The following is a 72,089-nucleotide window of genomic DNA, read 5'->3' on the forward strand; positions in this document are numbered from 1 at the left end:
AGAAAGAACTTCCTGTTTCCGGGTGCTGTTGGAAGTGGTCCTACTATGTCCAAGCCCCACATTGCGAAGGGCCATGGGCTGGTTAGCGGTAGGAGCTCTCTAGCTGGCTGATGTATTTGGTGTGCGAACTTCTGACATTTCTCGCACTTCTTCACATACTTCTCCGAGTTTGCCTGCATGTATGGCCACCAGTATCCTTGTGAAATAGCTCTGTAGGCTAGCGATCTTCTCTTCGTGTATTTCGAACAAGAATGCTTCTACTTTGCTGGGGTGGACACACTTTAGATAAGGTCCTGAGAATGACTTTTTGTACAATGCCATAGAAGGGGAGAGCCAAAATCGCTGCGATTTTGCTCTAATTTTGTTGGCTTCCTTCTTTTCTTCCGGTAAGACGCCGTCTTTTAAGAACAGTCTGATGGGATCCATCCATGAGGGGCCTAGTTTGGCGCAACATACCTCTTCTGCTTCCGGGTCTTCAATGCTTGGTCTTGGTAAGTAGTCAATTATCAATGGATGAGGGATGGATGTATCTGCCATTGAAGCAAAGCCTGCTAGTTCGTCTGCTTTGCTGTTTTCCTTCCTGCCAATCTGTTCTATCCTAACTACTTCAAATTTCTTGATCTCTTTTCTGACTAAGTCTTGGTACTTAGTTATCCTGTCATCCTTTGCCTTGTAGTCGCCTGAAATTTGGTTTGCTACCAGCTGTGAGTCGTTGTACACCATTAGCTCGGTGGCCTTCATGTAGGATGCTAATTTGAGACCTGCAAGAAGCGAGTCATACTCCGCTTCGTTGTTTGATGCTGGGAATCCAAGGTTGGCTGCTTGCTCCACAACCAGGTCGTCTAGTGAGATGAGGACTATGCCAAGTCCTGCACCATGCCGGTTGGATGCTCCATCCACAAAGAGCTTCCACATCTCTCCAACGAACAATTTCCAACAAGTGGAGGGATCAGACGATGTCGTGGGGTCAAGAGTGTCGTTGGTGTTTTCTTTAAGGTCCATACTCGCTGTCTGCCCCTCGCTATTTGATTGAACCAAGTCTTTATTTGTTGGTGAGTTTTGGCTTGGTGTAGCATGGTTCGCTTCTGCCTTGCTTTCTTTACTCTGGTCTGCCTTGGGGTCTGACTGAATATCCTGCACCAGGGGTTGCGCTATTCCGGCGTCAACTTCTATCCCTGGTTCGGTTGTATTAGTCAGGTCGACTGGGCAAATATGATGACTTCCTAAGGTGAATTCTGCGACAAAGTCTGCCCAAACTTGGGCCTTTATCGCGGTTCTGGGTTGGAACTTGATGTCGAATTGTCCCAACTCTACTGCCCACTTCAAGATTCACCCAGAAAAGTTTGCCCTCCCAAACAAAGCTTTTAATGGGAAAGCCGTGAGGACGACTATTGTGTGGGGTGTGGAAGTAGTGCGACAACTTTCTTGAGGCCATCATTAATGCCAAGGCCAGTTTTTCCAGTGGCAAGTATCTCGTTTCGGCGCCCAGCAATGTTTTGCTGACATAATAAATGAGCAGATGTTGGATTCCTTCTGCACGGACCAATACTGCGCTAATTGCGTGCTGAGAGACTGCCAGGTACAGGAAGAGTTCTTCTCCAGGTATTGGGGTGACAAGTAGTGGTGGAGAAGACATGCATTCTTTCAAGTTTTCCAGAGCGCGGTCGCATTCTTCGTCCCACTCGAACTTAGCTTTCAATGCTTGAAAAAATGGTCGTAGTCTGTCTGACGATCGGCTAATGAATCGGTTGAGTGCAGCTGCCATGCCGATGAGATGCTGTACTTCTTTTACTGAGTTGGGTCTCTCCAGATCCTGAATAGCTTTGATCTGGGAGGGGTTTGCTTCTATACCTCGGTTGGTCACTAGGAAGCCCAGGAATTTGCCAGATCCTACACCGAACGCGCACTTAGATGCATTAAGGCGCAACTTGTGCCTCTTCAGAATCTGGAACATCTCACCTAGGTCCCTTAGATGGTCGTTCTCATCCTTGCTTTTGACCACCATATCGTCGATGTAAGCTTCCATTGTTCTGCCTAACAACGGCTCAAACATCTTGGTGACTATTCTCTGGAATGTTGCCCCTGCATTCTTTAGGCCAAATGGCATGACCTTATAGCAATACAGTCCTCTTGGAGTGGTAAAGGACGTGACCTCTTGGTCTGGTTCGTACATGGCAATCTGATGGTAGCCTCTGTACGCATCTAGAAAGCTAAGTCGGTTGTGCCCCATCGTTAGGTCTACCAATTGATCTATCCGTAGTAGGAGGAAGCTGTCCTTTGGGCATGCTTTGTTGACTGTCTTATAGTCGACGCAGATACGCCATTTGCCATTCTTTTTTGGCACTACGATTGTGTTGGAAATCCATCTGGGGTAGTGCACCTCTCTGATAGCTCCTGCCTCTAGCAGATTTCTCACTTCTTCCGCCACTATCTCGGCGTGGTGGAGTGCCGATCTGTGAGTGCGCTGAATGATTGGTTTGGCGGATGGGTGGACATTGAGTTGGTGACAGATGAAGTTTGAATCAATGCCTGGCATGTCGTAGGGTGTCCAGGCGAACACTTCGATGTTAGAGGTCAAGAATTCCAAGACCTCTAATCTCTCAGTGCTGGATAACGATGATCCGAGCAAAAAGAACTTATCCGGGTTCTTTTCATCTGTTCTTACCTCTACCAAGTCTTCCACCGCTTTTTGATCAGCTGCTTTGCCGATATCTGCGAACAGTTCATTGCTCTCAGGTTCTTCCACTGAATGAACATATCCCTTGGCAGCGCGGCTACCATTAGCCGTGACAAAGCATTGCTTGGACATAATCTGGTCTCCAAAGACCTCTTCAATTACTCCGGCTCCGTTGAGGAACCGCATTACTTGATGGTAGGATGATGCTACTGATTTCATGGCATGGAGCCATGTTCTTCCCAAGATTATGTTGTAAGTGGAAGGGACATTCAACACCCAAAATTTCACTTATTTTGTCACGCTTCCTGCCCTGACTGGCAGGATAATTTTGCCGACTGGCCATTCTGGCATTGATTTGAATCCGATCAGGGGGGATACAGCCGGTGCCAGGTCTTGGTCCTCCAATTTCAGTTGTTTGAAGGTGTCGTAGTACATTATCTCACACGAGCTACCTTGGTCTATCAGAATTCGCTTGACATCGTAATCCTTGACGCGAAGGGTGACGACCAGTGCATCGTTGTGAGGGTAATATATTCTTTCCAAGTCCTTGTCTGAAAAAGACATGACATTCGTAGGGTCTGTTCTCCCCTTTTTGATGGTAGGTTGAGCGCTTAGTATTTCTCTTAAGTGCTCAGCCTTCTTGATCGTTCCTCTGAGCTCGCATACACGCTCAGGTTCGAATACTCCATGTATCACATTGATCACACCTTGAGGTGGGGCGTCAATTGGCATTCCATTGGGGTTATTGTAGTCCTAGGGGGCTGGTTGCGTCCCTCCTTCAATGTATTTATCCAGGTGACCGGCTGTCACCAACTCCTCCAGATGCTATCTCAATGGCATACAATTTTCAGTGCGGTGCCCCTTTTCTTTGTGGAAGGTGCATTGCGATCTTTCGTCGTAGTCCTTCTGAGTCTCTCCTAGCATGGCAGGCTATCTGACGAAAGGTTCATCGCGTATTTCCCTTAGAATCCGGTAGATTGGCTTTTTGAATACCGTGGTAATGGCAGTGCGGACTCTCAACCATCTTTTATCCTGGTCTTCTCCGTTGTCCCGCCTGCCTCGTCCGTTTTTGTTCGGACGTTCTACTGCGTTGACGTTTGTAGCAGTCTTTTTATCTGGTACTGCGGTCGTGCTAGACTTTGCCTTAGCACGGGCACCATCTTCTTCTACCCGAATGTGTTAGTGCACTCTCTCCATTAAGGCCTCCATCGTGAGAGGTGGTGTCATAGTGATTGAGTACCTTAGTCTGTTCCCGACTGGAAGGCCTTTTTTGTATTGTGCGATAGCGAGATTGGTGGGGCAGTCCCCAATCTAGTTGAAGGTCGCCCAGTAGCGGCTATTGTAAGATTTTAATGACTCTTTTTCGCCCATGTCGATAGAGAGCAGTTGATCAATTTCCACCGGGGTTTTGGTGTTTGTTTTGAACCTTGTTACGAATGCCTCCGCCAATTGCGCCCAGGAGGCTATGTTGCCTCCTGGAAGTTTTTCGAACCAAGTCAAGCTTAGGTCACCAAGGCTTGATGGGAAGAGGATGCATATCAAAGCCTCGTTTCGTCGATATACCGCCATAACCTGGCGGAAGTGGCTTAGGTGCATGTAAGGGTCTGTCTTCCCTTCGTACGTGGTAAATTTAGGCTGGATGAAGCCTGAGGGTAATGATGCGTTCTCAATCGCCGGAACGAACGGCGATCTATGTAGTCTTGCCAATGCTTTATCTGTTGGTTCGTAGGCAAGGTGTGGTACTGGCATTCCAACCTCGACGCTTCCATGCGTCCGAGAAACCAATCACTGAAGGGCTGAAACTCTGTGCGGGTCGCGTGCCCTAGCATCCTGCTTCTGTCGCGCCCTTTCTTCAAGCACAGTCCGTAAGTCGGACGATCTAGGCAACTCCGTTTACCTGGATGATGTATGGTGCGTGTGTGAGGGCCGATAGGTACTTCCTTCTGTGTAAGACCTTAATGATCTCGTTCTCTCAGACTTGGAGTAACGAGTTCTGGAAGTCCTTGATTGAGTGTCGCTCATCCTGAGGCTTCTACTTTCTGCTTGCGATGTCGTGGTATGCCTACTACGATCTTTTGAGTGGCAAGGAGGCGCATTGCCTTTGCGCCTCTCTCCTATCGCCACCCCTTTTCCCTTGATCTGGCGCTTTATGGCCTCCATGTCCGCCGCCATCTTCCTTATTAATTCATCTTGCTCCTTCACGCGGTTCTCCAGAGCTTGAGGATCAATCCTCCGCCTTTGTCTGTCAGGACTTCGTGAACGAGAGTGACGGGGGCTGTTAGTCTGCCTCCTCCCTCTTGCATCCCTCTTGGGATTTTGTCGCTGAGGCTCCAAGTCCGCCATGGGAGGGATAGAAGGTAGGCCTTTACGCCTTGCACCCCTCTCTGGTGTTTGTCCGTCGATGGCGGATTGCGGCAAATCTTCGTTGTGCGCCATTGTTTCTAAAGAGGAAAAACTTGATCAAGAGGTTTTGTTCTAGTCTGATTTTCCCACAGACGGCGCCAATTGTATGGGTACGAAATATTCTTCCCATATAATCCTGTTGATCAAGTCTGCGCTCCTCCGTATGTCGACGCTTTACTCCCTGAAAATACAAACATGAGCTAGCCGGCGGGTGTGTGCCAGATACCTCTCCGATGCCTAAGTCAGCAAAATAGACAAACAGACAAAAAGCTCTGTGAATTCGGGAGTCAAAGTTGTGTGTTACCCCTCCAAAGGTGATGTTGTGAGCTTTTATAGGTTCCGCGTGGCATAATCCTAGTAGGACTCTTACTCCTCCATATAGAGTCCTCCTTGGATTCACACTCTTGAAAGATAATGCTTATCCTTCAACACCTCCCCTCACTGCTTAAACCAAGTGAGATGGTTTTTCCATGGTCGGACTCCAATATGACCGAGGTAAGCATAGCTATGCTAAGCCACAGATCAGACCGGGATAACTCTACCTCGGTTCCTCCTGTACAAACCACAGCATGATTGGACCGAACTAACAATTAGCATGGTTTCGATCGATCTAATACCACTGCGCTATGACCGGTATAACTTTTAGTATGGCGACTGAGCTAACCGTAGCTCTTTGGGACCGGAATAACTTCAAGCCTCATTTGGACCGGAATAACTTCATGGCCATTTTACTCAGTCCTTTGTACTGTGGCCCATAACGGCCCATTGTCCAGCTCGGCCCAATTTTCTTATAAATTACCCTCTCAAGATCCATTCTAATAAATATCAATGGTTGAGATGATGTTTGACTCCCGCCTAAACACTCATCTCTCTCTCACTCCCACGTCTGCCCAAACAGACGCCTCTCTTCACACGTTCTCTCTCTACACATCTGGCCCTCTCTACACGTTCGCTCGTCGGCGCCATTGAAGGGGAAGATCGAACTTGGCTCATCGACACGTACCCTCCTCGCACTCGCACCCGCTCCCTTCAAACCCATCGTTGATTGAGTGTAGACACCCCATTTTTGACCGCCCTTAAGACTTGGGCACCACTGATGTTTTGCTTGGCGGAGAAAGGTGTGCAGGGCAAATGTTTAGTTTCTTCGGCAAGGAGAGAGGCAAATCCTTCAAAACACTTTGTTTAGGGGTTTTGGAGTTGAAGAAGAGAGGAAAGGAGAGAAGAAAACCAGTTTGGGAAAAGTTCGGCATGAATCCGGGTAGAAGCGAGTCGAGCAGCCCTCACTGAATCGGGCTTATCTGTCTGTACACTTGGAGTTTAGCTATGAGGCCACCACCGTCGGAAATCTTACTTCCGGGGCTTCATTTTGCACTCAAGAATCTCTTAAAGCCAAGTTCGGGTGGGGGAGATATGATTGGTTGAAGTTGGGTATCATCCCGGTTGGATCGAATCTGCGCGGCTTCACCAAAATGGGCATAACTTTTTCCACAGGAGGAATTTTAATGCAAGGTTTGCGCCATTGGAAAGCTAACTTCCGGGGCTTCAATTTGGACACCAACCGGCCATTTTTTGACCTTACCGGCCATCCACCGGCACAATATTTATCCGGCCGGCAATTTATTGTGCCGACCGGCACTTTATTTTGCTGACCGGCAATTTTTGCTAGCCGACGACCTTCCGGAGCATTCTGCAGATTGAGTGGATTCCAGCTGTGCCAGCTGGAATGCACAGAATCGATCCCCCACGCACATGTGTGATTGTTTTGCACCTTGTGAGTCTTTGAACCCCTTAACCTTCTAGAAGCTTGAACCCTTTGGCCAAGCTTCTTGGAGAAGCTTGGCCAGGTGTTTTAGCTTCCTCTAGAAGCCTTGCACCCCCTTGAACCCCTTTGACCCTTTCCCTTTACTTAGCTTGTAAGCTAAATGCTTCCCTTGCCTTATATAAGCACCATTCCTCTCCCTTTGTCTAGGTTAGAGATTTGAAGCAAAAAAACCAGAGATATACCACATATATCTGATATACATAGATACAACCCTCCATCTCTCTCCATATCTCTCTCATTCAACCATCAAATACCCTTGTTCTTGGGCCATTTCTTCATCAACTCATAGCACAAGGCATCCAACGCCCATTCCAGCAGTTTGAGGCTATCCTCCAGAGCTTAAAAGCTCCCAAACTCGGTCCAAAGGTTGCTAAGGATTGGTTCTACAAGGGTGAGTCCCATTTTCCCTCTTTTGTGCATTTTTTTGGCCTATATCTTAGCTCCTTGTGGTTACATCTTTGGGCTCCGACCCAAACTTCAAATCATCATATTTTGAGGTCCTCTTCATGTTTGATTGAGGACCTCTTGCTGTTTGTGGACAGTAGCTAGCACTTCCTTCATTAGCCCTCTTTATGCCATAATTTTGCATAATATTTTCAGCTTGCGTGTGATCTGTTTTGAGGCATGTTATAAACTGTGAAGTTGCTTCTTTTGAGCCCTTCTTCAACATTGAAGAAGGGCTCAACACTATTTGGATACTCTATGTGCTACTTGCTTTGAAATCCATGTGTTAGCCCCGTTTTTGTATGCCATTTTAGCCCTATCTTTGCTTGCTGTTTGGCCATGTCATAAACTGTAAAAATGCTTGTCTCAGGGCTATCTTGCTTCTGTCTTCATGCTCCATGTCCATATTATGCATGCTTTGTATAGCTGTAAGCCATTTCATGTGCCTAACTTTGCATTTCGGGATTCATTCCATGCGGTGAGTGTTGTTTCGGTATGTTTCGGGGCTGTTTTGCATCACCTATCGCCCCTGAAATTTGCATGCGAATTGTCCATGTTTGTGCCTTTCAAATGCGTCGAAAAGTCGCTTCATTATGCTTAAGTCTTGGACCATGTATCTATGCATGTTTGCATGTCATTTGCCTCCATGCACTTAGCATTTTGGCCACTGTTTTGGGCCTAACTAGAGCTGCCTAATTCATGTTTAAGACCATCCTTTGCTTATTTGCATGCTCACCTTGCATGTTTGCTTGTATCGGCATGTTGCATCCTTAGCTCGTATGCCTAAGTTGCATTGCATCTTGCATGCATCACCTTGCCTCTTGAGATGAGTATGATAGAGGTTAGGCCTCCTTGTGTGTTTATTTGGCTTGCATGCATTTTGAAACTGAAGTTGCACACTTGATTCTTTGGGCCATCATGCATGGAAATGCGTGATTGGTGGTCCGAGAATCGGGGCACATCCTCCTTTGAGTCATTAACATGATAAGGAATGTGATTGGTGCATAAATTGTTTGAATTGCATTGCCATGCAAGATTTTGCCCAGGAATGTGATTGGTGCATAAATTGTTTGAATTGCATTGCCATGCAAGATTTTGCCCTCTGCTGCTGTGAGTTGCAGGTTCTGCAGGAATTTATTGCCGGCCGACAGTATTTAGTGCCGACCGGCAGTCAATCGATGGCCGGTGGATCTATTTTGTGCCGGTGACTAAATTCTATTGCCGGTGGAAATTTTGCTCGGCCGATGATATCCCCCAGTGTCCTGAGAGGCATCCCTGAGACTTTGGCAGTTTTCAGAGGAGCAGAGCAGGGAAAACAGAGGCAAACTATGCATGGCAGTGCGATTCCGAGCCAATCCCGAGCATGTGTTGCATCTGGCCCTCGCCCCGAGGCGGTTTACTGCTTTTCTTTAATTTAGTTAATTTGTTAATTAATTAAGCAATTTGTAATATTTAATTAGCTTGCGTAGTTAATTAATTTGTATTATTATTTTGGTCCCTCCGAGCGAGGGCAAACTTGTAATAAGTGTGGGTGCGTGTGTGTATGTCTTCCAACCCCACTTCTTTCTTCCCTTTTATTTACCTGCTTATGATGGTAGATTAGGGCACATTTATTTTAGCATACCTTATGCTATGCATGCGTGCACTCATGCATTTGTTGACATGCATCAGGTTCGGCACATCATGCTAACTGCATTTGTACTTTAATTTCAAAATTGAATACGTGCATCAATTGATTGCATCTCATATGCCATTTTAGGGTTAGCCGAGCCTGTTTAGAGTGCATCTTTGCATGTGTTGCATTAGTCATTTTTAACATGAACTAGGATCATGCATATGATTACTAACTAGTTTCTGTTTTGGCTCGGAGTACTAGGTAAGCTTTTATGCTTTAGCATATCGCATCCGTGTGAATGTTGCCATGATAGCATGATTACCATGAGGCTAGCTGCTTATGTGATATAACTGCTTGAATGCCTGTGGATGGAGGTTGAATCACCTAAATTGGAATAATGCATTAAAACTGTGAGTTTTAAGCCCACTAGATAGTGGCAAAATCATCTTTTCTAAAAGCCCACTTGAGGGTGGCAAAATCTGCATTTTAGCCTACTTGCGAGTAGCAAACCATTTTCAAAACAAACATGAAATGTTTTGTTCCAATTTGGGCGATTTGGTCTATACTTGTTTGCTGCGCGTATAACATAGTAATTCTAGGCTAACAATTGGTTTAAGAATACATAAAGTTTTCAAAAACGGATATCACGGTTAGTAGAGGCCGGTCTTCGGACCGGGCGAAAGGGGGTGCTCATAGCTGACCTTCCCCGATCGTACCCAAGCTCCCGAGCCGAGACAACTCCGGTGATGACGGACATGTGGTCTTCGGCACCGAGTCAGGGTTTCCTAAATTCCCTCATTTTAAAATATTTAGGTGGCGACTCTGTATCTGGCAAAGCATTCTATGTTTGGCACTTCTTTCAAAAAAAATCTGTTTTTCTCAAAACGATTTGCCGGATTTGGACTCTTTGGTTCAGACTTAGAACCGTGACACAAATTGAGTCCGAACTGCAGCATGAGGTCCCCCTCCGCGGGCGTGTCTACAGTTTCTGGCGACTCCGCTGGGGAAATTTAGAGAGCTTGACTCGAACTCGTGATATCTTGTTTTGATTTCACTTATGTGTTTCTTTGCATTGCATGTGCATTGGTGCGCCTAGGAACACCGTGCTTGCCATCTGCCATTCCTGAACGGTTTGCCGGAGGCTTGTCTTGTCAAGGCATGACCATAAGGCTGACCGGCTATGGGCTCTGACAGTATGGGAACACAAACCCCGGTTTTACCGGGGCACCCTTTTTGACCACTCGACCTAGTACATTTTTGGATCCATAGTGACCATTCCAAATTAGGACAGGTTGCTTACCCGGTGCTAAGTTGTTTGAAACCGCTGCGTGCGTAGTGAAACCCTAGCTCCTGACGAAATAGGACAGGAAAACCCTACCCCAACATAGGGGTGTTTTGGCTCTCTTTACTTGCTATGTGCTTTTAGAGTGTATCTCTACAGGAATGCATATACTAGTTTGCACATTTGAGTATCAGGCCCGAGAGCACCAGAATCAGTATTGTTGGGGATCAGTAATTGAGAATCAGTTATCTGCGGGTATCAGATTCAGTATTTTGGGAACAGTGATTTTTGGGAACAGTGATCAGCAGTAGGGTATAGTTGTTCGGCTACACCCGTGTTTGATCCGTTTTGGGCTGAAATGCTGCCTGTTTTTCCTTTCAGGGGTTCAGGGAGAGTCGCAAAGTTGATACAAAATAGCCAGTGTCTCCCCTTTGCTGAGGCAGGGCTTATGATGGCGTAGAATTCAGAAGAGACTGTGGTTATGACAGCCACATTAGGTCAAGGAATCAGTTTGCAGGGCGAGAGCGATGGTGGTGCACCACATTCGCCCAGGTTGCCTGTTGCGCACCCGGTCTGGGCCTCCCAGCTATACCAGGCTCGCGAGCCTACTACATTTGAACTAATGAGGATGATCGAAGATCTTCAGAGAATTGTGGCAGATCTGGCCTTTGGGGTTTTGGCTCCATCATCAACCACATCACGTACCAGGGAGTTCATGTCTAAAGGCTCCCCAACTTTGGGACGGGTTGCATTGGAAGAAGGCCAATCTCTTGACAAAGTGGAAGCAACTGGTAAGAACAAGGTAGGAGCAGGTATTGGTCCCCATGAACACCTTCAGTGGGATATTGAGGCTTTGAAAGCTGAGGGACTGAACAAAGAGCAAGTCCTTGCGGTTGTCACAAAAACTGTGGATGACACTTTCGCCACTCAGAATGAGAGCACTCTGAATCAAGGGGCAAGCCAGGAGAAGGGCCTTTGTACCAGGAATGTTCCCTTCAGCCCTAATCCCGTGCTCGGAAACGATCAGCAAACCCAGTCAACGCCTGCCAATCCCTTTGCTGGTGCATCCAGCAAAACTCCACAAACCTCAAAACACCCACCTCGAGGCCAGAGGATGTTCGCACCACTGTACATGTCTCTATCAGCGGCCTTGAGGGTCCTGATTAAAGAGGGGGATCTGAAACCCCTGGAGCCGCGATCACTGCCAGATAGACTTCCTTCCTCCCATGATCCGGCCAAGTACTGTGCCTTTCATCAGCAAGTTGGCCATGTCACTGATAGGTGTTTCCGTCTTCGCCACGAAATACAAGATCTGATTGACAATGAGGTCATCGTTGCACCAACTCAGAAAAGTCTATCGTCATTGGATCAGTGAACTTGTGGGGGATAATGTGATGTGATCAGGGGATGAACCACCTGTGGGCGGCGCTCAGTTTACTCCGGATGTGGCGTTTGGCACGCACTGTTTCGAGCATTTTACGAATGCTAGTTGTTGTGTTTTCTGACTTGGGTATTGGGTCAGTCTTCTCAATTTGTATTGAGTCAGTCTTTTCATACTGAGTCAGTCGGGTCTGTCTTGTTGTATCGAGTCAGTCCTGTTTTGTTAAAGTCGGGTGATTCCGGGGGTGTTACTTCGGATATCACTATTTTGCTTTGTGTTTGTCCTTTTGAGTCTGTTTCTGCCAGGGAGCCAGTTGTGCCAACAGATTTGAATGAACAGCAGTGATTTTCACACTCTTGTGTTTGCTTCTGCCGTGTGCCAGTTCTGCCGGAAGTATTGAATGGAATGACAGTGCTCTTCGCCTGCCTTTTCTGTGCCTTGAAATCATTGTATCGACCTAAGTTTTTTTCAAAACTTTTTTTTGAACACTGCGGTGAAAACGAAGAGGAAGGAATTCCTCGGGTTTTGCAAAATTTTGATCATTTTGAGAGAAAGAGAGGTGTGCTGAGCCTTTTAATGAATGAAATCATGCTTGTCGGTGCGAGTACTAGAAGGATCCTGGCTTGATCCAGATTGGTCCCACACTGTCTTCAGCGCGAGCGATTTGTCGCTTTCTTAAAAACTTTCGAAAAATGTTTTACGCGGCCCTGTGAAGACTTGTGTGGAATCCCTCTTGAGGTCGCGCAGCCTAGGATCGCTCTCAGCCTCAAGATTCAACCTATTTGTTTTCTGACTTTGAACCCGTTCAGAACGTTCAGAAAGTTCAACGGACAAACGCCGTGAAGGGCCTGTGTGGCCAGATTCGAAGCAGCCCTCGGACAAAAGGCAAGAAAGTCAGATCAAGAAGATTAGACCTCATCAGAAGAAGCTTGCAAAGCTAGAACAGAAGTACCCTTCAAACTAGGGACAAAGATGTCAGACGCGCTCGAAGAGCCGAAGATGAGTCCTCTTGCAAATCAACAGCCACTCTCCTGGATACAGATTGCTTCAAAATCCTACAACCATTTGGCATGGACCAAATTACGCTTTTACCCTTTGAGAGGCTCGCTGGGCCGAAAACCCGGAAGGGCGACCCAGGCAAAAGTTAGAGCAAGAGAAAAATACAAAAAAGAAAAGAAATGCAAAGAAAAGAACAAAAAAAGAAAATCAAAAAAAAGAAATGAAATGAAAAGAAATGAAAAGAAATGAAATGAAAAGAATTGAAAAGAAAAGAAAAACAAAGCTCGCAAGGTCGAAAACCCGCATCGGGCGCCTTGGCAAAAGTTAGAGCCTAAAAAGGAGAGGTTAAATACCCGAGTGTACCTTAACCCTGAACTACGTAAGGCTTGATTCCCATGTTTGGGATACGTAGGCAACTTTATTCTGAAGTCCAGCCGTAAAATACTTCAAATTCAACTGTGTCCATGTGATGGTTCTAGTCATCTTTGTCTTTTCTGTATCCGGGAGTTCGGTTGCAATCATCGCTCTGAGGACTGATTACAATACACTACGGGGCCATTCAGACAAGGGGCAACTTTCCGTTGCCATTCAATGCGCTGTGGTGCCGTTCAAACAAGGGGCAACTTTCCGTTGCCGTGCAGCTCTTTTCAAGCAAGGGGCAATGTTCCTTCGGATCTGAAGTTGCGTCTCAAGAGTGGGTTCCGTGCTTATTAAGCATTGGCCGTTTGCAAAAATAGTTTTTGAGAATTTTTACTGAAGCTGACTACTTTTCTCGAAAATTGTTCCATCTTTTCCAAAAACTGGACCATTTCTTAGACCCAAAAAAGGAAAATTTTCAGTGCTCATAGCCTGACTTGCATGATTTCAAATCAAAAATCGAACAAGTGTGTTAACCTAACTCTCATATTGGTCAAAAATTGTTTTCGTAGAAAACCAAAAAAAATGGTCAAAATGATGAACTAGGGGCACAGTTGAGTCAGGCTTCCTGTCTTTCCCCCGTTGTTAATGCATCTGCCAGAAAGGGCACCTGCCAGAAAAGGGCACCTCTGAAGCTGACCGCAAAAGGGCAGAAGGCTCTCACATCCTCCACGCAACGAGGTATCAAGCCAAGTGCGAAGCACGGACGGGAACGGATCGAGATATTCCACTCCTTTGTTTGGACGGATCTAATCACGTCTGAACTCCCCAGCAGGGCATCATCAACCGATGTTAGCTGCAGATTTGCTACACACCCAGTTGTAGCACAACCCCTCTATGAGAGAAACTTACTGTTGTGAACAAGAGTCTGGTAAAATACCAGGGGTAAGAGCCCACAATTTCCAGCTTATCCATCAACCACCCAGGGAAGGGATGAAAAACGAGAGATTAAAGAATAGAGAGATGTGCGCTGAGAGAAAAAGCGAGAAAAGGGTTTTGAGAGAAAAACCGAGCTTGAGAGCCGAGTGATGTGAGAATCACAAATAAGAAAGGGTGGGAATAATACCTGGTGAAACAGGCTCCCTGTGCACGTCTGTGTGTCGTGTCTTTTGTTTTGTTTGTCTCGATTCTTGTTTTGAGTCGTTCCGAGCGTGTCTCGACGTGTTTAGGTTGTTTACCTTTTGTTTTCCGTTGTTGAGTCTTTCTCGCTGTGTTCAGTCGTAGGCTCAATACCTGGTCGAAAACTCATCTCTCAATTTCAAAAATAAATCGTTTTGTGCTCAGAGTGCTGTGCCATCCTTCACGTTTGTGCAAAACAAGATTCTTTTTTCCATAAAACTGCAGGGTCCACCCCCGATAAGTGTGAACGGTGAAACCAGGACCTATCTGAAGCTATGATGGTTCCAGACTGCAAAGCAAAAACAAAAGAGCGAAAATCGAAGTATCTGAGTTTGTGTCAACTTCAGAAAATTCCGTGATTGTACTCTGGACGTACCTCTTCAGGGCCTTGTCAATGCTCCGAAATATGAGTGTACCTCTACCTCAGGCGCAAGATCAATCCTGCTTCAAGGTTATGCACTCTTCCACTTACATTGTTATGCATCCACTTCACTTGCATTGTAATGCATTATACCTATCAAGTTTCTTCCTCAGTCATGCACGATATTGTATGCACGGTTCATTCAAAGAAGTTCCGTTTTAAGGTCATTCACTTTCGTGTATCAATCACACACACTCACTTTAGTGTATCAATCACACTTCATTCGCTTAGTGTATCAATCACACTCTAATTTCAATCACACACACTCACTTTAGTGTATCAATCACACTTCATTCGCTTAGTGTATCAATCACACTTCATTCACTTAGTGTATCAATCACACTTCATTTGCCTTAGTGTATCAATCACACTTCACTTTATTCATTTTGTGTATCTATCACACACATTCTCATTTTGTGTATCTATCACGCACATATTCGCTTTTGTGTCTATTGCATTCTCACTTGGTGTATCAATCACACTTCTTTCGTTTTGTGTATCTATCACACACATTCTCGTTTTCTGTATCACGCTTCATTGATTTAGTATATCAATCATACTTGTTCACATAGTGCATCTATCACACTTTGTGTTCACTTTTAGTGTATCAATCACACTCTGTTCACATAGTTCATCTATCACACTTTGTGTCCATTTTCAGTATATCAATCATACTTTGTTCACAATGTGTATCTATCACACTTTGTGTTCGCTTTTAGTGTATCAATCACACTCTGTTCACATAGTGCATCTATCACACTTTGTGTTCACTTTTAGTGTATCAATCACACTCTGTTCACATAGTGCATCTATCACACTTTGTGTTCACTTTTAGTGTATCAATCACACTCTGTTCACATAGTGCATCTATCACACTTTGTGTCCATTTTCAGTATATCAATCATACTTTGTTCACAATGTGCATCTATCACACTTTGTGTTCGCTTTTAGTGTATCAATCACACTCTGTTCACACAGTGCATCTATCACACTTTGTGTTCCCTTTTAGTATATCTATCATACTTGCTCACTAAGTGCATCTATCACACTTCGTGTTCGCTTTCAGTATATCTATCATACTTGTTCACTAAGTGCATCTATCACACTTTGTGTTCACTTTTAGTGTATCAATCACACTCTGTTCACATAGTGCATCTATCACACTTTGTGTCCATTTTTAGTATATCAATCATACTTTGTTCACAATGTGCATCTATCACACTTTGTGTTCGCTTTTAGTGTATCAATCACACTCTGTTCACACAGTGCATCTATCACACTTTGTGTTCCCTTTTAGTATATCTATCATACTTGCTCACTAAGTGCATCTATCACACTTCGTGTTCGCTTTCAGTATATCTATCATACTTGTTCACTAAGTGCATCTATCACACTTCGTGTTCACTTTTAGTGTATCAATCACACTCTGTTCACATAGTGCATCTATCACACTTTGTGTTCATTTTCAGTATATCTATCATACTTGTTCACTAGGTGCGTCTATCACACTTTATGTTCACCTTTTGTGTATCCATCACACTTGTTCACTTAGTGCATCTATCACACTTTGTGCACACCTTTTGTGTATCTATCACACGCTCACACTTTGCTTCATATAGTGTATCCATCACACTCGCTTCACCTTTTATGTATCTATCACACTATGCTCACTTTGTGTATCTATCACACGTTCACTTTGTGTATCCATCACACGCTCCCTTTGTGCATCCACCACACATGGTTGCTTAGTGTATCTATCACATATTTGTTCAGTGTATCCATCACACTTGTTTCGCTTTGTGTATCTATCACACTTTGCTTTGCTTAGCGTATCAATCACACTTTATCCGTGTTAGCATGTCCATCACACTTTCTTCACTATGTGTATCTATCACACATGCTTGTCCACTTAGTGTATCTATCACACTTTGTTCACTTTTTGTGTATCTATCGCACATGTTCGTGAGAATTGCATAATTCTCTTACATCCTTTCTGCATGAGATGTAGTTTGGTTCATGTCTATTTGCTGGCATAGCATTCGCTTAAAATGTTGCATTTATTTTGCATAATTGCTTCATCACAGCTACATTCGCGCTATTTTGCGCATTGCACTGTTTTGTGCAGTTTACATTCGCGCTATTTTGCGCACCTCACTTGTACTTGTTAGTACATTGCATTGTTTTGAGTGCAAGCTGGCTTCGCGTAGCGTATAAGTCCAATTGTCAAAGTCTTCCTGCATATCATTTGCATCCTGCCCCTGAACTACGCTGGTTTGATTCCTTGCAAAGGGATACGTAGGTAGCCTGTGGGCACAACCATTTATTTATCGGTATTTTGTTTGTTTGTCCAAGTCTTCGGCCTTGTCAAAAATGGGTCGTCTCCGGGCTTTGACATTCACTCCCGTCATTGTTATGACTTTCGAGTTTTGTCAAAGAGGGGCAACTGTAGACACCCCATTTTTGACCGCCCTTAAGACTTGGGCACCACTGATGTTTTGCTTGGCGGAGAAAGGTGTGCAGGGAAAATGTTTAGTTTCTTCGGCAAGGAGAGAGGCAAATCCTTCAAAACACTTTGTTTAGGGGTTTTGGAGTTGAAGAAGAGAGGAAAGGAGAGGAGAAAACCAGTTTGGGAAAAGTTCGGCATGAATCCGGGTAGAAGCGAGTCGAGCAGCCCTCGCTGAATCGGGCTTATCTGTCTGTACACTTGGAGTTTAGCTATGAGGCCACCACCGTCGGAAAGCTTACTTCCGGGGCTTCATTTTGCACTCAAGAATCTCTTAAAGCCAAGTTCGGGTGGGGGAGATATGATTGGTTGAAGTTGGGTATCATCCCGGTTGGATCGAATCTGCGCGGCTTCACCAAAATGGGCATAACTTTTTCCACAGGAGGACTTTTAATGCAAGGTTTGCGCCACTGGAAAGCTAACTTCCGGGGCTTCAATTTGGACACCAACTGGCCATTTTTTGACCTTACCGGCCATCCACCGGCACAATATTTATCCGGCCGGAAATTTATTGTGCCGACCGGCACTTTATTTTGCTGACCGGAAATTTTTGCTAGCCGACGACCTTCCGGAGCATTCTGCAAATTGAGTGGATTCCAGCTGTGCCAGCTGGAATGCACAGAATCGATCCCCCACGCACATGTGTGATTGTTTTGCACCTTGTGAGCCTTTGAACCCCTTAACCTTCTAGAAGCTTGAACCCTTTGGCCAAGCTTCTCCAAGAAGCTTGGCCAGGTGTTTTAGCTTCCTCTAGAAGCCTTGCACCCCCTTGAACCCCTTTGACCCTTTCCCTTTACTTAGCTTGTAAGCTAAATGCTTCCCTTGCCTTATATAAGCACCATTCCTCTCCCTTTGTCTAGGTTAGAGATTTGAAGCAAAAAAACCAGAAATATACCACATATATCTGATATACATAGATACAACCCTCCATCTCTCTCCATATCTCTCTCATTCAACCATCAAATACCCTTGTTCTTGGGCCATTTCTTCATCAACTCATAGCACAAGGCATCCAACGCCCATTCCAGCAGTTTGAGGCTGTCCTCCAGAGGTTAAAAGCTCCCAAACTCAGTCCAAAGGTTGCTAAGGATTGGTTCTACAAGGGTGAGTCCCATTTTCCCTCTTTTGTGCATTTTTTTGGCCTATATCTTAGCTCCTTGTGGTTACATCTTTGGGCTCCGACCCAAACTTCAAATCATCATATTTTGAGGTCCTCTTCATGTTTGATTGAGGACCTCTTGCTGTTTGAGGACAGTAGCTAGCACTTCCTTCATTAGCCCTCTTTATGCCATAATTTTGCATAATATTTTCAGCTTGCATGTGATCTGTTTTGAGGCATGTTATAAACTGTGAAGTTGCTTCTTTTGAGCCCTTCTTCAATTGAAGAAGGGCTCAACACTATTTGGATACTCTATGTGCTACTTGCTTTGAAATCCATGTGTTAGCCCCGTTTTTGTATGCCATTTTAGCCCTATCTTTGCTTGCTGTTTGGCCATGTCATAAACTGTAAAAATGCTTGTCTCAGGGCTATCTTGCTTCTGTCTTCATGCTCCATGTCCATATTATGCATGCTTTGTATAGCTGTAAGCCATTTCATGTGCCTAACTTTGCATTTCGGGATTCATTCCATGCGGTGAGTGTTGTTTCGGTATGTTTCGGGGCTGGTTTGCATCACCTATCGCCCCTGAAATTTGCATGCGAATTGTCCATGTTTGTGCCTTTCAAATGCGTCGAAAAGTCGCTTCATTATGCTTAAGTCTTGGACCATGTATCTATGCATGTTTGCATGTCATTTGCCTCCATGCACTTAGCATTTTGGCCACTGTTTTGGGCCTAACTAGAGCTGCCTAATTCATGTTTAAGACCATCCTTTGCTTATTTGCATGCTCACCTTGCATGTTTGCTTGTATCGGCATGTTGCATCCTTAGCTCGTATGCCTAAGTTGCATTGCATCTTGCATGCATCACCTTGCCTCTTGAGATGAGTATAATAGAGGTTAGGCCTCCTTGTGTGTTTATTTGGCTTGCATACATTTTGAAATTGAAGTTGCACACTTGATTCTTTGGGCCATCATGCATGGAAATGCGTGATTGGTGGTCCGAGAATCGGGGCACATCCTCCTTTGAGTCATTAACATGATAAGGAATGTGATTGGTGCATAAATTGTTTGAATTGCATTGCCATGCAAGATTTTGCCCAGGAATGTGATTGGTGCATAAATTGTTTGAATTGCATTGCCATGCAAGATTTTGCCCTCTGCTGCTGTGAGTTGCAGGTTCTGCAGGAATTTATTGCCGGCCGGCAGTATTTAGTGCCGACCGGCAGTCAATCGATGGCCGGTGGATCTATTTTGTGCCGGTGACTAAATTCTATTGCCGGTGGAAATTCTGCTCGGCCGATGATATCCCCCAGTGTCCTGAGAGGCATCCCTGAGACTTTGGCAGTTTTCAGAGGAGCAGAGCAGGGAAAACAGAGGCAAACTATGCATGGCAGTGCGATTCCGAGCCAATCCCGAGCATGTGTTGCATCTGGCCCTCGCCCCGAGGCGGTTTACTGCTTTTCTTTAATTTAGTTAATTTGTTAATTAATTAAGCAATTTGTAATATTTAATTAGCTTGCGTAGTTAATTAATTTGTATTATTATTTTGGTCCCTCCGAGCGAGGGCAAACTTGTAATAAGTGTGGGTGCGTGTGTGTATGTCTTCCAACCCCACTTCTTTCTTCCCTTTTATTTACCTGCTTATGATGGTAGATTAGGGCACATTTATTTTAGCATACCTTATGCTATGCATGCGTGCACTCATGCATTTGTTGACATGCATCAGGTTCGACACATCATGCTAACTGCATTTGTACTTTAATTTCAAAATTGAATACGTGCATCAATTGATTGCATCTCATATGCCATTTTAGGGTTAGCCGAGCCTGTTTAGAGTGCATCTTTGCATGTGTTGCATTAGTCATTTTTAACATGAACTAGGATCATGCATATGATTACTAACTAGTTTCTGTTTTGGCTCGGAGTACTAGGTAAGCTTTTATGCTTTAGCATATCGCATCCGTGTGAATGTTGCCATGATAGCATGATTACCATGAGGCTAGCTGCTTATGTGATATAACTGCTTGAATGCCTGTGGATGGAGGTTGAATCACCTAAATTGGAATAATGCATTAAAACTGTGAGTTTTAAGCCCACTAGATAGTGGCAAAATCATCTTTTCTAAAAGCCCACTTGAGGGTGGCAAAATCTGCATTTTAGCCTACTTGCGAGTAGCAAACCATTTTCAAAACAAACATGAAATGTTTTGTTCCAATTTGGGCGATTTGGTCTATACTTGTTTGCTGCGCGCATAACATAGTGATTCTAGGCTAACAATTGGTTTAAGAATACATAAAGTTTTCAAAAATGGATATCACGGTTAGTAGAGGCCGGTCTTCGGACCGGGCGAAAGGGGGTGCTCATAGCTGACCTTCCCCGATCGTACCCAAGCTCCCGAGCCGAGACAACTCCGGTGATGACGGACATGTGGCCTTCGGCACCGAGTCAGGGTTTCCTAAATTCCCTCATTTAAAAATATTTAGGTGGCGACTCTGTATCTGGCAAAGCAGTCCATGTTTGGCACTTCTTTCAAAAAAAATCTGTTTTTCTCAAAACGATTTGCCGGATTTGGACTCTTTGGTTCAGACTTAGAACCGTGACACAAATTGAGTCCGAACTGTAGCATGAGGTCCCCCTCCGCGGGCGCGTCTACATTGAGTTCCGTGACAATCTTGATGATGAGATAGATGATCTTGATGATGCAATTCCTTGACGATCTTGATCATTGAGACTATTTCTCTTTAGCTTATACACGCTCCCTCTCTCTGATTGAGACTATTTCCCTTGATGATTGGTTTGGGTGTTTTGACATCGGCACTCCCTCTCTCTCTCTCTCTCAAGCAAACCCTAAAAAACCCAAGATTTCTCGATACAAATTCCAGGGTCTTCGAACCTTTCGATTGGTTAGCACTGCCACTGTTAAGGTACAAACTGATCAACAAAATCAATTGGTTTCCTCGAATTGATTGATTTTTTTGATCTTTTTCTCTGCATATATGCTTCATATGATTTCTATTTTGTTTGTTTTTTTTTCCTTTTTAAGTATTTTTCCGTTTGTGTTTTGCTTTTAAGAGTGATTGTTTTGATCATTGTCGCTGTTTATCTATATATTCAATATCTACCTACGATTATGGTTGTGCTATTTGATTTTAGCTGTGAAATTAAAAAATTGTAATTTATTGGAAGGCCATTAGATTTTTTATTTTGATTTTTTTACTTCTATATTTATTTATTTTTTAATTTTTGTAATTATGTAAGATATATTAACTTGTATTTTTTAAATATGCATCAATTAGAAGTTTAATGACTCGAAAATAAAAATTGAAAATTGAAAATAATATATGATTGAGAAAATATGAAATAATAATTTTTTATACATATGAATAAATAAGTAATGTAAATTGTGGGAAAAAAATAAATCCATTTATTTCAACTTAAAAAAAAATCAAATAATAAATACATTACTTAAAATAATAAATTTTACGTTGTTTATATAGTGTGGAATAAGTCTTATATTAAATTATTAGAATTTTGATTCAAAGCTAAGGATTGAGAGCAATTCTTCCAATGGAGGGAACATACCCAGATCTAAGAGCTTTGAATTGGGCAGTGTCTATGGCATTGGCTCTTATTCCCAGATCTAAGAGCTTTATTTATTAATTTAATTTTATTATGAATTAATTTGATTTATGTTGATTTATTATGGTGTTTTGATGATTTATGTTCATTAGAGATTAAGTTAGTTAGAGTTTGTTATTGAATTGCCGAGCAAAGAGTTTGCTTTTTGAATTTAATCACATAATGAAAATATGTAATGAAATCTCTTCTTTGTATACCAAAGACCTTAGGAACACTTATTTCTTAAATTTTCCCTCTAACATTAGTAAGAGTTGAAAAAAATAAAACCCAAAGAAAATATTGAATGATTTTTGTAACTTAATGTTTTTATTAGTCATTAATTTGTATCTATGTTGATAATGTGTTGTGTTTTTTGGTAGTGTTTGCATTGGGTAATCTATTATTATTGTGCGACATTGTTTGTGTTTAGTTTGAATTGGGTGGTCTATGAAAAACCTTTTAATACTGTGACAATGCGTGTGTTTGTTTTGAATTGGGTAGCCTCTTGCCTTATCATATTGGCTCTTTTCTGTATTTTACAAGTGAAGGAAGGCTAGAAGCGAATGGTAATATCGGCTCCATTTTATAGTTCTATATTTTGTATCTCTCTAATGATTTTGTATTTATTGTTCTAGGAGTTACAATATTAAACTAAACGTGCACTTCTTTGATTGATGAGTGTTGAAAGAATGGCAATCTCGAGTGAGCGATAATTTGTGCATACTTCGTTCAATTTGTTTGAAAATATATGATAATGTTTGAAGGTACATTTCTCTTTCATCTTTATCCTAAATGGCATTCAAAGTGGTAAACTCACATGAATTTTATAAAATTTTATGTTCCACAGTTATCTTCGTAGTGAAAATGGAATTTTTTTTAAATATATATTTTTGGAAGGGTAACACTTTTGCAAAGTAAATTTTAAATTTTCTACTTTTTTCCACGGTATATACTATGAAAATATGTCATATTCCTAAATACTCTCCTATTTAGACTTTATGTTCCTAAATAATTTTTTGAAATATGTCACGTTCCTAAAGTACTTTTGCTTTTTTGATCTTCTTCCTTATTCATGCTAAATACTCTACCATTGTTGGTTGGATATGAATCTATAGGAATTGGATGAGATGAAGAAGCTTTTGAAAGAGTCCGGGGTTGTTCATTGATAGAAGGAAACAAACCAATGGCACCCTTGAACTCTCCAATTAAGGTAATCTCTTCAAACTTCCATGTTGTATGATTTATTTTTTATTTTTTTATTTTTTATAGAGAAAAGATTAAACCATTTAAGTTGTTTATATGGGAGTGCCTTTAAGCACGAGTGACATGCTAGCAATTCATATCAGACATTTTTTTTTTCTCTGAATAACATTCCTTTAATCTGTTTGATTTGATTTGATTTTTTTATTATTTATTTCATATATAGTTACTAAAATGACTATTTGACCACTTTAAAGTCCTTTTACTATAGTTTTTTTTTTAATGCAACAATTTCAATTTTAAAATTGTCGTAGTTGATGTAATCAATGACTTCCAAATTAATCATCTGTGTAATTACTCTTATTTAAAGTACTTTTTCATTTACATGATTAGTTTAGTCACATTGGGACATTATATGAATGCAATGATTTTGTAAATTCAACCATTGGACTCTTAACAGAATTATAGAATTAACGAGTTAATTTGTTTTAAAAGCTATAAAAAAAAAAAAACAAAAAAAAAAAAAAAAAAAAAAAAAAAAAAAAAAAAAAAAAAAAAAAAAAAAAAAAAAAAAAAAAAAAAAAAAATCAGTTAATTGATTTTCAAATTAATATCTTAATTGGTTTGAATTTGTAGTATCATACTTTTCAAACTTTCATTACCAAAAGTCTTCTTATTTTTTTAGAATTCTCTGATTGGTTGTTGAGAATTTCATCATGCTATTTGAGTCATTTAGAATCTTTCAAATTTTAAGCAATTTGTTGAGTTTTATATATTCCAAACCTTCTATCTTTAAAGCTTCATCTTAAGTATTTCGATTTTCATCTAGATACTTCTTATAAATGATTTGGTAATTGTTTAGGAGAGCTTAGGCATCATTAGTTTTACAGTTACTTTTGTCACAACTAATTTATGCCCTTTTGCTGATGAAGAAGCTTATTTTGATTTGTCATTTTCAAGTGTATGTAATTATGCATTTCATTTTCAAGTGTAAATCTGAAACTTTGTCATGCGTATATGTGAAAGTAATTTGTGACTATACCAATACACTTTCTGAATATTTGTTTTGATAGCTAAAAGATGATTCTTTACTTATAAAGTGTCTTTTGACTATGTGTAGTAGTGTAAGAACATGCATTGCACGTCAATAAGTTTATATTGGTGCAAAGCTAGAGAGTTCGAGTGTAGAATTTACACTATTTTTGGTTTTATTGTTGACAAACTTTGAAAATGATTGATGTTATATAAAGTTAAAGATTATTTAAAGGCAGATTGATGTTCTGTAAACTTATATAGATTTGGTTTGGTGTGGATGTTTGCTATGTGGATTTTGATCAAAAACACCATTTTCGTGTTGGCATGAGGTGCTCCAAAGGGAGAATGGAGAATTTTCTATACATGATTCCAATATGTATGTATATATATGATTCCAAACCCCAAACCCATCTATATAATAAGGGAGAAGGGTTTTTGAAAATATATAAAATGTATCAGAGATACATTTGATATTAACGGATAAAATGAATTTAAGTTTATATCGATGGTTAAGATGAATGACGATTGCCGCCTAAATATACCCACGTCTGACCCTTACAGAGTAACAGAGTACTCATTTTGATTTTGATTTTTGTTTTTCTAAACCTTAAATTGATTTGTTAATTAGGTATTTTCTGGATATCATTTTTAAGTATTTGGATTGCTCTAAAACAATTCTCTGAAAAATAGCATTTCGGTTTCAGAGCTCTCTGTATACACCCAAGGCTGGCCCTGGGGCATAAGCCACAAGGCCATGGCCTAGGGCCCCTCAAAATAGACTAAAAAAGGGGGCCCTTCTTATTATAATTTAGTGTAATATATTAGATATATTTTAAGTCTAAAAAAATTAAAAAAGGCCCAAACTAACTTAAAATAAATTGACCCATTAAAAAATTGAAAGGCAATTCAAAAAAATTAGCATTGTTATCCATTGAAAATAGATCCAAAAAAGTGGTTTCTCTTATTATAGTTTAATCTAATATATTAAGTATATTTTTAAGTCCAAAAAAAATTAAGGAAGGCCCAAATTAACTTAAAATAAATAAATCCATTAAAAAATTGAAATGCACATTTAAAATAATTAGCATTGTTATTCATTGAAACTGATTTTGTAAAAAAATTAGATTATGCAAGTATGATTGATTTATTTACTTCTAAAAATACAAGAAGAGTGAGGATCAAGCAATACATATTAGTTATTGTAATGTAATGCTAAGTATTTTTTGTGATTTTGACACAAATCTTTTGTCCTTTACTTTCAATTTTTTTTTCATTCATTGAAAAAAAAAAATGTGAAGGGCCCCAGAAATTTTTTAGTTAATTATCGACTTTGAGCCCCGAAAATCTCCGGACCGGGCCTGTATACACCGCTTCCATTGATCGGTGAGTGTTTTTGTGTTTTATTTTTTGATAGTGACTTCAATTCCATTGTGGGTTTCGATTAGTTTGTAATTGTGTTTATGTATAGTTGATGTGTTTCAAATTATGTTGATTTGTTTGTACCCAACTGTGTTTGTTATTGCCAGAAAAAATAGAATTTTTATTGGGTTTTGAGTTTTAAGACTTAATAGAAGTAGTTTTGTTAGTGGGTTGGTGTCATTGGATTTGTTTGATGGAAACTTAGGAGTGCTTCTACGTTTGGAGCTAATTTGGTGAGCTGGGTCTGAATTTGGAGGTGAATTCAGGAGTGGTGAGTGGTTGTCAAGCTTTGAAGAATAACTTATTCTCTTACTTTCTCTCTCTACCCAACCCTGAACCCCCTATTCCTCTGTTTCTTTGTTTGAATTTATTTGGTCTAATGTTTAGTTTGGTGTGATTTTGATTGACTTTTGTTAGGTTGTTGTTGCCTCAAGCTGTTGCCTCAAGTTATTTGGTGTGATTTTGATTTTGCTATTGCCTCAATTTGATTCATGTTAATTTTGATTTTGATTTTGCCTCAATTTTAATTTTGATTTTGTTGTTGCCTCAATTTGATTTTGCTGTTGGCCTTAACTTAACTTCTCTCTTCTAATTTCTCTCTAAACTTGGGAATTTGATTCATGAAATTTTTTCTATTTCAACACAGTCAAGTTTCTTGAGGCAACAACAAAATCAAAATCACACCAAATAACTTCTTTCTTCTAATTTCTCTCTAAACTTGGGAATTTGATTCATGAAAATTTGTCTATTTCAACACAGTCAAGTTATTTTTTTTTTGGTTAGAATAGTGTGGGTCTTTGTATATTAGATTAGTCTTTGTATGTTATTAAAATAGTATATTTGTTGTAGTGAACCAAAATAGTATCTTTGTTGCCATTAATAACCTACAATATATTTGGGTTTTGATATATTGTTTACAGCTTTTTGAAATCTATATAAGTAACCAAACACCATAGAGAAAGGTTGATATATTTTATAATCTGGTTGTGGTTTCCAATTTTCCCTTTCTCTGCAACAGAAACGGTGGTCTCGCCATTGATCAACATCAAGCTCCGTGACTATCCACCCTCCCACGGCTCCCACCCTCCCAATATGAGAGGTATTTTATTTCTTCAGTTCTTTGAGGCTTTAGTTTTAGGGCCAATTTTTGAATCAATCTATATATATGAACTGGTTTCCAATTTTCTGATTGTGGTTTCCAATTTTCCCTTTCTCTGTCTTCAATCAGTTCTTTGTCTGGTTTGTCTGATGTACACAGATTGCTCCACCATGACCACAGTAGCAGATTTGCCTCTTCCTTTTCGCAGACACCCACACTCCTCAGAACCATCTTTGCTCCTCCCTCCTTAGCGACCCTTTGTCGACATCTTGATCGCAACAACTGTAGCAACCCCATTCCCCATCTCAACCATCGCACAGCTACCATCTTAGCCTCATGCAACATTGCGAAGGGTAAACACATTCATTTATATACATGCTTCAGTTTGATCAAGATTTTTAACTGCATTCGCATGATTTTACTTAATCTAACTATTGTTCTCATATAGCAGAAAGCCCTAATTTTTCACACCCTGAAGTTTATGAACAATTGAGCTCCATATACTTTGTAAATTGTTTCTATTTAGAAAAACTAAAAACTGCTTTGAGAAGTACATGACATGGAGGCTGAACTCCAAATTGAGATTGCCAGAGATAATTTCCCTCAATAGTAGTATTATGTAGCCAAGAAAACATTGTAAAATTTCATTATCTTATGCAAGTGATATACGCAGAAGTTATAAGTTGATGTGAGTCATGATCGATAAAGCATCATACTCCTATTTTTTTATTTTTTTATTATTATTTTTTTTTTATGGAATCTGAACAGTGTTGTGGAATTAAAGGTCTAGCAAGAGTTTGAAAAAATAAATTATAAGAAATCAACAGGACACTAACCGATCCCCAGGGAAGACTAAAGTTTTTGCTAATTTAAGGGAGATTTCTTTTTCTTCTTTTTCTTTTTTCCTTCAGTTTGTGTATTGGATTTCAAATATTTACTTTTAGATTTGTGGATTATGCTGATTAGGTTATACAACTATTCCTCTTTTGGTCTACCAAACATGCCAATGTGTTTTTATCTTTATTAGTTAAACATGCTGAAAGTCCAGTTTTGACATGGTTTGATTCTAGGCATGTAATTCGTTATCTTTGTGTGGATGTTATGTTATTTTCTTGAGTAGAGCAATTCATTGTCTTCTTTGTTTTATTTATTTTTTGTTAAAAGTAAATAAAATAAATAAAATTGATTGACTGAACGTGATTGAGCTTAGGTGTTAATATTATATCGTATGGAGTCGAGACACTCTTTCTATTGATGTAGCAGAACTAGGATTTATTGAATTGTTAAGCTCTTTCGACCTTCATATTTGTTGTTTTGAAATTCTTTCCATGTCCTTAATATATTGCTTTTTAGGATGTTAGTTTTGATGCTCATTTTCTTTCGAAAAATTCATATTGATTGAAGTTTGTAATTTTTTTTATTTACCAGTGTGAACTCTTCCAGATTGAGGCATGAGTTATAGTTATAAAGGTAAATTCATAATTTAATTATTGAGCTTCGTTGGAGGTTTTATTTAATATAATTTGAATTTTCTGGCTAGGGGATCATGTATATTTTTGGATCTGAATCAAAATATTATATTGTTTTTTTATTTTTATTTTTATCATTTATATTTATTTTGTATTTTTTAACCTTTATAATTAACAATGTTTCCAACTGGTTTGTTTTCTGGATGGGAACTCAAAGCAACATATTCATCCAAAAATGAATATTAAACACAAGGTAAAGTTTAATTGCTTTTTGAATTTAATTATGTGTCGGTTTACAATCTTAAAAAATTCTTATCCATTATAACGTTGTTTAATCATGTTTCAATTAATAATGCAACTTTTCTTTTCTATGAAATACATGTCTCACATTCCTTTTTTTGGGTTTCCATTGAACAATACCCTCAATGAGTTAGAAGAGTGTAGGAATAACCTAAACTCTTACATTAGGAAAAAATACACAGATACTCTCCAGGTTTTTCTTTAAAGTTAATGATTTTGGTGTAAACTATTTTAATTTGTTGGGGTCTGATGGGTTTTGATTTCTAAAATTTGAAATGGATTTGATGGGTTTTATTCGCAGAAATCCGCAAAAATTCGAAGTCGTTTCGCTTGAGACATCACCCTCGAGAACAAGTTTTCCGGCTTCGGCGCTTTCCGGCACATTCCCGTGAGTTTACTCTCTCTATCTCTCCTAGAAATGTTTATAGATTTATGAATATATAAACATGTGAATTTGTAAGCATAAACGGTATGCTCTCTCTGTGTTTCTCTCTTATTTTGCTTTCTATGGATATCTATGAAAAGCCATGAAATTATTGTTGTATTTTTGTTATCAAAGTCAGACAAAATTGAATAAAAGATTCTGCGACAAATACTTTCATCCCATGAATACTTAGGGGTTGTTTGGGGTGTTCTAAATAAGTGCACTTTTTGTCTTTTTGGACTAAAAAATTAAGAAAAAAAATATGGATGTTTGGGTTAACTTTTTGACTTTTTATGAAAAATTGTGTATTAAAAAATTGTATAAATTAGTGTGTATGGGAAAATTAGGATTGAGAGTTATACAGCCGTAATTTTTGACTTTTGGTGAATAGTGATAACTTTTTAACTTTTTGAGTAACTTTTTGAATTTTTGGCTTTTTGGCAACTTGCCAAACTTGGCCTTAAACTTCCATCAGATTTTAGATTTTATATTTAGATTTTAGATTTTTCAAACTTTTCATTGTTTTTTCAATGTGTTGGGTTAGTTTTTTTTTCAATGTGTTGGGTTAGTCCATCATAAATCAGATTTTTAAGGCAACTAACTATCAAGTATTCCACAAATGGCATTAGATTTTTATCAGCCCATAAATCAGTAGTTTGCACCAAAACAATTCTGTCCTGTTTGGTTGGTGAGAAAGTGTGGGAAATAGTAAAGAAAGTGAAATTTGGGTTTCCTTTGGCTAATAATTGGTTACTATGTTTAGTTGCTCTGAAAGTTGGGATTGTGTTTACTTTGAGTCTTATGGGTAGCTTTTTGATAATGAAAAGATTTGGACTCATCAAGGCAACTAACTATTAGAGTGTTGATGATCTTAATTGAATTGGGTTGTTGGACTATTTGTTGATTTGTTCAATTTTTAAGTATTTTTCTTAATTGACTTGGGTTATTTGTTCGATTTGTTCTTAATTGACTTGGGTTATTTTTAGGTATTTACATTGTTCTGAAACACACAAGTTTGGTTTAACTTGATGCCACTTTAGTTTATAATATCCCCTTTCTGTAATTTTGATTTTTAGTTTTATTTTGTGGAGAAATTGTATCATTTTTTTTATTGTTATTGGATTAAATGGAATTGTATCTCTTTCAATAAGCCTATGTTCTTTTGTCTAATCTTTTGTGATTATTTAGCAGTATGTATTGAATCCAAGAATTTTAGTTTTATGATCTGGGTTTGGTGTGATTTTAGGGAGAGGATTTGGGTGTGATGTTTTTACTGGGGCATTTTTTAAGTGGTTCTTTTGGGACTCTTTTTAGGTTGCCAAGTTGCAAAAGTCACCTGCAGTTTGGCCCTCATTTGGTTTAGCCAATATATTGGAATCATGTTGTTGTATAGTTTATACATAACCCATTTGGTTTAGCCAATATCTATTGGTCCAATTTGAATTAGAATTTGGTTGAATTGAGCCAAATGTTTTAAAATGGCTAACTTGGAAACACCCACAAGTCTACTATGGTTAACACTCTGGTTCTCTCTTTCATTTATTCATCTAATATCTACATTTGTATCATTTGGTGGTAATATTTGCTATGGAGTTTTGTAGGTATTCTAGGTGATTCTCAATCATTTTGATTCTCTATCATTTGCATCATTTGTGTTTTTCTATATGTTCAAGAAACCGAAATGGGTTTGTGATTCTCTATCATTTGTATCATTTATTCATCTAATATCTACATTTGTGTTTCTTTTGTCTAATCTTTTGTGATTATTTGGCGATTAAAATACATGTGTGTGTGTTATATTTTCTGTAGTCAATTTCTTAGTCTCTACCATTTCTATATCCAAAAACTAATCTCTTTTTTTGTTTCTCTAAAAAATAAAAATTAAATGATGAGCCTATCTGAGATTCTACTACTCTCTCTCTTACCCAATTTGAAAACAACCTCTCCAGAATAGAATGATTATGTAGTTTTATCTGTTTGGTATATTTCTATTTGGTATTTTTCTACTTTTTTTTTTTCTCCTATTCAATTTTTTTTTGTTTGTTTGGCCCAAGTGTGATATATCTTAAGGCACGGGTTATATTCTAATTCTAACGATAGCCAAATTTTTGTTTGGCCCAAGAGTGATATATCTTCAAGTTTGTTGGTCGAATTGAGGTCTTGATCATCATTTCTGTTGGTGGAATTTATCTTGCAATTTATGTGTTAAGCTTTATTAATCTGGGTTTGAGTTGTTTGAAGTGTGATAAAATTACCGATTTTATTTGTGCATATCAGCTCCAATTTTGTCATTTCTGTTGCATTTGTATTTGTGTTTATAAAAATTAATTCAAGAACTTGGCAGAAAGTTTGTAATCTCTAGGTTTGTGTTTATTTATGTGTGTGAGAATATGTATTTTATCTTTCAAGTTCTATTTTTTCCTTTTTTGATAAATTTCTGGACCCACAACAATGGTGGAAACAGTGTAGAGAATACCCTAAAAGTTCCATGGTCATCTTCTCCATTTATTCATCAGATCCAACGCTCACAGACCCGTAGGACTAAAGAAGGGGTGGATTTTGCGAAGGTACTCTCAGCTTTTTAAATTTTTTTATTTTATTTTTTATTTTTACATAGCCGTATTGTTTATTTTATTTTTTGGACAGAGGATATTCACTCTCTTCAGCTATATTGCTGGATGGATGTTGTTGTGGTCCTTGCTTTATTGTTCCAGTCCCTTGATCTAATTTCATGGTGTGTTCATCTGAGCAAACCAAATGGATAGTTAGAGTTATTTTATTTTATTTTATTTTTTTTATCAATTGTTCATAGCATTTTAGTGCACAACGGTAACGCATCACAGTCTTTGGGGGAGAGAGATTGAGGTAATAGAGAAGAGGAGAGAGAGTGGGTGAGAAAATTGAGAGATTGTAATTTGGGGAAGTGCAATTTATCTTGGGAAGATTTTTTTTATTAAAAATATAAAAAATGCTACATATTCTTAAAAAATACAACTTTATAACTTTCACTCACCTATGATTGGTCCAGGAAGGAAAGAAAAAAAATAAAAATATATGATTGGTTTACATCATTTTGGGAGTCATGGAGGTTCCTAATTTTGGGGGTTCCTGAAATTTATTTGAGTTACTAATAAATTGGTGTTTCATTTAAGCTTCATGTCTTCATTTAGAAATTTTTCTATTTTCTGTGAATTCATTACCTACTCTTTGAAAAGAAAACAAAAAAAAAAAAAAAACAAAAAACAAAAAACAAAAAATTTGAATACATTCCTCTCTAATCTTAATTTATATTTTAATCTCATAATTAATTGTACCGTAACTTCAGGCACGTGCATACACTAGTATATATATATATATATGAAACATTTCTTCAATTTGTTTAGCATGGATTGGAATATTTAGTAAAATATTTAATAATTCATTTAAAATTTTTAATATTTGTATAATTTTTTCATATAACTCATGTTAACAAATAACAAAGTTTTTAATTTTTCATAAAATAAAATATTAGATTGACATAATTTAAATATTGAGATCAAAATAATATAAAAATTATATTTTAAAGGAAAAAAAGGTAATCAACTTTATTGATTTTTTTGAATTTTATTATTATGAATTTTTTTAGCTTTATAAAGATTAATATTACCTTCTTTTTATTTTTATTTTTTTTTTATCTTTTACACTTTGGTCACGTTTGTTTGGCGAATTAGGTTAGATGTGATTGTTAGTGAGAGAATCGTTAGTGAAGAGATTATTAATGTGAAGATTGTTAGTGAGGATATTAAGTAAAATTGTGTTTGTTCTGAAGATAGTGCGAGAGATGATTATTGATGAGATTGTTAAATTATTTATATATAAAATAAATAAAAAAATTATTTCTATATTAAAAAAACTAAAACAATATTAAAATAAATTGGTGCACTTGATAAAATAAAATAAAATATATATATATATTTTTTATATAAAATAGACTAAATCTATTTACTATTTTTCTAATCTTATTCAAAATCTAACCAACTTAATCTCCCTCTTAAGAAAGATTACTAATTAGTCCTCCTCCCAAATTATCACCAACCAAGGTAAACAAACTTGCCCGCTAAACAAACATGCCCTTTAGAAGTTTACATTCGTCACCGACTCACTATAACTCACCAAGGATCCTCTAGAGTGAAATTTTTCTAAAGTTTCCTAGAGTGCTATATTGTGTGGTTGAGATTTATTGGCAAGTCACGTCAGAAAAATTGATGTGACTTACTAGTAAATCTCAACCACACAATGTAGCACTCTAGGAAACTTTAAGAAAAAATCACTTTAGAGGATCCTTACTCACTATAACTAGACTATAACTTTCACTCTCAAATCCAACGGTCTAAAAATCAGATCAAATGTAATAATGTAAATTACACTTTGTGACCTTATATTTGGTGACTTTTTAAAAATCAGATCCTTCATATTTTATGCATTTAAAAAAAAAAATTTATTTTTAAAATTAATTTATTTTTGAAATTAAACAAAAAATATCACGATAATTATCACATAATATAAAAAATATATTATTATATTAATATTTGAATTTATATTAGTGATGCAAGTTATATATGAAAGTGTTTGACATTTGGTTAATATAACCAAAAAATCACTATTATACATTACCTACTTTTTTATACATTTTTATATAAAAAAAATTAGTTTTTAAATGAGATTGTAATAAAATATTTTTATATCACATAATTGTCAGTGTGTCATTTTTTTATATTATTTTTAATAAAAATGATTTTAAGAATAAATTAAAAAAAACTTAAAATATAAAAGATAAAGTGACAAAAAAAATAAATTTTAAAAGTCAAAAGAAAAAAAGAGAAAAAGAAAAAAAAAAAACATAAACTACCCTAGTGATCAGCATCACTCCCTGTTTGACCAATACACTCTCTCACCATCTCCAGCCTCTCTCCCCCCCCCCCCCCCCCCCCCCCCCCCCCAATGGCGGACCCTGCACTTCACCCAGAGACTCCCCCCCACCAAACCCAGACCCTCAAACAAATCGCCGTCGACTACTGCCCCGAAGTCTGCACTCACCTCCCTGAATCCGACTCCATCACAGTAACCTTCGACCACCGCGGCGGCGCGCGGTGGCGCTCCACCACTCGCTTCCTCTACGGCACATTCGGTGCCAAAATCCAGTGCCCAAAGGGCAACACTAGCGGCCTCAATTTCAACATCTACCTCTCTTCCCTCGAAGGCGACAAGTCTCAGGACGAGATCGACTTCGAATTCTTGGGCAAAGACAAGACCATTGTCCAAACCAACTACTACACTACAGGTATTAGTTGTTACAATTTTACATTCAGTATTCGATTCATACAATTCGATACGAGTTTCAAGCAAAATGTAGTGTAGTTGACTCTTAAATTGAATGAACCTTACAATTTAATTGCGATTCAGTTTTGTTTACATATAATGTATGAAGTGATCTTTGCAAAATAAAGAAAAAGATCAAATATTTTATTGATGCAAGTGATTTTATTTGTTTATACATATATATATAATTTAGTTATATTGACGAAAACGATTCAAGATTCGACAACAATGATTACAAGCATGAAACCAAATATCCCCCAACGATACCAACATACCAACATTTTCCAATCCCTTGAAAGCTTTTTAGCTGATATTTTGTTGTTTGATTGCAGGGACTGGGAACAGAGAGGCGATTCATGATTTGGGGTTTGATTGTTCAGATGGGTTTCACGAGTATGTGATCAAGTGGTACCCAGATGTGATTGAGTGGTTCATTGATGGAAAACCAGTGAGGAGAGTGAAAAAGAAGGAAGGTGAAGGGTTTCCTGAGAAACCCATGTTTTTGTATGCTTCGGTGTGGGACGCGAGCTACATTGCTGAAGGGAGGTGGACAGGGCCTTATGTGGGGTGCGATGCACCCTATCTTTGCCACTACAAGGACGTCGTTGTACCAGTTGACACTGTAGTGCATGAGGATTGCAGTTGCTGATTTGGGCTTTTATGTGGTGAGTTTCATCTATGGCTATATTGATTTTATTTATTTTTCTTTGAATGTGACTATTGTGTGTTGTCATATGTTTATTTATTTAGGGGTTTCAATCGCTTCGATCAGACTTTTGTGGGTTATTTGGATTTTGTTGCTTTGTCTCTGTTGTATTGTTGACAAGCACTATTAGATAATGGTCTCTGTTGTATTGTTGACAATAATAATTATAAATATGATCTGTATGTGGATTTTTGTTGTTGTTCATTTCTTTTGGAAGGATTTGAGTGTTGTTCTCTATGTTTTGTTGCGATGAACGTGTTGATCTGAGGAGATTATATGAATTCTTTTAGTTTTCCGGTTTCTCTTCCAAATATTGCTTGAATCACTTTTGATTTTTGTCATTCCATCTTTTACATATGAAAACACTTGTAACAAACTATGTATACTGTAGAGAAGTCCCCTCACATGGTTTGTATATTATAATTCTTTGGCCAATTTTCTAAAAATAGAATACAAATTATTAGTAAATAGGGCATATATCCACTTATGTGGGGAGGGAATTGCAAAAAGGACGAAGGAACAATTTGAGGGCTACTTAGTGTTTAGCTATGAAGCACGGGTGCTTGTATGGGTACATATATGTTATGGGTACGCCGATACTGCAAGACTTAAAAAAAATAGGATATGGTTATAGGTATTGGTACAAATATGTTATGGGTACGCCGATACTGCAAGACTTAAAAGAAATAGGATACGGGTACAGTTAAGGTACATCAATAATTTTTTTTATTTTTTTATAATTTAGTTTGAGATTCAAGCTACAAATCAAAGTTCAATACCAAACTAAAAGGAGAAATTACAAAATCAAAAGAAAAATCCTGGTTTAACAATACCAAGATCAAAGCAAAGTCTGTAAGTTATGTTAATGCCATTAAATAGGAGAAATTACAAAATAAAATTTCATTTCAAAAGCAAGTTAAGTAAAATTTGGATACTTGAAAATTTTAATTTTTATTTTCATCAATTTTATTATTGAATAATACATTTTTCATCTCTGACACATTAAGGCCTCGTTTGGGAACCCTCCCTTTTAGCTAAAAAGTCAAAAAGTTACTAAATTAGTCACAAATTCAACAACCCATACCAAAAAGTCAAAAATTCTCTTTTCTTTTTACTTTTTGCACATCTTTTCGTAAAAAGCTAAAAAGTTATCCCAAACATACTAGTTTTTTTTAGTTCATATTTTAGCCAAATAGCCAAAAAGTTACTAAATTAGCCTGTTCCCAAACGAGGCCTAAGTAAAGGATTTGCAATTTCAAATATATCAGAATTGTCTAATAAATTAAATGTATTTTCACCATGTCTTATAACTTGGTGTACCTACGATGTACACATCCTGTACCCACAGAGGACCCACGAAATACCTAACTGTTAAAGAATGTATAGGCAAGGCAAGCCCCAGAAAAGTATAGGTTGGCTCCTAGCTCTATCTCGGCCGACATCCTGCTCTCGAGGGAGGGGGTCCTGGAGCGAACTACTCATTGTTGTGTTGCCCGAACTCAAGGAAGGGCATTTGGTGAGGAGCTAAGAAGTATGGATACAAACACGAGAACACGTACAATTTCAAAAAATGGACACGTTGGGGACATGCTCAATATAAAATAATGCTCAAATAGTACACATTAATGTGTGTTTGTGAGGGAAAAAGATTGGTTATACACCTAACCTTTGACATAGTGTACAAATCATTGAATGGTAATAAAAATGCAAAATAATATTAAGGTTAGGTTTGGTATCCCCTAAAAAAGTTAAAAAGTCACTATCCTATTTAAGTCACATCATCTTATTTAAGTCACATCATCCTATTTAAGCATGATAATGGAAGAAGCAAAGCGTGTCTCGGCAACTGAAAGAAGCTTCAAACTCACAAACTCATTGTACAGTGCCAACCTCATGGAATGGTTACAAATAAAATTCTTGATCATCGTCACATCACCAACAATCTCACTAATCCAATTACACTCTTCAAATGCAACTAAATTATTTTCCACATTCTTGGCAGCACAAATATTCTTCAAGGCAAGATTGAGGGTGTGTACAACACAAGGAGTTCAAAAGATGTGAGGAAATTGTGCTTCAATTAGGTGCCCCGCCGCCTTGCAATTTGCGGCATTATCTGTAATGACTTGAACCACATTTTTAGGCCCAACCTCCATGATTACTTCCTTCATCAAGTTGGAAATAAAATACTTGTCTTTTGTTTCTCCTGAACAATCAACCGCTTTAAGAAACATAGGCCCACCTCCGGTAACAGCCATAAATTTTATTAATGGCCTTCGTTGGGAATCACTCCATCCATCACTGACTATACTCACACCCTTCTCTCTCCATGTGCGTCGAATAGGGTCTAACAACCTATCAATGTTATTCCTTTCTTTTTGAAGCAACGTAGTTCTCAACATGTTATACCCATGTGGTACATATCCTTGTAGGTTGTTATTTGCAGCAAAAGTAAATGCACTAACATAGTAAGGATTTCTTGCCGAATGAAATGCCAAGCCTGCTGAATAAAACATTCTAGCTATCTCACTATTTAATCGTTCTCGAGCTCCAATGTTAAATGCTTTCATAATAGGGTTACTACTACTACTTCCACTCCCTATAGTGGTTGACCTCTTCCTTTTTGATCCATACATCTCCTCTGATTCATTAAAACATAAACCTAATGATGCACTTGAACTAGGAGGAGGAAATGAGACTTTTTTCAACCTAGAGTTTTTCAATTTCAACTTTGCTTCTGCAATTACTCTCTCAAATTCAGCTTTATCCTTACTTGTTACTTTTGGACACACTTCTATCCATTGATTTGTTATTTGCATCAAATGGGCTTTTACCCTTTTACCCTAATGTATGGACCTTTACGTGTAGCCCGACAAAAGTTACATTGAAAAGTATAATTCCCCCCTCTTGGACCAGATTTTTCTAATCTAGTCACATATTTCCACAGTGGTTTATCATCTGCAGCATCAAAGGCAGATTGTGTGTTATTGGTAGAATTTGAACTAGACATTTTTCCTATTAATTAACATTAACATTAACATTAGAAGGATTAAAAAAAAAAAAAAAGAATTTACATACTGTGTGTATATATATATATATATATAAACCTATAATTAATTTTTTTTTAAAAACTACAATTTTAGTTTTAGATATATAAACATAAAAAAAAAAACAAATCTTACATATATATAAATTTATATATAAAGAAATAAAAACCAGTCTAACTCTTACATATATATATATATATAAACGTATAAAAAAAATAAAAATAAAAATAAAAATTAGTGTTTACCTTTGAAGTCGAAAACAGACCACAGAGAGAGAGAGAGAGAGAGAGGGCTTCGACTCAGAAGGTCTTTGTAGGTTCACTATATTTCTTCACCCTCAGTTTTTACTTTTTAAATATTACACGTTGACCCCAAATACATATAACAAATTCAAAAAAGAGCCCTGTCGTGTCCCATAGCGTGTCCAGATGTGGACACGCGTGTCCCCGCCGTGTCCCCTTTCAAAAAAAACATTAAATTAAAGGGACACGCCATCTGGCGTGTCCTGTACGTGTCCGCGTGTCCCCCGCGTGTCGGACATCGCCACGGCACCAATTTTGGAGTGTCCGCGCTTCATAGGTCACATCATCTCTCTACTATATCACTTCAAACCCAACCCATATTTCATAAAAAAAAAACCCCAACTAAAAAAAAAAAGAAAAAAAAGAAGGTATATTTTAGAATAAAAAATTGGTTTCTATAATAAAATTAATAAACACATATCATTAAAATTAATAATTTTAGCAATGTCAACAATTTGATTTTTTCTTCAAATAAAACTAATCAATGTCAATGGTTTGATTTTTTCTTCGAATAAAACTAATTTGTTTTCAGGTTCAGCCAAGAACATAGAAAGCATAAAAAATAGGTTACATTCAACCAAAAATAAAAAAGAAAAAAAATAATCAAATAGAGAGAGAAAAAAGAAAAAAAAGAAGAAAATAATAAATAGAGAGAGGGAGAGAGAGAGAGGGGGGGAGGAGGCAGGTAATGTTTAGCCCCCCCCCCCAAAAAAAAAAGAAGAAGAAGAAGAAAATGAGAGTTAGAGAGTTGAAGAAAGAGAGTGAGATAGAAGAAATAGAGAAAAGAAATCGAGAAACAAAGAGATAGATTGAAGAAGAAAATCGGAAAAGAAGAAGTAGAGGAGAAGAGAAGAACAAAATCGAAGCAGAAGAAGAAGAAACATACCTTCAATGATAGTGAACAGCAGCCAGCAACCCTTTCTTTCTTTTCTTCTCTCTCTTCTTTTTGTCTAACGATCTAGGGTTCGCCCAAAACAAGTTTTTCGGTTTTGGTTTTTTATAGTTTGCCCCATTTACAAGTTTTAGAAATTACGTTTTGCACCCGTGGTGTCCAAAATGTGGCCAGCTGCAAAAAATTCAAAAAGAAAAGGGGACACCTTAGAGAGAGTGTTGGACATGTGTCTAGAATGTGTCCGTGTCCGATATGTGTTCGATAGTCATATGCAAGCCTCCGGGAGATGTCCGTGCTTCATAGGTGAGGAGCATTGTTTTGAGGGAGGGGAAGCGTGGTTGACAAACCACTTCGAGGAGGTTGACTGAGAGATCAGTTTCACCTCGAATTCATCAGCTGCAAAATCACCCATATCTAGTAGAGAACGTGAGCCCGATGCTACTAATCAGGTTTGTTAATTTCAAGTGCATTCAGATAGGTTGCTGTGCATGCTCACTCAATCTATCATTAAGTTCAGTCGACTGTTAGTTCACTTCACTCCCTCTATTGCTCTAGAAGTAGCAAGTGGACATCACCTCTGTTTACATGGTCCAGTAGGACACTTTTGGGGCAGAACCTTTGTCTCAACCAAGTGTGTCCCATGTCCGTATCTGCATCCGTGTCCGTGCTTCTTAGGTTGAGTGTGTAACAAATTAAAAGTTAACACCTATCATGCTATATCATTATGGGTCAAATTAGGGGAGCTCTTTTAGGGGTCTCAAACATTTTCTATACTTTGGGTATTCAATATTTAGTTGTTTCCCATGGCAGTGGTATTACAAAAGAGGGAGATTAAATGTTGCAGTCTTTTCGTATGGTCTTGAAGTCTAAATTTTTATTTCTATAATCTCTGCTTTTGATTATAAGCCTCCCATTCTAATTATATCATCAATCCTTCATTGTAGCTATAAGATGTAACCTTCCCTTCCTACGAATGTGATCATTCTTCTCAAGTTTTGAGTGTTGAATCTTGGGATGTATGGTATGGAGGTTTGGGACATCTTACTATTAGTTTATAGAAAATGAAAATAACAATGAACCTCGATCATATTCCTAAGTCTCATGTGGATTTAAAACTAAAGTGTGAAATATGTTACAAGCCAAACAAACTAGGAAACCTTTCAAGTGTAGAAAGTAATATCCAACTTCTAGAATTAATACACAGTTGGTATTTTTACATCTATTTCAGCAAAACCAAAGATGGGGACTTTAGTAACTTGAAGATATACAAAATTGAGGTTGACAATCATGTAGAGGAAACGATCAAGGTACTTGGATTTGATAAATGAGAAGATTATATTTATAACCTAATTGATATTACTGGTTATTGTTTAGAGCATAGAATAATACGTCAAGTAACTCCACCTTATTGACCTCAATCTAATGGGGTAGTTGAAAGGGGGGAAAAAAAAATAGAGCTTTGATGAATATGGTTAAGGCAATGTTGTCAAGTTCTAGATTATCTGAAAATTTGTGGGATGGAAGAATATTGAGTGCATGTTTTTATCTTGAATAGAGTAACTATTAAAGATAATGATAAGACCCCATATGAGATTTGGAAGAAGAGAGGGTCGTGGGGTGTTTAGCTAAGGTAGTCATTCTTGAATGGCTGAACCCAAGAGGAGGAAAATAAGGTCTAAAACTATGGATACTGTTTGCTTAAGATATGCCCAAAATAGTAGTGGTTAGTTACAAGATTAGTGAAATATCCAATAACCCTATAATAGTGTTTAGATTGCCACATTCTTTGAACACATCTATCCTTCCCAAACTAGAATTTCATGTCAAGTTGGTGAAACTCCTACTAGTTATAGTGTTGCTGAAGATAAGAGAGTAGAACCTCAAGTAGAACTTATAAGGGGCTGTGAGTTTTAAGGTAAAATGCAAGTGTGTGGAGTAATGGTATGGGGATATGTATCGGTATCAGTTATATAGGAGTATCGGCCCATATATCAGTAACAGAAATCCAAAATCCCAATTCTTATTTGCCAATATTTGAAATCCTGCCTCATGGTGGACATAACTCTACAAGAGGCTGTGAGCATCTGGGTGGACTCTTGGACCTGTTGCAATCCATCATTTGTGCTTCTCCTTGAGGAGGAATGTGGCTTTAGGACAGTGAATACACGTCTCACAAATCTCATATGCCTGATTATTCTGTCCTACATACTGTTTATCGTACTCTGTTTATTTTCTGCCTCCTCTCTGAATATACTGTTTTATGTGTGCTTCATATGTATTCTAGTGTGATCTACACATAGCATGTGCTTGGTTCATTTACAATGCACTGACAATCTTAATAAGGATCAAGCGTATCTCAAGTAGCTTGTTTTCCCTTGGGTACTTCTGAAAGACTCCCAGAACAAACTATAGAAGCAATTAGGAAAATGATAAGAAACTGCAAAAATGGATTGAGACTCTCTTTTCGGATGGAGACTGTTTCAGCATGAATTACAGTTTTGGATATTGGAGATGATGGTCTCTTTTTTTTCTTTGTTTTTCTTCTGTTTTTATTTTAATATATAACCCAAAACTGAAATACTTGGTGCATCTTATCATTTTTGTTACTTATAAAACCTAGGACTAAGGATAAAGCTGGTGTTAAAATTGTTATTAAGGCCCCCTTTGTTTTGACGTAAAACGTTTTCACGTAAAATGGTTATGATTCACTTTTTTTCTGGTGTTTGGTTGCCATCTTGAAAACATTTTCTAGGAAAAAAGATTTTTGAAAACAAGAATAAGCTACCCACCTGAATGTTAGTTGATAAATCACAGCAACTCAATACTTTAGCACACCCAAGTAACTTGGGTATCAGAAATCTTAAAGGGCAAATTACATAGATCTCCCCTGACAATTACCAAAATTACAGCCAGCCCTACTAGTATAGGAAAATGATACCAGCCTCCCTTGATGGGCCTCAAAAGTTAACTCTGTTAACAGAAGTTGTGAAATGACAAAAATACGCCCTTCCCTACCAACCCATTGTAATTCATTTTGCATGCCTCATCCCTCACATTCCATTTCACCTTCTTATTCATCTCTCTCTAATTCCCGCATGTGACAACATGTTACAAACACCACCAAGAAGCCGGAATCCGGATCCTCTAGAGTGATTTTTTGTAGAGTGGTTATTTGAATGGTTGAGATTTTACAAAAGTTGAGGATACAATATTACTAAGTTGAGAGTACAATGGTATTGATGATCACTTAAAAAAAAAATCCCAACCATACAAAAAATCACTCTAAAGGATCTGGACACAAGAAGTCGACCACCACGAGAAAACCCATCTTTCCACCCTTTTTCTTTCTTCAATCCACTATTCATCAGCACTCCACACTAACTCCTCCGCCACAATCTACCACCACCCATCCTGTGGCCACAACCTACCATCCCTTCCTTCTCTTAGCCCCAATCGCCACCGCCTCTCTCTACTGTCACCTTCCCCCCTTCCACACCAAACAGCCAAAGTCATCACCATAACCAAAAAAAATCATGCAAAGATGAGGGGGAGAAGAGACTGAGAGGAAGAGAAGAACCAACTAGTGGTGGAATTAGCACTACCTTTGCCGCTACCTTTACCAACAAATCCACCTGGGTCTTTTATCAAACACTTAGTTGGCAATGTCCACACCATATTGTCCCTCAACCATCATCCCCATTTCATGGCCCACATAGCCACCACCAACCACCTTAATCGACCACATGGCCCTCACTATATCCCTCAAGAAATCATAAAATAAGCACAAAAGAAAAATGAAAAAAAGATGGCCTATTGCCATGGCTGGTCTTCATAGGTGGCGGTTGAAATAGCCGGTGATTTGAGGCGACGTTGATGCTTAACAACAATTGATGGCAATTGTAAAGGCGATATGAAGATCTATGGCCTTGGAGGTGATGGAGCAATCTAAGGATGCGATGGTGGAAGGAGGGGAGGCGACAATGCGGTGTTTGAAGAAGGAAGGCACTGTCATGGGGTGAGTGAGGGGGCATTGAGGCTAGTTTGATGGCCAAGAGTCTTTGCATGTCACCAGGGGGTTAGAGTTTTGACTTTCTCTATGTGCCAGTCTTTTCCCACTGTATTTGATTAGAGTTTTTTTTTGTTTTTTTGGTGGTTTTTTGGGTTCATTCTATGTTTGTGGCTGTGTGTTGGACTTTTTGATGTGGTTTTCATGATATTTGTAATTTATGTCATACCAATTAACCAACAAAAAAAAAAAAAAAGAAGAAAAAATAGTAAATTTTCAATGCAATATGAAGTGATATGCATTGTAGAAATTGAACGCCTCTCCAAGAAAATGCTAAATAGAATACTGTAGAAAGAACAAAATTCAATTCTTCATAAATCATAAAGAACAGCAACAAACTTCAAATTAAATTCTCCAATACTGTAGAAAAAATTCATTTTAATCAGATCTTATCTTAAATAAAATATCTTTCAAAGTAAGTGGCCTCCTAACTTTTTATATTGTGTTGATTGATGAGGAAGCAATGGTATCCACTGTTGTGTCACCATTTATAAATTCACCTGTAAATATTTGTTTTATTTTTTTTATAGAAATTTCTGTGTCACCTTCTGTTGCAACTTGCAAGTTGAGACAAATTTCTATATTTATTTGTGAAAAGATCCTTATTGGCAATTGTTAGGGACTCTCTCTCTCTCTCTCTCATATTTGGGGGACCTATTGTGTTGTGTTTGGATCAAACTTGTACAGTAATTTGTGAAGGGAAAATATAAAAAGAAGGGAATAATAAATGAAATATATATTATTTTTTTCACTTTTTTTCCTTCCCTTCTGATTTCTCTTCACAAATAAAAAATCTAAACATGGTCTTAAATTTTGGTATTATTGATTCACAATTTCACATCCTACAACAAGATCTCATCTGTGAACTAGGGAATTTGGTCTAGTGATTGTTCAGCACCACTTTATGGTGTAAGGTCATGGGATTCAACTCCTACGAAGTGGTGTTTGATATCCTCTACAGTGTTTATTTCTCCCTCCCCGCGTTATATGTAATTTTTCTATTTCTTTCCGAGTTTGGGCTCGGTTACTATTGGCTTTTTAGCTGTTGGTAGACTTTAATTGTTTAATTTGATGTAATGCTTCCCGTGTTTATAATTAATCTCAGACCTATTGACCAAAAAAGAAAAAAGAAAAAGATCTTATCTATAAGAGGGGCTTTGTGTCTATGGGGGAATGATTTGTATGAAAGGAAATATGAGGATTAGGGAGAGTAGAATTAAATGAATGTATGATAATTTAGTGAAAGTTTCAATCAAATAATTAGAGATGGTTTGGTTTGGGAAAGTAAAATCAAATGCATGTGTGAGAATATACAGGAAGGAAATACTGGATTGTTTTTGAAAAAGAGGTTTTTTTACTGCATTTTGATGGTTAAGTGGGGAAGGATAGAGAAAGAAATTAACAAAAGAAATTAACACTCCTCCTTTGCAAACTATAATCATTTTCTGTCTTCAAGACTTGGTATAGTTCGTTTTTCTCTTGCTCTATCTTACTAACAAGTTGTCGGTAAATTTGCATACCAACTAAGCTCTAATGATTGGGTAATTGTTTATTTGAATTAATTACTTTGATATTAGTTGTATTGGGCATCTATCCAATTATTTCATGACAATGAACATTCGCTGTTGCATTATTGTGATATAATTGCTTTGATTAGCACTTAATTTGGCACATTTGTTGTATTATACTGGTTGCATCATTCTATAATGATGAGTACAAATTTTGAATGTGTGATAAAATATGCATACACCTCTTATCTTTATCTACTCTCTAGTTGGTGCACTGTTTTTATTTTATTATGATTCCATCCAAATTTCATACAAGTTGCCAAAAATTCCATCAACAATGGTTGAAACGCTTCTCTTTCTTGTTTTCTGTTTTGTTTTCATTTTTTTTAAGACAGGCTAATAAGCACTCCTCTGATATTGTTTAATGTTGGGAAGTATGTAAAAAGTATCCAGAAAATATATAAAAATATTTAAAAAGTGTATTGATTTCAATAAAAGTATACTGAAGTTAGTGAAAAATGTATTGTGTTTTACAAATATTGTCTTCACTTCTGCCCTTAAAACCCTTTTTTTAAAGGATAGTTTGTCTCTAGCTTGGTTTTGGATTGGACTGTACTATTGGGCCTCCATGGGTTCACCACGGAGCCCGCATCGATGATTTGAACCGTTAATGTGTAAGATTCGTTGAGTACTTTATTATGGCAAAAAATCACATTGATTGGATATTGATTGCTACTTGATCAAATCACATTCCTGTTAACAAATTTTTTTTTTTAAAATCATATTGAATGTTGACAGAAATGTGATCAAATCAAGTGGCTATCGATATCCAATCAACGTGATTTTTTGCAGGGATGAAATACTCGACGAGTCCTATACATTAAATGATTCAGATTGTCGATATGAGTTCCGTGGTAGGCCCACGGAACCCAACAATACAGCCTAGTCCGTAATCACAAAGACGCACCCTTTTTTAAAAATGGAGACCAAACTTGTTTGGTAGGTATTTTGGTTATAAGAAAAGTGGAATTGATTCCAAAATTTTTAGAAATGGAAAAAAAACTGTTTTCACTTGTTGTCAGCAAAAATTTTCACTCTCTGCTCCCTCCCTCACCAACCCCAGACACCACGCACAGTTGGCCCGCTAGCAGCCAGCTCTGGCCAACTTTGACTACCTTCCAGTTGCATGCTAGTGAGCTCCATCTAGGGTTGAACAAGGAATTCGTGAAATTCGTAATTCGATTCAGTCCAGTCCAATCCGATAGGTTTGAATTGGTTTTTTGAATCTGTAGTTCGGTTTCGGATTGAAGAATTAAAAATCCGTAGTCCACGGATTGGTTTTAGATTGAACCCCACGGATCCGGATTGGAACCGATCCGAACCGTATACAAATAGTTTATATTTTTATTATACATTCTCCTCATAGTATCTTCTCTTATTCTATATAAAATCTAAATTCAAACCTAAACTCGCATAATATCTTTCTTTATTACTTTTGTTTGTTAGTTTTCAGTTTTAATTTGTGATGGTCTAAATACTTATGGTAAAACTAGTTTTCTTATGGTTGTTTAAATTCTAGAACAGTATGTCGCTATTATAGAAAGACATGCTACTATTGTAGAACTAATATAGCACTATATTTATGTTTTTATGAAATTAAAGTGTTATATATATATATTAATTTATTATTTAATTATGTGAATCCGTGATCCTAAACCGATCCAATCCGTGTTTAAATGGATTGGTTCGGATTGGTTCCATAATTTAAACGGATTGGATTGATTTCAATTTTTCAAAAACTGTAAATAACTGATTGGTCCTGGTTTTACTCCAATCCGGTCCAATTCGAACCATGCTCACCCCTAGCTCCATCTAGCTCCAACCATAGCCCGGTTGACTCGGCATCCGTTCACCCCTCAACTGCTGGCCACTACTTGCTATAGCTCACTAAACATGTTTTTTTTTTATTTTTATTTTAAAAATATTTTTATACACCAAATAAAATTTATTTTATAACAAAATAATAATAGTAATAAATAAATTTGTTTAGTATTTTTCATAAACAGAAAACTGACACTGTTATTGTTTGATAACGTTTGAGGTTGATAACGTTGATAATTTGTGTCCAAGGATAAGGCTCCTTTTGGATGGATGGATTCCAGGTGAAAGAATTTGAGGTTGAATTTTATAAAAATATAAGAGATTGAGTTATTATTGGTGGATTGAGAAAATAAATGGAATGATAAATTAGAGATAGAAGAGAAGTATTTGTTACGGTCATTGGCTCTGTTTAGTGCATATTAATCTAAGTTAATAGTTTATCAAAACTATAAGTAGAATGTAAAATCAGTGTGTTTGGTTTGAGTTTTTTGGATTAAGTTTTTTGAAAATTGATTTTTTTGGTTTTCGTATTCTTTTGTTTTTAGTGAATATTTTTTAAATTTTAAACTTTTTTTTTTTTTTTACTTTTTTAGATGCACTTTAGTTAGATGTATTTAAAAAGTAAAAAATTTGTGAAAAAATATTTAAAAAAATTAATAAATACATAAAATATACTGAATTCTTGTATTTTTTTTTGTATTTTTGGTATTTAGTGAATTTTTAAAAGATTTTTTTACAATTTTTTTACTTTTTAGGTGTATTTATATTAGGTGTGTCTAAAAAGTAAAAAAATTGTTTAAAATATTAAAAAAATTCAGTAAAAATAAAAAAATACGAAAAATAAGAATGTAAAATTTTTTGAAAAGTGTTTTCTGAAAAATGAAAACAAACAGGCTCAATTCTCCAAGTTTAGGATAATTAGACTTTTCTGCTTGTTTAAGTTATTTTCTCAAATAAGTTGTGAACAAAAACTACAATAAAGTAAATGGTCTAGTAAAAAATTCAACTTTAAAAAATAAAATAAAGTCAGTGAGATAGTATGGGCATTCTCAATCTGAAGGATTTCAAATTATAATTTCTACATTGTGAATTCAAATCCATTGTGACAAAGCTCTTAAGTTTAATTTCAAAATTCATATGATAATTTAAATATGCATATTTAAATTATCAAATCTAAATTTTAGTTATTCTCCTTTGAATAAATAGTAAGTTGACATTTTAAATGCATTAATCTAAACATAAGTCTTCTCAATGAAGGAACTAATCTTTTTCTTTCTTTCTATCTTTCCTTTTTTGTTGGTTACATTGAAGATCTGTGGATGTAATAGTAAGAAAAAATAATGGTATCACCGTAAATGAAAATGTTAGAGGAAAGGGAAGACTTAATCTACATAGTAGCAAAACAAAATGAATTTATTGGATTTAATTGAGCTTATAACTCTGAACATAATAGAATGATGAAAAAGAAATTATATAACCATACCCGCTTAATTGGGACACAAGACTTAGTTTATTTTGGTTTAGAACAAATACTTTGGGGTTGTTTGATATAGATTTTAAGAGGTGATTACAAATTATTTTAATTTGGGAGTCTGTACCAATTTGGTATAATTTCTGCTTATAACTTATTAGGCAGAAATAATTTAAATAGGCTGAAAAAAACTAATTATTTAAAAGCTGAGGAAGAGGTACTTTTAATTTTTACTTTTTGATTATCAAATTTAACTTAAAAAAAACTTTGCAAAACAGGGCGTTTGTTGCATTGCATGTACTTTTCTCACCAGTTAACATTTGATTGTCCTCATTTGTATAAGATTATCACTAGAGAATTAGGGTACTACAAAAAGCTAGCTAAACGTTGAGATTATCATAAAGTGCAACACATAGGACATCACATATTGAGATGTGCAAAAGTGTTAACCAACAAGGGGTGCATGTTTGACTCTTCCCAACCCTTCGTTTATGATGAGGACAGTGACTAAGCCATTTGTTTAACAATGATATCATCGAAGCATAGAAGGGTAATTTGTGCTAAACAACAATGATATCATCGAAGCATAGAAGGGTAATTTGTGCTAAACAACATCAATTTAGGGACAAAATTGTAAGATTTTGATGTTAAAAAACTAATCTAAAGATGGACTTAGCCAAGATTGTTGTCTCAATGGTTGTTACTCTTTTGGCACTTTCACCATCATAACGGTTAGAGATTATGCAAAGTGATTGGTAATTAAGGGATGAAAAAGAGTGGCTTTGTGTTGATCATAGAGACAAAGGGTTGTTTGTATTGATTGAATTTGAATCAACTCAAATCATTGGTTGAGGACGAAATCAAGCCGCTTGGCACGTGCCATCCATCATTTTACACTTGTCTAGAATGTAAAAGTGACGTTGCTATGCAACAAAATAAAAGGCCGCACTTGAATAATTAGAGTCATAATCCAACAGTCACGCATTCGATTATAAGACGAATTTATATTAATTTCCTTAATAACTATCTAATTTGAATAATTTTGATAGTCTTGGATTACCAAGTTAATTTTGATTTCAACTAATAATAATTGGCCAAATTAATAAAAACTGAAGCTTGAGATCCTATCTGAGGGCCCACCTTACCTTATCAGTATTTACGTCCTCAAGAAGGTGAAAAAGTGAGATTTTGATTTCACTATCACTGATTTAACTAATTATAATTTGTCGAAACCAAATTATCATAGTCATCTTAATCTAGCTGCGCCTTCAATAATACGATAAATTTAATTTCTTTTTCTTAAGTATCCCTGATTTGAGTCTTCTTTTATATGGTCTCATATTACAATGATAATTTTGATCTCATCTAATTATGTCAGTCAGATTAACAAAAGTAAAACTTGAGATTTTCTTTTGTCGGATCTTAGCTCCTCAAAAAGGTAGAAAGGTAAAATTTTGACTTCCATTTTTGTTGATTTGGCCTTAACAAAAATCAAATCTAATATTTAATTCTGGACCACAGGTTAATTTTTCTTCTAATCTTTCACTAAATCTATATAATATTGGTAGACAAATATATTGGATGATTCATCCATTATTAAAGTGTATTTTAGAGAATAAAATGAGATATATAGACAACACAAACGACACGTTACGTAGTTTGGAAGGGACCTCACAAATCATTCTATTAACAAAGTACTAAAATCCAAGTGGGAGTAAATTAAATTAAAGTTTTATTACCATTATTTAACACCAAACAACATCGTTACCAAAATTAAAATAATCTTTCCCGCCGGATTTTAAAATTATCTCCTTCATTTACAAGCGGACAAGTTTCGACCGCCTTTCTTTTGTCGGCTTCTTTCTATCTCTCATTTCAACAGAAAAACCAGTGCGGCTCGGCTTGCGGCTTCTAAGCTGACTTCATGATGGATTTGGCATTCTAATAAGAAGCCATGGTTGTGGTTGTTGATTATATTTATACAATATTTTTATTTTTGTGTATTTATTTTTAATTACACACTTTTAAAATTTAAAATTTTATTTTATTTCATTACCTGTTTCATAATTCTAAGCAAATTCTCCCTTAAAATTTGTCTCTCTCTTTATATTTTTAAATATTTCAAATCCTAACTCTTATATCCACCCAACATCACTTTCTCTACAACCGACTACCTTCTTACCCCTACGATCACCGCTGCTCAGTCCCCAACCTTTACTGCTAGTCCCGTAGTTGTAAATTTTTCATTATATAGTTAATTTAAAACACCATATAAGTACCACATAATTCTCTAAAACTATTGAATTATTGAATAATAACTCCACCCAGTCACGTGCATGATTTATGAATCTTGAGCATATACATTTTCAGAACATTTCCTTGGACCCCTATCAGTTGGTGATAGGAGTATAAAAAAAATTTGATGGAATCGGTAAATCAATCAAATCTAGTCCAAGGGCTGGTTTGGCAAGTTTAAAAAAAGTTAAAAAGTTAAAAAGTTATCAAAAAAGTTAAAAAAGTTATCACTATTCACCAAAAAAAAAATTAAAAAATTAATTTTACACACAAAATTACAACTCATCAATCTGACCCTTTCAGATCTGTGATGCGTTTTTTAAGAAAAATTGCACAGTTGAGGTGCAATTTTAACACACTGTTGTTCCGCTCGTGGGGGCTTATCACGGGTCCCGTTTTGATAATCTGAACTATCAATGTGTAGAACTCGTTGAGTACTATATGTTTGTAAAAAATCTCATTGATTGGATATTGATAACTACATGATCAAATCAGTTTTGTATAAAAAAATGGATGGTGTTATAGTTAATGGTTGAAAAAAATAAATCTGATCAGATAGCTATCGATATCCGATCAACGTGATTTTTTGCAAGCATATAGTACTCGACGAGTTCTATACATTCAACGGTTCAGATTATCAAAACGGGACCCGTGATGGCCTCCACGAGCTGAATAGCACCGTCCAGTGCAATACCCGAAAAGTAGATAATTACTTCTTAGCATATATTCAACCTACGCAGATAAGATAGCCGTACAACTCACACTCCTAATCTTTTCCTACACACCAATTTATACAATTTTTTAATACATATTTTTTCATAAAAAGTCAAAAAATTAACTCAAACAATCATATTTTTTTTCCTCAACTTTTTAGTTCAAAAAATCAAAAAGTACACATATTTAGAACATCCCAAACAATCCCTAAATTGTGGTTCGGTTTGGTCTTTATTAGTTTCAATTTTGGTTCTGATTCTAAAAGTGATGGAACCATTTAAATTAGTTCAATTTCTAGTTTTAAGGTTTTGGTTGAAGTTTCGAACTGAATCGGATCGTGACATATTTATTATTACTTTTATATTTTTATATGTAAAAGTTTAAATAGAAAGGTACCTTATAAAATTTGAGCACTAACCTCTTTGTGAAATTAATAAACTCTAATCAACTTAATCAAAATAATTATCAATAATTTGTTTACTAATATAAAATATGTCATATTTATTGTATATAAAATTTCTAGAATCGTAAAACTGAACCGAATCGAACCGAACCAAACTAGTATCTGTAGTTCAGTTCCTGTCCTATTTCACATTTTAATGGTTTGGTTATAGTTCTAATTTTTCTAGAATCAGTTCTTACGATTCGGTTCTTGATTTACTCTAAAATCGGACCAATCCAATCTGTGTACACCCCTAGTTGGTAATCATTTTGGTTCAATAAATTACTTAATTAGATGAATATATTTTATATTAGTATTATATAAGATACACGACTCCTCCGTTAGTATTAATTGTCACCTTTTTTTCATGGAAAATTTAGCTAAAATCTCTCTATGGAACTCTTATTTAGTGAAAATGACAGTCCAATTTATTTTGTTTCATAAAGGAGACACATCATTGAGTAAGGATAAAATAAAATATTAATTTTTTTCTTAGATAATATTGTCAGAGTAACACGTTACTGTGAGACAAAATAATATGTTATTATCAAATAGAGTAACATATTATTGTTTACATCAATTTCGACGGTAATAATAAATATATATATATATATATTTAAGAATTTCATTATTTGATAGATTGTGATGAAAAGATTTTAAAAATACTAATTTCATTAAAAATCGACATCTAAATCAAAAGTTATATTATTTTAAAGTTTAATATTTTAGTAATAGTAGTATGTGTTGGATTTTCAAGAACAACTTTTTGCACTTATCATTAATGCATTAAAATTTTATTATAAAGGAGTTTTGACCAAATTCTTTTTTTTTTTTTTTTTTTTTTCATTAGTTGTCCCTGTATAACTATCTCTATATAATTACTTCAGTTTTTCATTTTGAATTTCAAATTTTGATCACTTTTTAAATTTTTTTCTCCTACATTTAACACTTTAATTTTCATAACAAACCCAGGCTGGGAGAGAGAGATTAGAAGCTCAAAGCTGGTTTTTCCCAAGCCAAGCCTATACGAATACAAATCAAACCAAGCTGATAGAGTTTAATTTGCAAGAACATATCATGCACCATATTGAGTATAAAATTTTATAGGAAAAAAACAAACAAATAATGGATGAATAGGGCATATACTATTCCTTTATCACATCTTGGAATGACCCTTATTTATAGTCCCCATTTCAGATCCATCTATGCTTATATGTACTCCACATGCAACCCTACCAACCACTTTCTCTATCCTAACAAAACAGAACTCTTAGCCACCTTTGCACTCATGGCAGGTTCTGAAACCACCAAAACCACCACCGCTGCTGCCGCCACCGCCCCCGCCACGGTGCAACCAACGAAATCGACACTACGTAGATTTGTCGGAGTCCGACAAAGGCCATCGGGAAGATGGGTGGCTGAGATCAAGGACTCGTCCCAACGCGTCAGACTCTGGCTTGGGACATACGACACCCCAGAAGAGGCTGCTCGAGCGTATGATGAAGCCGCTCGAGCCCTTCGTGGGGAAAATGCCCGAACCAACTTCGCCGCCACGACAAACCCTAATTCAACTCAACTTCAAATGGGTTCATCTCCTTCCAACGGAGGGTTAGCCTCGGAATCCGAAAACCGGCATGGTCTCAGTTTCTCTTCCTTGAAAGCCAAGTTAAGCAAAAACTTGCAAAGTATCATAGCTAGGTCATCAGATAACAAGTCATCTAAAAGTAGGGTTAGTGATCATTTCACTTTTGCTAGTATTTTTCATTTTAGGAGTTACCAATATCAACAAAGTCATGTTGACATGAAGAACATTGAGAAGGTGGTGCAACCAAGCATCATTGTGCCTCATTCATCGGATGATCCGCCATCGTCGTCATCGTGGGAGAGCTCGAGTGTGTCAGATTGTAGCAACGAGTGGGTCGGATTCAGGCAACATGGGTTGGACTCCGATGGGTCGGATATTGGAGAAGTTTTTGGTGGTGAACTAGGATTTGGAGATCAGATGAATGGATACTTGATGGATGGTCCGGAGAGCAGTGCTGGTGATGGTGGCGAGGTCTCGAGGAGTAAGAGGTTTAAGGTTTCTTCCTCGGTGATGGTTCCTCCAACCTTCAGTGAATCTCCTTACGATGGTGAGAAGTAATCAGGGTTTTAAATATTGACCACGTATTGAGATTTTAGATTATCGATATTCACTGATATATCGATTCATACTATTTGATATCAACAGATATATGATCATTTCGCTGATAGTGATGGTAGGTCTTTGAGTTGTGTTTGTGGTGCATAGAGCTTTTGTCCAAGCCATGCAGAGGGTTTGTTGTTTTGAGTACTGTTGATGAAGTAAGTAAATTAAGTTCTTAGAAGCATGTACAGAGAGAGACCCTTTACTAAATATGTGAAACTGTCAAACATATGTACCAAAAAAAAAAATATATGTATATAAAAGACTATCTAATGGCCTTTAATGTAAAAATTAGCCAAACTACTTTGACTTGTTTCATATTTGGCTCACTAAAAATTTTCTTGAAAATAACTTTTTTTAAATTTTTTTTCAGATCAATTTATGTATACATTTTAAAGCCCGGTAGATTGTCAACAAGATAATGCTATACTCGAATTATATGGATTGTAACAAATTAAATAACTCAACCTCTGCTCAACTAAACTTTTTTTAAGATCGGTTGAAAAGGTAAACAAGTTAAATTACCCAACTTGTCTAATATAATGTCAAAACAAGGTTTGTTTTGACAATTCACTAAACATAACAATTAATTTTTTTCTCTACTTTTTTACGCTTCATTTCCTAAAAAATTAAACAAAAGAAGGTCAATTCCCAATGTCGTTATAATCACAAAAAGAAAAGTCCAAAGACAAGGAAAAGTTACTTTTAATTTTTTTTTTAAAAAAAGTGAGGTGGACCCTTTTAAATTTTTGTTTTGGTCATAAATTTCATGATCAAATTTTCATTGTCTGTGTAATAATCTAGGGTAATGCTACATATCATGAAATAAATATCATGAAAAACTTCATGAAACTAATCCAATGGTGAATGCATAACATACAATAAAACACTATAAACACTATAATCTAATCTAAGGGTGGAGAATCTTCATGAAAACTTTTCATGACATTGTTTTCATGATACCTAGCATTATTGAATAATCTAACACACACACACAAAAGAACAAAAAAAAAAAAAAAGGGAAAATCTTACATGAAAGACACTAGGGCATGTGGACCTATGTGTCTATTTTGTAATTTTTAAAAATTTTTTTATATTATTTTTTTGAAGTATTCAACTTGAATGGTGTCTAGGTATTGTTTTTTTAATTACAAAACATTAGAGAAGCAAAATTTAACACTTCAATTCTTCCTATCATCTCCTTATGAAGACTTGTGAATTGGATGAATCCACATCTCAACGTACTTTATATACGGTACAATCATCATCTATTTTTATTATTTTATTTTACTATTTGATTTGTCTGTATATTAAGGAGGAATTAACTCAGTGAATTGGCAAATGATGATATCTGATTAAATAGATGTTCTTGGGACCATTTGTTTTTCTTGTCTCAAAATACTCAATACCCAAAATTATTAAATTTCCTAAGAATTTTGAGTTATTAGAATTTCAAAATATAATATAAATTGTGAGTAGATGAAAAAAGAAGAAGAAAAATTTAGTGACAAAAAATCTCATGTCTCAAGATATATACAAGTCTAATAAAGATGTTTTTAATTTTTAGGATGGGTTTTTCTCATGTTAGGATCCCAACATGACAGAATTTGAGGGGTTTGTAGGGCTCAACATAGATCTCGTTTCGATAATTCGAACCGTCCATTTTGTAATGCCCACTTTGTATATTATCCATAAAAAATATTAGTTCGATCCAACAATCATAAATTTTCCATTTTACTGCATTTATATCTGAAAAAATAGACGACAAATATATATTTGAAATAGACCATTCATTTTTTTAGAAACAAATGTGATAAAATGAAAATGTTACGATTATCGGATTGCTTTAATTTTTTTTTATGGATAATATAAATCGCGAACCTTATAAAATGAACGGTTTGAATAATCGAAACGAGATCCTTGTTGGGCCCTACGGACCTTTCAAGTTTTTTCATGTTAAGATCTCACCATGATTGATAAGTGAGTAATTACAAGGATGAAAAATATTACATTATTAAACAGACCATTAGCTCACGATAGTAAGAAAATCAATAATGCCTAACAACCAATTACCAAACTATAGTTGAACCCGTAAAGAGTGTTACACAACAACTAGATTAAATACTCTAATTCGTTACAATTTTAGTCCCTAAATATTCACGTTTCTTTTGGCGAAACGAATGAAAGGTTAGGTTGTCTCTTCCCAACATAAAATTTTACAGGAAAATACTCCGGTATGTAATGTAACACTATATGTAACTTTATAAAAAAATTATGTAAGCTTTTACAAATTTACATAAGTGATTACACAAAAATGTATAAGTTAAACACAAATGAGTCTGGATCGTTTGCCGTGGTTGTCAGCGGCGCTTTCTGCGGTGGTCCAAAACGACGTCGTTTTGGACCATTTTAGTTTCCTCCTTCCTCTTTAGCTTTTCAGCCTCTCTTTTACTTCATCATTTTCAAAACACCACAGAATAGAGAAGTTGTTCATGATGTTTGAAAATACCACAGAATAGAGAAGTTGTTCAGGATGTTTGATCAGGATGGAAAAAGGTACATCACGACGGCAGGGTTGACGGGAATGATTAGAGAAGCCGATAAACTTTGTCATCTTCTTTCGATCTGGTCTAATGGTCTTAGATTTGTTTCGATCTGCATCACCGTAAAGAGATTGGCCTCTGACAACGAATCTTCTTGAAACGTCATTATAGAGCATCGAGTAATGTTTGAGGGCCCGAAATGCTTGGCTCGAATGTGGCTCGAAATTTTGGGTTTCATTTTTTTTTCTTTTTCTCTTTTCCCTCTGTTTTCTCTCAATGAAACAGACAGCAGAAGGAGACAGAGGAAGAGAAAAGAAGAGAAGGGGAAGACAGAGGTGGGTGGATGGGTGGAAGAGAAGAAAGAGGGAGGGGGAACAGAGACAGAGAGAGAGTCGGAATCACCGTCACAAACCACCGGTGCCGCCATAATCGTCGATCACAAACCCCTCGAGCCACCGGCGCCACCTGTGTGTATACACACAACACAGATCTGTATCTCTCTCTCTCTTTTCTCTCTCTCTCTCTCTCTCTCTCTCTCTGTTCCCCGGTCTTATTTTCAATCAATAATGCCATCAATCTTATCTTTTCAATCAATAATGCCAGATTCACAAAGTGTTTGTTTGTGTTCCCAACCTCTTCTTCCTCCTCTGTTTCTCTTCTTCTTCTTTCTTCATCTTCTTCCTCCTCCGTTCTTCTCTCCTTTGAGTTCAAAAAAAAAAAAAAAGGAGGTGCCAAAATGACGTCGTTTTGGCACCTCGAGCCATTCGAGCTGGAAGTCATTCGGGCTACCTAACAGAACTGATAGAGCATCAAAGATCCTTTGCCCCAAAAAAATAAAAATCGAGTGGGTTTGATTCATGGAGTTTTTTTTTTTTTTTTTTTTTTTTTTTTTTGTGGAATACACAGTTGGTTTGATTCAGGAAATTGTTTTCAAATATTATATCAAATAGTTCTGCAAATGATTTCTTGTAAAATAAATCTTACATATACATATATATATATATATTGATTGAGGCCTTCTTTTGGTCTGAATCTCTCAGATTTGTGTTCGAAGTGGTTTGATTTGTACTGATATGAGTTTGATTGGCCTAAGTTTGGTTTGAATTTGATCTTGAATTGCTCAAGCAGTATTCGTATCTGCAATTTTGGTATTTCTTTTGAATGAAATTCAAATCTAGTTCAACATTACAATGCTAGTGCTTGTGTGTGTGTGTGTGTGTGTGTGTGTGAGAGAGAGAGAGAGAGGGAGAGAGAGAGAGAGAGAGAGAGAGAGAGAGAGAGATGGATAACAGAGTGTAGACACCCAATTTTTGACCGCCCTTAAGACTTGGGCGCTATTGATTGCTTACTTGATGGTGCAGGCTATCTTGTGCAAAGGTTCAATTTCTTCGGCAAGGAGAGTGTCAAATCCCAACCTTACACCTCATTTTTGGACTAAAACTATTTTGACCAAAGATTTTAGATCTTAAAACTCTCTTTTTCAAAATATTTTTGAAAATGCTTTTACGATGTTCCGAGGCTTGCATTTTGTTAAATGTTGTGCTTTTCGGTAAACCGAGCAAGGACAAAGTGGAATAAATGAAGGAGAGGTGAACTCTTTGGAAAATATTTAAAACACCTTATTTAGGGGTTTGGAGTTGAAGAAAATTGGAGGAGAGGGAAGAAACCCAGTTGGGGAAGAAGTTGGGCATGAATCGTTAAGGGAGAGTCGAGCGGTCCTCGCTAAATCAGGCCTATCCATTTGCACACTTAGATTTCAATTATGAGACCACCACCATTGGGAAGAAGACTTCCAGGGCTTCATTTTCACTCAAGAATCTCCTAAAGCCGAGTCCGGATGAGGGAGATATGGTTGGTTGAAGTTGGGCATCAATCTGATTGAGCTGGAAATGAGCAGTCTTCACTAAAAGGAGCATAACTTTTTGCACACTTGGAATTTTGATGTGAGACTTCCACCATTGGAAATCTTACTTTCGGGAATTCAATTTAGACACAAGAATGACCTGAAAAGGAGTTCAGATGAATGAGTTATACCCATTTGAAGTTGGGCCCGAAAAGCAGATTTTTGTGGCCGGTCGGCCAGAAAAGTGGGTTGTCGGCTACTAAAGTGGCCGGTCGGCCACTAGTGTCCCAAACTCAGATATTTTGCAGATCTTTTCCCTCCAGCTGTTCTACACAAGCTCTAGCTGTCTCTAAATCAGATATTTCGACCAAGGCTTGTATTTTGCTATATATGGAGGCCGTATCGCTCATTTTAGAAGGTTAACAAATTTTGGGAGCCTCTCTCTCTAAAAAATCTCTCTCTAGATTTTTCTCTCTCTAGACTTCTTTCTCTCTTGCCTTTTTGTGCATAGAAGTAAAGATACACCTCTCATTTGCCTAGACATCCTTAGCCAAAGTTGCATATCTTTAGGTTAAGGTCCCTTGGAAGCTATTTTGGACCGTTGGAAGGGTGGTTTTGGCTCAGAATTTGGACTGTTTGTTGCTTATGCTTCAAGAGGTATAAGGCTTGCCTCTTAAACTTGTCTTGCATAATTTAATTGCTATCTTTTTGTACTGTTTTGACCTGGTTTTTCAACTGTAAAAAACTCTGTTTTTGAGGTTTAAAAGTGTTGGTTTAAGCCTTGGTGAGTTAGGGGGTGCTCCTCATCTTTTGTTCTTTGGCTTGTAAAGTCATTTGTGCCATTTCTTGCTACTTTTAAATCAAACTTTTTGGCCTTTCTAATCACTGAAACTCAAAGGTTTTTTAGTGACAAAAATCATGTTTTGAGGTCCAAAATAAGAGGGGTTGGCCTCCCCTCCTTGTGTCTTGTTTGCTTGTGTAGACGGCCTAACATGTGAGCATGTTTTTCTACCTTTTTATGGCATAATCTCGGCATGTTTTTGCTACTGATTTAGCATGTTTTAGCTCTGTTTTGAGCTATCTTGGTCAGTTGAGGCTTGTATTGCATAGTTATAGTGCAAATGCCTTCACTAACTCATTGTTTTGAGGTCTCTAGCATGAAGTGCATTTCAGTACATATATCTCTGTCACACTCTCAATTACTTCACTCTTTCATTGCTTTTGAGAGTTGTGTTTGGAGCCTAGCTTGTGAGCCAACACATGAGCATGTTTTTATAGCTTTTTGTGCTTCAATTCCAACATGATTTAGCCATTGTTTTGGCATGTTTAAGCTCTATCCAGAGCTGATTTGATCATTTGAGCTTGATATTGCATGCCTCTAGTGTAGTGCTCTTCACTAGCTTTAATGCTTTTGGCTTTGAACATGTTGTGCATGTGTTGCTTGCATGTTGTAGCACTATTTTTCATGCCATTTTAGCACTGAAAATCTGTAACCTCCCTCATTTCTTCATTCTTCTATTTTTTTTGAGGGTTGGTTAACCTTATGTTGCGTTTAAACTTGAGATAGAGCTTGTGCTCAATGGCTTTAACTCTCTTTTGAGGGTTTCTACTAGTTAAAGGCATGATCTCTCTCATGTCTTAAACCATCCTTTGGTTGACCTCTCTCTCATTAGAGGACAATTACGTTGGACTTAATCGGTTAAAGGATTAATCGGTAATGTAGAATGTGTAAACAAAATTGAGCAAAGTAAAACATGAACAAGATAAGCATTTGTGTTGCATTGCATGTGTTTGGATCAGACGTTAATCCAAACATAAGAAATGTGGGACGTTTCATACTCAAAGTGATGAAACGTGTCACGTTTCTTGGTCGCCGTCACCCTTGATCATGCATGATAGGGTGGTGGCCATTTGAGTCTTATGTGTGCATTAGTACATACATTTCCTTGCAAATACATTGCTTTGCCTCAGTTGCTCTCAGTTGCAGCAAAAACAGAATTTTGGAAAAATGGGTGGTCGACCGGCCACTTAAGGTAGTTGACTGGCCATTAAACTAGTCGACCGGCTAATGTTTGTGGCCGACAGCCACCTTTTGTGGCCGACCGGCCACCAGTGAATTTTTGTGCAAAAGTGTTCCTGTTTTGGAGCTGTGGCAGTTTGGAAGTTGGTTCGATATTTAGAAAATAGAAAAGGTGCAAACAGAGACAACCGGAGGCAAGGCGATGGATTTTCGGGAAAGAAGCAACCGAGCATGCATGTCTCCCTCACTGGCGAGGCCAATTCATTGCTTTGTTAGCTAGTTGTAGTTGATTATTTACATGTGTTGTAATTAATTAGTTTAACCTGTTTTGTAATATTCTAATTAGCTTAGCATAGCTAGTTTCAATTCAATATGTAATAATTAATTAGCTTAGCATAGTTAATTAGTTGTTTTGTAATAATTAACTTAGCTTAGATTAGCTTAGCTTATTTATTCGGACCTTCTTTCGAGAGGGTGCAATATTGTAATAAGCATGCGTGTGTGTGTGCATGTTTTCCAACCCCACTTCTTTCTTCCTTTTACTTAACCGCTTTCGATGGTTAGTTTTAGGGCACATTTTAATTAGCATACCTTATGCTTTCATGTTTGCATCATTCATTTGTCTTGTATGCACCGGGTTCGGCGCATCATTTAAACTGCATTGTATTTCAATATACTTATTTGAATATGTGTATTAAATTGTTACATTCATATGCCATCTTAGATAGCCGAGCCTATTAGTTGCATATTGCATGTGTTGCATTAGGCATTCTGTATAGTTAGGATCATGCATATTTCTAACTAGTTTTATTTTGGCTCGGAGTACACTGTAAGTGTTACACTTTAGCATACTTGCATGAGTGTGAGTGTTTCCATGATTGCATGCTTTCCATGAGGCTATTTGCTTAAATGATTAACTGCATGAGTGCCTGTGGATGAAGGCTTTGTTGCTTGAATTGGGACAATTTGATGAATGAATGTTTTAAGCCCACTTTGCGAAGTGGCAAAATCATGTTTTAAGGCCCACTTGAGGGTGGCGAATCCGCGCTTTAGCCTACTTGCGAGTAGCACTTTCAAACCATTTTCGAAAACAAACATGAGTTGATTTGTTCCAATTCTCGCGACTTAGTCTATACTTGCTTGTGTGCGTCACATAGTAAAGATTAGATTAATAACCAAATAAGAACACATGAGGTTTATAAAATAATATATCATGGTAGTAGAGGCCGATCCTTTGATCGGGCGAGCGGGAGTGCTCATTTCATGACCTTTCCCTCTCGTACCCAAGTTCCCGAGCCGATACAACTTTGGTGATGATGGACACGTGGCCTTTGGCACGAGTCAGGGTTTCTTAAATTTTTCAAAACAAAATATTTAGGTGGTGACTCTGCAATTTGGCAAAGCAGTCTAGTTTTGGCATTATTTGATTCAAAAATCGATTTTCCAAAATGATTTGCCGGATTGGACTCTTTAGTGTTTATTAGTCTCACATTGCACTTTATGAGATTAGATTCAGAACCGTGACAGGAGTCCGAACTACGCGAAGAAAGTCGGGTCTACAGTTTCTGGCGACTCTGCTGAGGATTTAGAGAACTTAACTCGAACTGATGATATGTTATTTTATTTACACTTCTGTGTTTCTTTGCATTGCATTTGCATAGGTGCGCCCAAGTCACAGTGTTTGCCGTCTGCTATTCTTGAACGGTTTGCCCGAGGTTAGCTTGGAAAAACGTGCCATAAGGCTGGCCGGTTACGGGCTCTGCCATGATGGAAACACAAATCTCGGATCTGGACTACCGTTGTATCGTTTGATCTTCCTTTCACTTCTCGGTGTTAGGAGCGAGATGTATATTAGGTGGTCTTGCTGAGGCACCCATTTTGACCAATTGACCTAGTCGCATATCGGAAGCCTTAGAGATTGTTCCAAACTAGGACATGTTACTTACCCGAATGCAAGATTGTTTGAAACCGCATGCGTGTGTAGTGAACCCCTAGCTCTTAACGAAACTAGGACAGGGAAACCTTGCTCCCTCATAGGGGTGTTTTGGCTCTCTTTAATTGGTACGTGCTTTACAGTGAAACTGTATAGGGGTGTGCATATCAGTTGCCATCATCGGTATCTGTTTCGGGGCAAAATTCAATAAAGAGTACAGTCATTCAGCTATGCTCATATCTGTTCTAATGAAATTAGGCTGAGATGTTGTCTGTTTTCATTTTTGCAAGGTAGTCCTGGGACCATAGCTTCAGAAGGCTCCAATATCCCTCGGGTACTCTGGACTTGTATCAATAGACTTTGTCAGATCGGAATTGGTTCAGAAGCAACCTATGTTTACCTCACCTCCACCGGTTACAAGACGAAGGAGGTTCGGACAGAATTCACCAATACAGTTTCTACAGCAGTCACCCCTCAGTTCACCCGGGTCTAGTCTGGTCTGGGAATAGTTGTCTACATTTAGCTCATCACGAGATTAATCACCCATTCCCATGGCTTAGTATCCCCCAACCAGTGTGGAAGAACAGATACAACACCTGCAACAGACAATCGAGGCATTACAGCAGGACACAGTCCGTTAGGCTGAAGTCACGGCTCGTCAGGCCGAAGTGATAACCCGGCTACAACAACAGCAGCCATAGCTGGTTGCGGTTTCTGCATCTCATACACCTCCCATAGGTAACCCGACACTCGGAGCCACTGCCCATACTGCTAATGTCCAAGAGACTCAAGGCAATCCGGCGGAGCCAATCCCAGAATAGGCCTCGAAAGCTCCTGTCTATCAAACCGAGGCTCCGTTTGAATTTAAGGTTGACCCAACTGCACTTAAGGTCAATAAACTAGAGAAGTTATTCAAACGAGCATAATGAGTGAACTCCATCCCGGATTTAGAGAACGGTGTAGACGTCCCCGAATGTCCCGGGAGGGAAATCCCCCCTATTTTGTTCATTTGGGCTCACTACAGTTCAGGACTCAAAGTCACGGTCCTGTATCTAATCTCGTAAAGTGCAATGCAAGACCGATGAATCATCAAAGAGTCCAAATCCGGCAAATAGTTTTTGAAAACAAATTTTTTGAAAGAAGTGCCAAACATGGACTGCTTTGCCAGATACAGAGTCGCCACCTAAATATTTTATTTTGGAAAATTTAGGAAACCCTGACTCGTTGCCTAAGGCTACGTGTCCGTCATCACCAAAGTTGCCTCGGCTCGGGAACTTGGGTACGATTGGGGAAGGTCACTTCGTGAGCACCCCCGCTCGCCCGATCAAAGATCGGCCTCTACTAACCATGATATCTAGTTTTGAAAACATTATGCGTTCTTATTCCGGTTATTAGCCTAGATTTACTATGTGATGCCACAGCATATAATTATAGACCGGATAGCCTACATTGAAATAAAACATTTCATGTTTATTTTTGAAAGCGGTTTGCTACTCGCAAGTAGGCTAAAATGCAGGTTTTGCCACCCCCGGATGGGCTTCGAAAAGATAGTTTTGCCACTATCTAGTGGGCTTAAAACTCACAGTCAATGCATTATTCCAATTCAGATTATGCAACCTTCACCCACAGGCATTCAGGCAGATAAATCACATAAGCAATTAGCCTCATGGTAAGAATGCTATCATGGCAGTCACTCACACACATGCAAGGATGCTAAAGCATAAATACTTACCGAGTACTCCAAGCCAAATAGAAGCTATGTTAGAAATCCATGCATGATCCTAACTATACAGAAATGCCTAATGCAACACATGTAAAAATGCAACTACAATAGGCTCGGCTATTTTAAGAATGACATATGAGATGCTACAGCTAACACGTATTCAACTTGGAATTGAAATATAATGCAGTTAGTATGATGCGCCGAGCCCGGTGCATGCAAGACAGATGAATGAATGCAAACATGCTGTCATGAGTATGCTAATTGAAACCTGTCCTAAACTAATCATCATAAGTTGGTAAATAAAAGGGAGAAATACGTGGGGTTGGAAGACATACATCACACACACGCACACTTATTACAGTTGTGCCCTCGCTCGGAGGGTCCGAATAAATAATACAGTCCGAATAAATAACAGCTACAGCTAATTATTACACAACATTAACTAATTAACAAACTAGCTAAGTAAGCATGTAAACTACATGAATGTGACTGTCTTGGCTCTGTTTTGGGTGACGATGGATGCATGCTCGAGTCGCCTCGTCGGGAAATTCCATCGCGATGCCTCGTCTCGCCTTTGTTTGCAACTGATTTTAAAAATTTGCACAAGGTTCCAAGAGGCTGAAACTCCACCCTGGGAAGGCTGCCGACCAGATATTGTCTTGGGAAACACCTGCCGACCACCCTTTGTGGTGGAAACCAAAAAAGGTGGTCGGCCTGCCAGAAAACCTGGTCGGCCGACCACTTTCTGCTCCTGGATTCTGGCTTTTCTGCAACAAAGGCAAGAGGGAGAGAAAGCAAGGTATTTTCAACATATGTGTGCAATACCACTCTCCCCATCCTTGCACAAGCTCTTGGGAGTGTAGACCTCGATCCTCGTGCCATCAATCACGCATCTCGATGCACGATGGCCGAGGAGCCGAATTGCACGACTCGATGTGAAATGAATGCACATATAAACACAACAAGGGCTAGACTCCATCATGGTTAATCCGGAGCGTCGGCGACCGGGAATTGAGACACGTTTCGTCACTTGGAGTACGGAACGTCCCTCGTTTCCCGTGCTTGGGCTAACTCCTATCCCAAACACAGTGCAAATGAGATGCCATACACAATGCAACTAACATGTAACCTAGCATACGCAATGCTATGGACTAAGATGGCATACACAATGCACGTGATGTAACATGGCATATACAATGCTCTAACATACAACCTAACATACGCACTGCTATGGACTGAAATGGCATACACAATGCACGAGGGACTTACACCAACATGAGTGGACCTCAGCCACACTCACATCAGTGGCCATATGATGGAAATGAGATAACTGAAATACATGCAAACATGCACGAATATAGAGGATCGATCCGAAGGCACAACATGCAACTCTAACAAGGCATGGCAAGGAATGAAATATGGCATAAAATGGCACATGATACAGCTCTGAAATCACTACAAAAAAAATTGTTTTTTGCGACGGCAAAACGCCGTCGCAAATACTCCAAACGCCGTCGCTAATGGTTTTTCGCGACGGTAAATACTTTTTTGCGACGGCAAGTAGGGGTCGCAACAAAGGGGGTTGCAAAAGGGCTTTAGCGACGGCAAGTGCAGTCGCCATTGTGTTTTGCGACGGCAAAAAATTTTTTGCGACGGCAAACTTCTGTCGCCAAAAAGCTACGAAAATCTAGATTTTTTGCGACGGTAAATTCTTACCGTCGCTAAAATTTACCGTCGCTAAAAGAGGTTTTTGCGACGGCCAAATCCCGTTGCTAAAGGTATTGTCGCTAATGAATATTGGCGACGGCCACCTGAGCCGTCGCTAAAGGTCTTATTTTCAGTTTAATTCCTACCTTTTGCGACAGTGTTGGCGCCGTCGCAAAAAGCTTGCTACCATTTTCTTTTTGCGACGGGGTGCTCCGCCGTCTCAAAAAAAAATTAAAAAAAAAATTCCCTGTATTAAAATAATTAAAAATATAAAAAAAACCTATATTAAATGAAAAATAACTAAAAAAAAATCTAAAAATTACATAATAATATAAATACATACATAAACAAAAGTTGGCACATGATGAACATTCATAATGTTGTTCCATTCATAACAATACATAAATAAAAATTCATAACAATAAAAATTATGCCACTACATAATGTCGCGTAATACATACATAATGTTGTTCACAAATTTAAATAACATAAATCAAAATCAAAACCAAAAGTTTTCGTCTTGATTCCTTCGTGGGTTAAAAAAATAAAAGTTGGTCATAATCTTTATACGCCCGCATTCCACAAGAAGCAAACTGCTACTAAGGAAATATCTGAAAAAAACAAAATAAAAATAATTAATAACAATATAATGGTGTTAATATTTTAATTACAGAAAAATATAAAAAAATTAACTACTATATAATTACAAAGATAGTTTAGTAAATAATTTTGACTAGACCGAAATCTGACTCTAACTCCCAAATCGGGAACTCGATTCGAGCCCCGTCTTCTCTCACAAGTCTCTCGTGCCTAGGTGGTCGTGTGTGCCAAGTTTCGTGCCAAACTGACGCCGTTTGGTAATTTTGGGGCGTTAACACCTCGAGTTCAAATTTCTTAAGAAACTAGTTTGCCTAAAGTGAAATCCGGCTATAACTTCCAAACCGGGAACCCGATTCGAGCCCCGTCTTCTCCCACAAGTCTCTCGTGCCTAGGCGGTCGTGTATGCCAAGTTTCATGCCAAACCGACGCCGTTTGATGATTTTGGGGCGTTAACACCTCGAGTTCAAGTTTCTTAAGGAACTAGTTTGCCTAAAGTGAAATTCGGCTCTAACTCCCAAACCGGGAACCCGATTCAAGCCCCATTTTCTCCCACAAGTCTCTCGTGCCTAGGCGGTCGTATGTGCCAAGTTTCGTGCCAAACCGACGCCGTTTGATGATTTTGGGGCGTTAACACCTCGAGTTCAAGTTTCTTAAGGAACTAGTTTGCCTAAAGTGAAATCCGGCTCTAACTCCCAAATCGGGAACCCGATTCAAGCCCCGTCTTCTCCCATAAGTCTCTCGTGCCTAGGTGGTCGTGTGTGCCAAGTTTCATGCCAAACCGATGCCGTTTGGTGATTTTGGGGCATTAACACCTTGAGTTCAAGTTTCTTAAGGAACTAGTTTGCCTAAAGTGAAATCCGGCTCTAATTTCCAAACCGGGAACCCGATTTGAACCCCGTCTTCTCCCACAAGTCTCTCGTGCCTAGGCGGTCGTGTGTGCCAAGTTTCGTGCCAAACCGACGTCGTTTGGTGATTTTGGGGCGTTAACACCTCGAGTTCAAGTTTCTTAAGAAACTAGTTTGCCTAAAGTGAAATCCGGCTCTAACTCCCAAATCGGGAACCCGATTCGAGCCCCGTCTTCTCCCACAAGTCTCTCGTGCCTAGGTGGTCGTGTGTGCCAAGTTTCGTGCCAAACCGACGCCGTTTGGTGATTTTGGGGCGTTAACACCCCGAGTTCAAGTTTCTTAAGGAACTAGTTTGCCAAAAGTGAAATCCGGCTCTAACTCCCAAACCGGGAACCCGATTCGAGCCCCGTCTTCTCCCACAAGTCTCTCGTGCCTAGGCGGTCATGTATGCCAAGTTTCGTGCCAAACCGACGCCGTTTGGTTATTTTGGGGCGTTAACACCTTGAGTTCAAGTTTCTTAAGGAACTAGTTTGCCTAAAGTGAAATCCGGCTCTAACTCCCAAACCGGGAACCCGATTCGAGCCCCGTCTTCTCCCACAAGTCTCTCGTGCCTAGGCGGTCGTGTGTACCAAGTTTCGTGCCAAACCGACGCCGTTTGGTGATTTTGGGGCGTTAACACCTCGAGTTCAAGTTTCCTAAGGAACTAGTTTGCCTAAAGTGAAATCCGGCTCTAACTTCCAAACCGGGAACTCGATTCGAGCCCCGTCTTCTCCCACAAGTCTCTCGTGCCTAGGCGGTCGTGTGTACCAAGTTTCGTGCCAAACCGACACCGTTTGGTGATTTTGGGGCGTTAACACCTCGAGTTCAAGTTTCTTAAGGAACTAGTTTGCCTAAAGTGAAATCCGGCTTTAACTCCCAAACCGGGAACTCGATTCGAGCCCCGTTTTCTCCCACAAGTCTCTCGTGCCTAGGTGGTCGTGTGTGCCAATGTTCGTGCCAAACCGACGTCGTTTGATGATTTTGGGGCGTTAACACCTCGAGTTCAAGTTTCTTAAGGAACTAGTTTGCCTAAAGTCAAATCTGGCTCTAACTCCCAAACCGGGAACCCGATTCAAGCCCCGTCTTCTCCCATAAGTCTCTCATGCCTAGGCAGTCGTGTGTGCCAAGTTTCGTCCTAAATCCGACTCTAACTCCCAATCCAGGAACCCGATTTGAGTCATATCTTTTCCCACAAGTCTCTTAACTTACAATGCAAAGAATGCAAAGATACATTTTAGCTTAGAATGCAAAGATACATTTTATACCTGATCTTCTGGTGGTGGTGTATATGGATTCTCATCTTCTGCAGATTCCCTAAATGCCCGGTGGCCACTCGATGCATCAGGAACCTATGACAGTCAATGCATAATGTGTTAATCATATTCAAATTTTATACATAATCTTGTGTGAAAATTGAACTATCAAACAATTTAATTTATATCGAACCTGTCTGTTGGGATCCACACTCGCCCCCTGTGACACAAACGCCATCATCTCAGCTCTCATATGCTGTAAATGTGTAGAGAACTCTGCTCGCAGCTCCTTCTTAAACTCATCCCTTAGCTCTGCATGAACCTGCTGCGTGATCTGCTCAATAGTCGATGGCTGGGGTGTTGACTGTGATGGCCTAGCACCATCTTTATACACCGCTCTCCGAGGCATAATTCTCCCGTATGTGCGACAATATCCCTGTCCGTCATGACCTATCAACTCATGGAAAATGGCATTCCTAGCCTCCAAAGTCCGACCATCCTCAGGTAGCATAGAGAGTTGGCGATTAAACTTATCCTGTATTGAATAAGACATACAAGTATATGCCAAATTAAGATGGTTGACACACAAAAAATAAACTTCAAATACAATCAAAGGTGTTTGGAAACTACCAAGGTCTGGATAACCTCTGGGTCATCTGCTCTACGTATCATAAGCCAAACATTCATCTTATTAGTAGACTCCCCCTTATTGGTCATCTACATTTTTTTAGAAATCTGAAAATTAGAATCCAAATAATTTGCAAATATTCAATGTTTATTTATATACAAAATAAAATAATAAAATGTAAACCTCATGTCGTATCTGAGAGAAACTAGTACGCCCTGTGGTATGAGCTATGCCGTGAGCTCGCCGATTTTTAACATTCCTACTTGCAATTTTCTATAACAGGTTCAACAAATGTAAGTATGTAAATATGATTTGTATGTTTACATATCATAAATATAACTTATTTGTATACTTCAGCATCAGAAGTACGCCAATACTCCACAAGTTCTTCCCACTGGCTTGGCACAATGTGCAAAGGAACATCATCCTTTAGATTAGGATCAGAACTTCTAGGCTTGAAATACTTAACCTTAATCTTGTTCTTGTGATCCTTCCATATGCTGTTGCAGTTTTTCATGCAGATTGGCTTGTACTCCTCTGGACATATATTCAAATTGTCCTATAAAACACAATTTCAAAGTGTAAATAATAATAACACAATTTTGGAATTCGAATTTGTGGACAAAAATATACTTTTACCTTCACATCCTTCCAGATAGCATCAACAATATCATCAGGCACATTGTTCCAGTCAAGAAAAGTAAGAGGAACAATGTTACCATTCCGCACAATGATGCCAAGTTGAGTAGTTAACTTAGCGACGTAATCCCCTATTGGGCAGTAATTTTCATCAAATTGTATGTCCAGCTTTTTACCAGTACCCCACTCTTTAATGCCCTTGGCATATCCTCTACCACGCCTAGTCGAGATTGATGAAGAACTAACATGACCTGCGAGATACAAAAACAATAAACAATATGCAACGGTAATAAACAAATGCAAATTTAAATAATGTGAATACAAATCGAATTCTTATACCTGATGTAGGCTGTGAAGAAGTCGAAGGGTTTGCAAAATACAATGAGAATAAACAAGTTATATATAATGAGCATAATAAATGTATGTTTAAATAATTTTCATACAAATCAAAGCAAATTTATATACCTGCGGATAGCTCATAAGCTGATGACTCTAGTCGGGATGCTAGCTGCTGTGGTGCCACTGATGGTGGACGCACCGATGGTAGGCGTGGAGGCTGAGTACATGGTAGCTGCTGTGGTGCCACTGATGGTGGTCGATGCGGTGGTACTAATGGCCCCTCAGATGGTGGTGGCACTAATGGCCCCTCCGATGGTGGCCGATGTGATGCGTCCTCTGATGGTGGTGCTACTGATGTCCTGTTATGTAGCACATCAGACATCATGCGCCGGGGATGATCAGGCTTCCTCTTCCTTCCCATAATAATCTGCAAGCAATATAACATTAATTGACATTAGAAACATAGACAATGGGTTGTCATCAACTATAATATGACATTAATTGAACTAATACAATTACAAAGACAAAGTAAATTAAGAAATTGATGATTAACTACAACCTTGGCCTTAATTGAATTACTAATGTTGATTAAATATCAGCCTATTTGAACATCAACTATTTCCCCTTCTGCGGCTTCCCTCACCCAACCAACTTCTTCATCACGAAGCATTATATTTTCTTCCAATTGTTGGCTTATGTATGGCTCGATTTGTGGATCAGTCGAACTCATATCGAATAAACCTCTTTGAGACATCTTCACCACGACTTGCCAGTCTGGTTGTAACGGGTCTGCAACATACCAAACTTGCTCTGCTTGGGACGCCAAGATGAAAGGTTCATTGGTAATTCGATCATCTCGGTACAACAAATGATTGAAGTTTACCAACGTGAAATTGAAGACATCTTCTTTCTTTCCGTGAATGTTGTCAATCCAATCACACTTAAACAACACATGTTTCTTCTCATTGGAATATCGAAGCTCAACAATATCTGTCAATTGTCCATAATAGTACACAGACCCCACACGAGGATTCTTGTCTTTTCGACTAGCATAACTTATGGTATCTGCCTTCAAAGCTACACCACAATTTTGTGTGGCTCGACGATCATCCATGGCCTTTACTCGATACCGAAACCCATTCAGTATATACCCATTCAACCTCCTTGCCAGGTTATGAGGACCATTTGCCAAGAGAATAATCTCTTCAGAAAATATGACATCAGTAGTCCTTCGCAAAGTTTGGACCTATTTAACACGAAAATGTAAAATTTAAAATGTAGATCGACTTAAGTAACTAGAATCTATAGAGTTAAATACATACATGTTCCTTGAACCAAATGTGAAAAGTTTCAAAATGTTCACGCCGAAGCTGATGATCGTCGGCACGAGGCATTTTGAGCTGAAGTACTTCAAGGTGTTTGCTGTGTAGATTGAGATTTTAGCAATACAAAAAATTTTGTTGAAAATTCAATAAAACATAATAAAATATTGAGTGAGTGACTTAACCTACTTTATGAATGGTTGAACCGCGCTTGTATTGAATAAGATGTACCGATGAGCTTGTACCCAAGAAGTATTATCAAGATAAAAGCTTGTGTTTTCACCAATAGCATGACCCAAATTATCAGCACCACTATAGTTTCTCACGGGTCGACTAGATTTGGTTTCCACATCATTGAGATATTGTGCACAAAAATTCATGCATTCTTCCATAAGATATCCTTTAGCAATTGATCCTTCAGGATGAGCTCTATTACGCACGTATTGCTTCAAAGTAAGAAGATACCTCTCAATTGGATACATCTATCGAAACTGAATCGCTCCACCCAATAAGGCTTCATCAGCTAGATGTATAGGCAAGTGCTCTATTATATCAAAAAAACTCGGAGGAAATATTTTCTCTAGATGACAAAGTGTTAGAGCGATACGATCTTGAATATATTGCAAATCTGTCGCACGATTCAATTTCGAACACAATTGCCTAAAGAAATTGCTCAATTCAATCAAGGGTTCAATTACATTCTTTGGTAACGATCTTCGAATAGCCAATGGAATAAGTTGTTGCATCAGAATATGACTATCGTGGCTCTTAAGACCCCCAATACTTCTATCATGTGAGCGCACACGACGTGATATATTGGATGAATACCCGTCGGGAACTCTTACTTCCTTCAACACTTTCAAGAACAAATCATTTTCATCCTTGGTCATCGTGAATTGTGCTGGTGGTAAATAGGCTTTATTCGACCCTCTTAACTGCAAATGTAGGGGTTTTCTAATATTCATATGTTGTAAATCACGCCGAGCATTAACACCATCCTTCGATTTTCCTGCAACCCCTAATATTGTCCACAACACATTA

At 37.8% G+C, this 72,089-nt stretch overlaps 2 protein-coding genes and 1 long non-coding RNA gene across 3 annotated transcripts; all 3 read left to right on the forward strand.

Moving 5' to 3' along the window:
- Positions 1 to 26,706: 26,706 nt before the first annotated feature.
- On the forward strand, positions 26,707 to 28,775 carry LOC145790193 (uncharacterized). Its single transcript, XR_014328855.1, has 3 exons — positions 26,707 to 26,907; positions 27,983 to 28,024; positions 28,625 to 28,775. It is a non-coding gene; the product is annotated as an uncharacterized LOC145790193 (long non-coding RNA).
- A 4,837-nt stretch (positions 28,776 to 33,612) lies between these two features.
- On the forward strand, positions 33,613 to 35,015 carry LOC114281618 (putative xyloglucan endotransglucosylase/hydrolase protein 27). Its single transcript, XM_028224166.2, has 2 exons — positions 33,613 to 34,067; positions 34,438 to 35,015. The coding sequence occupies exons 1-2, from the start codon at positions 33,728 to 33,730 to the stop codon at positions 34,752 to 34,754; spliced, it is 657 nt and encodes a 218-aa protein (XP_028079967.2). The 5' UTR covers positions 33,613 to 33,727; the 3' UTR covers positions 34,755 to 35,015.
- Positions 35,016 to 52,662: 17,647 nt separating this feature from the next.
- Positions 52,663 to 53,932, forward strand: LOC145790194 (uncharacterized). Its single transcript, XM_082868004.1, has one exon. The coding sequence runs from the start codon at positions 52,718 to 52,720 to the stop codon at positions 53,570 to 53,572; it is 855 nt and encodes a 284-aa protein (XP_082724130.1). The 5' UTR covers positions 52,663 to 52,717; the 3' UTR covers positions 53,573 to 53,932.
- The last annotated feature ends 18,157 nt before the right edge of the window (positions 53,933 to 72,089 follow it).

The sequence above is a fragment of the Camellia sinensis genome, chromosome 5 (genome assembly GCF_055761805.1).
Source record: "Camellia sinensis isolate YWXY chromosome 5, ASM5576180v1, whole genome shotgun sequence".
NCBI lineage: Eukaryota > Viridiplantae > Streptophyta > Magnoliopsida > Ericales > Theaceae > Camellia > Camellia sinensis.

Bases quoted from the DNA above. Each gene is read 5' to 3' on its own strand.
- LOC114281618 (XM_028224166.2), top strand. From the start codon at position 33,728: ATGGCGGACCCTGCACTTCACCCAGAGACTCCCCCCCACCAAACCCAG. The intron at 34,068-34,437 runs GTATTAGTTGTT...GTTTGATTGCAG, and splicing joins AACCAACTACTACACTACAG to GGACTGGGAACAGAGAGGCG.
- LOC145790194 (XM_082868004.1), top strand. From the start codon at position 52,718: ATGGCAGGTTCTGAAACCACCAAAACCACCACCGCTGCTGCCGCCACC.